This window comes from Zingiber officinale, chromosome 6B (genome assembly GCF_018446385.1).
Source record: "Zingiber officinale cultivar Zhangliang chromosome 6B, Zo_v1.1, whole genome shotgun sequence".
In the NCBI taxonomy this organism is placed as follows: Eukaryota; Viridiplantae; Streptophyta; class Magnoliopsida; order Zingiberales; family Zingiberaceae; genus Zingiber; species Zingiber officinale.
Window position 1 is genome coordinate 53,225,567 of NC_055996.1, and position 72,089 is coordinate 53,297,655.

Here is a 72,089-nt window from a genome sequence, read left to right on the forward strand (position 1 = left end):
TTAACCCCATTATTTCCACATTCTCCATGATCCCACTAACCTCATTTTCTCTATTACTACCATTATCCGAGAGTTACAACTCCTCGAATTTGATCGGTCTTCACACTAGTGGGTAGGGGTGAGCAAAAATTCAATTAAACTGAAAAAACCGATTGAACTGATCAAATTTAAAAATTTAGTTCAGTTAATTCGGTATTTCATCCCCCCCAAAAAAAAAATCAATTAATTCAATTCGGTTTTAAAATTGCTTATTCGATTAAACCAAATAAATCAAAATAAAAAGATTGAGTCGGTAAATCTCACATGATTTCATTATTGTTAAAAAAACAATTTCGATTAAATCTTCCATTATTCTAAAAAATTCAGTTAATTTGGTTTTCAACCAAATTAATCGATATTTTATTGGTTCGATTTTTATTAGAAAATTTGGTCGGTTCGATTAGTTAAAAAAAAATTGATTAATTTGATTTCGATTAAATCGATTGAATTTTAATCGAATACTCATCCCTATTAGTGGAGTGTGTGATCAGTTAAGTATTTGTATATAGTTATATATGGTGGAACAACATAATCGATACTCAGAGGTGTGATTTGATGAATGAAAGGAATATAAGGTAGAAACAAAAATCCTAGCAAAAGGAAAGGAAAGGGACAGTAAAAGATGAAAAAGAAAGAAGAAGAAAATGAAAGTGAAAGGAAAGGAGAAAGAAAAAGAGAGAGAGACTCTGACGAGTTTGCAAGGGCTTGGGCGTAAGTGACTTGTGGACACTACTAGTGATCTTGCAACATATTGTGAGTCTCTTACGGTGGCCTGTTGCTAGCTTGCGACGAGTGCTATGATAGATATTTGAGCTAACCATAGGTTGATGAGGTGAAAGGAAGACAGCTTTTTTTTTTCTGACTGTAGCATGTTTATGATCGACCTCACAACTGTTGGGTGCAAAAGTGTAAAATTTGGAGGAAATTGGATTATTGATTGAAATGAAAGAGTTTGTACAGCACACTCTGATCCTATCTAGAAGCGGTGAGTTGTGGATCGCCGATGAGCTAGCTGAAAGTTTAACTAGAAGAAGACTCCAACAATGGAACACCGAAGAACACCTAGCATCGCTACTTCAACGATCAAGCTAAGTTAGAAACTAGGAAGAATAAGAATAGTGGCATAATGAGAGAAAGATAATGGACTTATGTACCTACGCCAGTGGAGAAGGACTCCTTTTATAATACCTCTTATAATCTCCGCATTTGATGAGGCATCATATCACTGCTTGATAACATATCTAATCACCATGCTTCTACTGTATCTTACAATCCCATCATAGGTATGGGGGAGTATTGTGTATTTATGTGAGGATATAGTCTTCTGACTTTCTGAAAAACTCACATGCTGTATTAATGGTGAGATGAGCTCATGGGTTGGGAGGCTCATTGGGTTGCTAGAAGATGGGTTAGGCATAGGGAGCCCAGTTTCTCAGGGGAAGTGAATGGGCTATGATAGTATCTCAAGGGGGAGTTCAGTCTTATAGACAAAGCGTTGGGCCCTTGAGAGCATGTCCAATCGGCCATAGACAATCAGTGGAAGATGGGGAGCCAAGCCCATAGGTGTCCGACAGAGCTGGGGAGTTGGGCCCCTAAAAGTCTATCCAATTATATTTTAGCCGATAGGGAGAAGATGGGGAACTGAGGCTCGTAAGTGTCCGGCAAAACCAAGAAGTTGGACCACCCCTGAGAGCTTGTCCGATCAGTCTTAGCTGATCAAGAGAGAGCAGGGTCCTATAGGTATCCAACATAGCCAAGGAGTTGGGCCTCTGAGGGCTGGTCCGATCAGCCTTAGTTGATTGGGAGGAGATGGGGAGCCGAGCCTTGCAGGTGTTCGGTAAATCTAGGGAGTTGAGCCTAATGTGAGCCTACAAGTATATGAGTGTCATCATGTAATAAAAATATCAATCCCACAAGAACTGGATATAAGCACTAGAATCTAAGCACAGTGAACTAGCTAAACTATTAAAAGGGTGAAGATCGCAATCACAAATGTAAAAGGAAGTAAGAGAAAGAGAAAGAGTGTTGAGGAACTTGACTTGGGGAAATATTCCAGGGGTTTGATTTCATTGTGATGCTAATCAATGTATCATGGATCAGCTATCACACATCCTCTATTCTTATGCACTTGTAGAAAGTTAAATTTATTACCGGCTCTTCCCCGCGGAGGTCAAGCTGGAATGCTATCTTAATCCATATCCTATACTACTAAATGGAAGTGATTCTTATGAAGTTTGGTAATGGGATACCCCTGTCACTAGGGCCCCTCGGTCATACATTACAAAAATACACTAACACTTAATGACATAGAGATGGAAATGATAATTATGTTCAATTCCCTACTTCCTTGTGGAGAATTGCTTCTCCTTTCAAGGTAATGCCCTAGATATCCAGAAACCGAATATCCTTGTCACTAGGACCCCTCGGTTATACAATCTAGAGCACTCTCACTACGAGATTAGTAATTCTACACAAACATTCAATCAACTATGAAAATTAAGCTCAAACACACTATCACACATAAGATCAAATAGATACAAGGCATAAAAATGTCATACAGATAGGAAATTGGTAAATCCATGAGTTTTACATCAATTCACATCACAATTACTCCCTTAATAATAGAATAAGATATCTACTCCATAATCAAGAGGAAAAAAAAATTCAAAGATATCAAGATCTAAGCCAAAAACACTAATGCTCTGTTTACTCTGAAGTGCGGATGGAGAAGGGAAAGGAATCTATAATGGAAAATTATCCTTAGAGGAAAAGAAGAGAAAGGGTGAAGAAATCCTTTCCTTTACATGTTTGTTTCTCTCGATAGAGGAAGATGAATTCATATAACGTAATTTTGTAAATAAAAAAGGGTACATGCGTCATTTTTTAGGTATATGGTGTAATTTTATGAGTTAAAAAGGATACATGCGTCATATTTTTTTGGTATATGGTGTAATTTTGTGAATGAAAAGGGGTACATGCATCATTTTTTTTCCATCCGTTGCTTTCCGTCCGATTTTGAGGTGATCGATTTTAGCTCTGAAACCATCCGTTGATGGATTGCGTTTCTCTTCCATTTAAAAATTTTAATGAAGTAAACGACGGAAACTTTTCCACTGCGGAAACTTTTCCTTAGTTTTAGTTTCCGCTCTCCCAAGTAAACTGACCCTAAAACTCAAGAAGAGAAGGGAAGAAGGCTTATCCTATATGAAGAGTTATCTCTGAATGCAATCCAAGCTTCCGGAGTGAAGGAGATGCTAAATTCGACTTCAGATCATCCAAGAAAGTGTTGAAAAAGTCCAGATCTCATCTAAGTTGGATCCCCCAAAGGGGAGAACCTTCCTGCCTCCCCTTGAGAAGGGGAAGAACTCCCCTTAAATAGAGCTGAGCACGGGCCTAGCATGGCTAGTGCCACGACCATGTGAATCCACATGGTCAGAAGCTACCTTGGCTCTGGTCTGGTGGCACTGTCATGTGGATTCCACATGTCTAGAAGTTACTTTGTCTATGGAAATTTCACATGGCTATGTGTATTCCACACGGCCTTAGCCTGCTTCTTCTTTGTTTCATTGACATGACCGTGTGGATTCCATACAACCGGGGTTTGCTTTGGCTCTGCTTTGTGGCACGGTCGTGTGGGTTCACACGGCCGGAGCCTTCTCCTCCTCTAAGCATGCAGTACGACCATGTAGACTCCACACGATAGGGTCCCTTTTCTTTGTTTGTTCTCCAAGTTGTCTATCAACGCCGTTTTTGCTCCAAAAATGCATCCTATTACTAAGAAAATATAAAAAGAGAAGATCTCCAATAAAGAAGAGTAATTATACTGAAAATATGATAAGAGGTGTAAAAGTACATAGATCAAGCATAAATAAAGTACGTGCCAACCGACGTGAGCACTAGTCGCAGTTGACCTCTCAAGTATAGCGTGAGGCTACGGCTGACCTCACAAGCACATACAACCTCGATGAGAGCGGTAGTCTCGCTGAGGTCGAAGGGAAGAGGAGATCACACTGAGGATAATGAGCAGTTGACACCAGGGATTGTTGATGGGAGAGGGAGAGAAGAGAGTGATTGAGAAAAAAAATTCCTAAACCCTAATTTTATCCTAATTTAGCGATGAAAATATAATTTCGTCACTAAATTAGCGACGAAATTATATTTTCATCGCTAATTAAATAGATTATCTATGTTTTATTTTTGTTAATAATGTTTGATATTGTGATGAAATATTATTTTAGTCACTCAATTAGCAACTGAAATAATATTACATCACTAATTAATGACGAAATTAATTTTTCATCGCTAATTCAATGGCTAATGGTGGGTTTTTTTTTTTTGTAGTGTCCTTGTTTGGAAACCAACAATCTCTTTGAGAGTGGCTAGGAATTTTGCATCTCTTGCATTTAAAATAATAATCTTTTGACTTAGGATTTGATGTTTTGCAAATAATACAACAGTGAGTGGTACCAGATTTTTCTGATGTCTTCTTTTCCAATTGGTCTTCTTTTCTTTCTTCTTCCAGTTGTTGAATTTTTCGTTGTTGTACTTTAAGCCTTCATTGCTAGTCTCCATGATCCTCCTAGCTAGCTTGGTAGTTGGTATAAGATAACCTCATGATTTATCTCCTTTCAAATAACCTAGGGATGGGCTGTGAGGTGCACCGGGGGTAAGCGTAATCACCTATTGTTACAATTGAAATGACCTTTGATGTTTGCATTGATTTGAAGGTCTTGTTTAGTTGATTGAGTATTCGAACAATTAATTTTTTTTATTGTTGAATGATTAATTTTTTATTATTGTACGAGAAGTGAACCAGTCAATTCATACATAGTTGTTTTTACAAGTCTTTTGATTTTTCAATTACAACGACAACATAATCAAACTTAGGAGGGAGAGATTAAAGTACTATTTCAACATTTTTTTATAATCTTTAATCATATCTCTATGGATTTCTATTTGATTGATGGCGTGCATAGGTTATATATATTTTTAGGTATTATTTGACGCACATCTACTTACATTTTATAAGTATAATCTATGTTTATTGCACTCTATTGTATTATTATATCATACTTCCACTTTATTTGTTAGGAAATCTGCTTTTTGCTTGTTTTGATTGACATAACATAAATTGGAATGAAAATGGAATGAAAATGCACATCAAAGCAACTTTGTAAGAAGACCAGTGACCTAGTCGTGCCCCTTGGCATAACCGTGTGCCCGCCAGCGAGCAACAAGGCTATGGCCGTATCAAATGGCACGGTTGTGCCCCCTTCCAGAACACAACCACGGTCTGGCCATGCCTATTGGCACAGTCGTGTCCCACCCAATTGCTAGGGAAGCACACATCTTGGCCATGTCAAATGGCATGGTCGTGCCATTTGTCCAGAACCAAACTAGGGAGAGGTCATGCCTTAAGGCACAGTTGTGCCTCCTCAATCCTTGGTGACTCACACCCCATTGGTGCCTCCTTGGCATGGCCATGACACGAGCCAGGCAGGGGCCGTGACACGAGCCAGGTAGGGGTCATGACACGAGTTAGGCAAGGGTCGTGCCCCCACCTATAAAAGGAGGTTTTCTCCCTTTTGTTTCACATCTCATGTTCTAACCTAGGATTGGGGGTTCCACCTCTTTCCTTTGAGAAGGGTTCTCCCCTCTTACAGGAACTCTAGAGCTTCCATCTCATGTTTAACGTCGTCACTCGACGATTTGACGAAAATTGGGGTTTAAGGTCGCCGCTCGACCGCTTACGGAGACAAGAGTTTAACGTCGCCGCTCAACGATTTGACGAAGAATGGGGTTTAAGGTCGCCGCTGTTAGGTCGTTCAACATAGAGCTCGGGAGTTAAGTCTTTTATTTTCGCCCTGCATACAGGGAGCACAAGGATATAAAGATACATTGATTGTTACACTGGCGCACCTCTCACCCGGCTCGGTAAGACTGGAGATGATTTGCGCTCCATGGTCGTTCCAGTCGTCTCCCGTCTGGTGGACCATGGAGCGCCCACCAGGGCACAACTCCCAAGGGACCGCTTATCCGCCGTACACCAGGTGGAAAGGAGTTGCCCCGATCCCTTACTTGGGAGTCGTGCGAAGCACCCACAGTACACTGGGGAGCTCATCGACCCAGCTGCCTCTCATATGGTCGAGCCGAGCGCGGAGGATTATGAGAATTTCGCGGTCGGCGACCTCCACTTGCCCGTTGCTTTGAGGGTAGGCTACCAAGGTGAAGGCTTGTTGAATGTCATATCCTCCGCACCATTCTCTGAGTCTTTGACCGGAAAACTGCCTTTCGTTATCTGAGACGAGCCGATGGGGGATACCGAACCGGCATATGATGTGCTGCCAAATGAACTTCATGACCATCTGCTCGGTTATTTTTGCCAACGGCTCGGCTTCTACCCATTTGGAGAAATAATCCACCGCGACGAGCAGGAACTTCTGCTGACCTGTTTCCATGGGGAATGGTCGTACAATGTCCATGCCCCACTGCTTGAACGGGTAAGAGGTCGTGGATGTCTTCATCTCCTCGATCGATCGGTGTGAGAGGCTATAATACTTCTGGCAAGACAGACAGGTGCCCACCGTCCGAGCGGCATCCTCTTGGAGGGTTGGCCAGAAGTATCCAGCTAATAGGATCTTTCTGGCCAGTGAGCGATCGCCCGGATGTCCTCCGCAGGACCCTTGATGAACCTCCCGCATTATGTAATCGGTGCCCTCTGCTCCGACGCACTTAAGCAGAGGCCTAGAGAAGGCCTTCTTGTAGAGTTGATCCCCGATCAGGATAAATCAACCAGCTCTTTTCTTTAATGTTCGAGCCTCCTCCTAATCGAATGGTGCAGCTCCTGACCGCAAGAATTCCACTAGAGTTGTTCTCCAATCACTTGGAAAGGAGAGTCCCTCCATTCGGTCGACATGAGCCACTAAACATACATCCTCGATCGGTTGTGGTATGACGATCGGCAATAGCGAGCTGGCTAGCTTAGCCAGCTCGTCTGCAGCTTGGTTCTCCGATAGAGGGATTTTATGTATGACGACCTCCCCGAAGTTGGCCTTTAATTTTTCGAAGGCTTCGGCGTAGAGCTTGAGTCGCGCATTACTTATCTCAAATGTCCCGGTTAACTGCTGAGCGACCAATTGAGAGTCCGAGTAGATGAAGACCCTGGTGCTCCAACGTGTCGGGCGGCTTGCAGGCCGGCTATCAGCGCCTCGTATTCGGCTTCATTGTCTGTTGCCCTATAGTTCAGCCGAACGGACAGCTGCATCCGCTCCCCCTGGGGGGAGATAAGCAATATACCGACCCCACTCCCTTGTCAAGTAGACGAGTCATCCACATATATCTTCCAAATGACTTCGGGTTCAAGATTGTGTACCTCAGTGACGAAATCCACCAAGGACTGCGCCTTGATAGCTGTTCGGGGCTGGTATTGGATGTCGATCTTGCTGAGCTCCGTAGTCCATTTGATTAGCCATCCAGATACTTCTAGATTCAGCAACACCCTCCCTAAGGGACTATTGGTCATTACGATGATGGAGTGGCTGAGGAAGTACGAGCGAAGCCTCCGAGCGGCGAGTACCAATGCATAAGCTAACTTCTCAAGACCGGTGTAGCGAGATTCAGCGTCTTTCAAAATATGACTTAGGAAGTACACTGGTTGTTCCTTGCCGTTCGGCCTAACTAGTGTCGAGCCAACCGCATACTCGAGAATAAATAAATTCTGAGTGGCTCGCCGACAGTTGGCTTAGCCAATACAAGCAATGAATTGAGGTACTCATTCAGTTCTTCGAACGTCCGGTTGCACTCCTCATCCCATTGAAATTTGATGGCTCGACGTAAAATCTTGAAGAACAGCGAGCTCCGGTCGGATGCCTTGGAGATGAACCAAGACAGTGCTGTTATCCGACCGGTGAGACGCTGGACTTCCTTCAGATTTCTAGGAGGCGGCATGTCCTGTAGTGTCTTCACTTTGCCGGGGTTGGCCTCGATGCCCCGTTCGGTGACAATGTAGCCTAGAAATCACCCGCTTTTCGCGCTGAACAGACACTTGTTTGGATTCAGCTTGATCCCGTACGCCCTAAGTGGCTAGCAGGTTTCCTTAATATCTGCACATAAGTCAGTTGCTCGGAGGGATTTGATTAATATGTCGTCGACGTATACCTCCAAGTTACAATCGATCTGCCGTCGGAATACTTTGTTCATCAGCCTTTGATAGGTGGCTCCGGCGTTCTTCAATACGAATGGCATGACATTATAATAATACGTGCCATCAGCCGTAATAAAGCTAACCTTTTCTTGATCTTCCTGGGCGAGCGACACTTGGTGGTACTCTTGATACGTGTCCACCATGCATATCAGCTCGCACCCAATAGTGGAGTCTACCATCTGATCAATCCGAGACAGCGGGTAGAAGTCCTTCGGGCATGCCTTGTTGAGGTCTCGGAAGTTGATGCAGACTCATCACTTGTTACCCGGCTTCGAGACCAACACTACATTCGCGAGTCAGCTTGGGAATTGTACTTCCCGTACGTGGCCGACCTCCAGCAGCTTTTCTACTTCCGCCCGGATGATCAGATTTTGCTCGGTGCTATAGTCTTTCTTCCTTTATTTCACCGGACGAGCGTCTGGTCGGACATGGAGTTGGTGTTGCGCGACGGTCGGGGAAATCCTGGGGAGCTCGTGCGTCGACCATGCGAACACGTCGTGGTTTTGCTAGAGACAGACGATCAGCTCCGACTTCCGCTCAGCTTCTAGGTTGGACGCTATGAAAGTTATTGCTTCCACTCGGCGAGGATGGATTTGCACCTCCTCTTTCTCCTCATAAACTAGAGTAGGCGATTTTTCAGTGATGACGCCCACCTATAGTCTGGGAGCCTTTCGAGTGGATCTGGCCTCGGTCTTGACCATCTCAACGTACCAGCGCCGAGCGGCTAGTCGGTCGCCTCTGACTTCTCTGACCCGGTCGTCCACCAGGAACTTGATCTTTTGACAGTAGGTTAAACTACTGCTCAGAACTCATTGAGGGTTGGTCGGCCCAGGATGACGTTGTAGGCTGAGCCGTTTACCACAATGAAGGTCGTGGTTCTGGTCCTCCTGAGTGGCTCTTCTCCCAGTGATATTACCAGCTTAGTTTGGTCGATCAGCTGTACCTAGTTGTCAGTGAATCCATATAATGGGGTCGTCATTGGCAGTAGCTTGCCTTGGTCGATCTAGAGTTGATCGAAAGCCTTCTTGAAGATTATATTCACTGAGCTTCTTGTGTCAATAAAAACTCGATGGATAGTATAGTTAGCGATTACTGCTCGGATGATGAGGGCATCATCGTGAGGGACTTCTACGCCCTCGAGGTCCCGAGGCCCGAAGCTGATCTTAGGCCCGTTCGCCTTCTCTCAGCTACAACCGATGGCGTGAATTTCCAACCGTCGAGCGTATGACTTCCGAGCTCGATTAGAATCACCGCTGGTCGGTCCGCCGAAGATGATGTTTATTTCTCCTCGAGCGACATTACTTCTGTTTTCCTCCTCTCGAGTGGATGGCTTGCTTCGCTCGTGCGTGGCTCTAGAAGGGTCAATGCTTCCCCTTCGCTGATGATGCTGTCGTCGTTCAGGTGATCTTCTTACGTCTTCCCACCGCCCCGTGGATTGATGCCCATGTCGTTGATCAGGAGAAGGAGATCGTCGGCGATAGCCCCTTGGGGTCGGTCTGGCGATTGGTGTCAGAACATAACAATCGCGTGTATTGTGCGATGCCGACTGGTGGAAAGAACAAAACATAAATGTCCATACCTTGCCCTTCGGTGTCTTCTGCCGGTCGGAAGCCACATGCTGCACGGCATGCACCCTCGTTTCCTGGTGCGGTCAGCCTTCAGCTCTCGACCCCTTTGGCGGTTGGTGGCTATTCGACGGTCGCCGCTCAGTCGACACCGCGAGTTCGGCTGGTGCCTCCTTCCTTCTCGCGGCCTGGGCTTCCTCCACGTTTATATACTCATTAGTCTTCTTGAGCATGTGGTTGTAGGCGTACGGCGGCTTCCTGATGAACGACCAGAAGAAATCCCCTTCGACGAGCCCCTGTGTGAAGACATTCATCATGGTCTCTGACAAGACCAAGGGGATATCCATTGCTACCTGGTTGAAGCGTTGTATGTACGCTCGGAGGGTTTCTCTCGACCCTTGCTTCAAAGAAAACAAGCTGATGCTCGTCTTCTGGTAGCACCTTCTACTTGCGAAATGATGTCGGAAGGCCGTTCGAAAATTCTTGAAGCTTTGTATCGATCCGTCCGGCAGTCTCCTGAACCATCGTTGTGCCGAGCCGGAGAGCATGGTAAGGAAGAGCCGGTACTTCACCCCATCTGTGCATTGGTGAAGGGTGGTCGTGTTATCGAACTTACCCAAATGGTCGTCTGGATCGGTCGACCCGTTGTATTCTCCAATGATCAGTGGAGCATAGTGTTTGGGGAGAGGGTCCAGCAGTATCGCTTTGGAGAACTGCCGGTTGATCTGCTTGAGGGGGCGCGTCTGCTCGCGGTGCTTTGCCTTTCCGGGCATCCCGAATGGGCGCTTCGTCCGAAGAAGATCCTCGTTCTTGATTCGCTTGCGCGATTTCCAAGGACGTCTGGAACAGAGCCCGATGGAACGATATTGGCGTGGGGGGTGCTTCTCCTTGCGTGCCGACCGACCCTCTATTTTGCGTCCAGATGGAGGTTTCTCCGGCCGGTCCTCTTGCGCCACTCGACCCTCGGACGCAGATGTTGCTTGCTGTGCCAACCGATCGGCTAGCGCCTTTTGCTGTTGCTGCTTGACCATTTTGGCTGCCCGAGCTTGCACAAGCATATCGAGCTCCTCTTGAGTGAGCGTCACGGTGTGAAGTCGTCTAGCTTCTTCCATCTTCTCGGCTCGGATACAAGTGTGTTTTCACAGACGGCGCTAAATTTGATCCTGTCCGAGAGTCGAGGCGATGGACACTGGGGGACGTGACGCTCCTGTTGACTGCTGACTAACTCCGAGTTGAAGGAACCTGCAACCACAGCGGCATCAATGCCGAGCCAGGGAGGAGTTCCCCGACGATGACCCTCCGACACTCAAGTCAGTCTCCGGCAGTATATAAGAGAGGAAGCAAAGAAGCAGAGTAACAGTAGCTACAGTAAAAAAATGTGTTTACCTCCGTCGAAACTTGGAACCCTTTATATAGGGCTCTAGAGAAGCGCGTGCACGCTCCCCGGGGCATACACGCTTCTCAAAGCTTCCTCTGAAAAGACATGTCAGGAAAGCATCCCTGACACCATACTTCAATGACCGGGCATATCTCTGACATGACATTGGAAACTTCCGTCGTACAATCTTCTACCTCACCATGCTGTCTGTCGATGGTGCGGTTTCCTATGAGGATATCGGTTGATCCTCCTTTTGTCTGTTATTAGGCCGCGCGGGATGGTCGCTCGGCCATACCTCAGCCGTTCGGGTAGTCTAGCCCTTGGGCTGAGCAGAATGGTCGCTCGGCTGGCATTCTACTGTTCGAGCTATCTGAGAGTGACCGTCGGTTCTGAGACTTAATGCAAGCACGAACGAGCTGGCCGCTCGACATATATCTTGTTCTGAGCGTCGGAAGCTCAGTATGCGATCGAGCTGTGGTAATCATCGGGTTGATATCGACTCGACTGTCCTTCGAACCGGTAGGGCGAGTGGGTCGTCCGATTGGCCAATGACACAAGACTATTGACCTCCTTGACTTTGACCCCCACCGTGACGACCCTTTGAGAGATGAGCCCTTATCACTATATATATATATATATATATATATATATATATTATTGATATTAAAAATAGATTATATAAATATTAAATTTATTTTTAAATTATATTTATATTTTATTAATATGATGTTAATTCTAATGGACAAGCCAGCTCAGGTGCCTTAGATCATCCTCATCTGTCAATCCTGCCAATCTCCTCCGCCATAGAACGGTACCAACAACTGCTATAGGCTCCGCTAAATATGAACATATGTATATCAATGTCTGAATCCATGCTCCCCTTCCCCTAAATGTCAACACACATGTATATCAATTTTTTTAATCAAATAACCTTAATCACCACAAAACTTAGTTTACGGCCTTATTTGTCAACTAGAATCAATGACCTCTCGAAAATGCAGCAACTCTAATTCAGAAAAGATATCCTTAGGTCATGAAAATTTACAATAACAGATTTATCTCAAGAGCCCAAAACAGTGTGTCACTTCAAAAGCCCAAACGACCCCCAAAAAACAAGATCTTCTAAATTAGAAAGCCGATATTTTTCCTAGTTAGACTCTCGTGAAACATATTCATCTTCGCATACCTTTCAGTGGACTATGCAATATTTGCATTCAAATGTTGTCGAATCAAGTATAGACGAAAAACAAGAACACAACGTTGATTCGGTGGTAATTAAGCAAAGCATCTGAAGTAAGCCCGAAGCCTCATTCCGCTTTCTCCCTTGTTTCTGCACTGTCATTGCTTGTCGCAGTAGATGCTTGTGTTTGGTTGATGCTAGCTTTTGCATCTGCCAAAAATGCAGGATCTGGCTGGTGCTCCCTGTTGCTAGGCTCCTTCAGTGCCATGAAGATGTAGATTCCAATTACCAGATTCACTGATATAACAGCCAGGAATCCACTTACAAGTGTTTGGGATGAAGAAGAAAGATGGCCTGTACCTGTTTGTAAGAAATGCACCCCATTATAACATAATTGAATAAAATAGTGATTTCCCTCTTGACAATATGATTTTTGAGTATAGAAATATATAATAAACACATGCTCCATATATGAATGAACAATATTGCAAATTAGGTTTCATGTATAGAAATCAATCTGACATTTATGCCCACAAAACTTACACTTAAATTTCTTACAAGGAATCTATTTGTGCTAAAATTATAATAGAATTGATTATGTTCTCTTCATACAATCATGCATCATACTCATATTTATCTTTTTATTTTTATTGCACTCTCCTACCAAGTTGCTAGTGTTGCTGATGTCTATTAAACTAGGAGAGCAAACATTTTCAACTTTTTATTCTTTTCCATAAAATTAGAGAAATTATATGATATGTATTTAACCCTTTTGATTCTAGGAAGAAATAAATCATGAGAATAGTTTTGCGAGGAGTGTCATTGGACTTTTGAATATGTTAACCTAAAACAGAATAATTTTACATATCGTGGATAAAAAAATTACACCTAATATCACATTATTTGGTGAAAAGCAAGATGCTAATGTAGGCAGCAGGAAACGAATACAACAAAGGATATAAAGCATGACAATCAAGACAAGATAGATGTGATTCAAATCTCAAATTTACAAAAAAAAAGAAATTAAAGAAGCGGATAATAATATCACTCAAAAAAACAAGAATGCAGTCCTGAGAATAATGATGTTAAGCAGTTATTGTCAATGATGATATATACTGCAAGGAAAGGGGAAAGCATACCAGGAAACACATGATTGTTAAAACCATATAAGATGACTACTGGAGCTATCCACATGATCATGGATGCAATAAAGAACTTCTTTATCACCCTTGACATTGCCTCTAAAAGTCTGCAATTTCAAGACAAGATAAAAACAAACTTATTTTGCTACAGCATCATGTCACACTAGAAGGTCCTTTACTTCATTTACTTTAAGTTAGTTGAGCATCTGAATTGTATCCTCTTCTATCAGTAAGTCATCTCCAAAACCTATTTTTTATTTGTGCCTTAACATACATAACTTTTTCATACATTCACACTCAATCTAGTAAAACAAAAGAAAGGTAGATCCAACAATATCAATTACCTATATCATCAAAAATGGTATCTTACTAACTTTTATTTAGCAGAATTCTACTCTTTTTTCTTTTTTCTTTTTTCTTTTTTTTTTGTCTGAATTTTAGTTCATGATTCTAACAAGATTGGATTGGTAATCACCAATAAAAACTTTGAAAATAAAATTATCAGGAAGACTGAAAGTAAAGTTTCAAGTAGATACACATTCAGGATCGTGGAGAGTTTGATTCCTTACCTAACGGTTAGACATGGTAGACATAAGGTATAGGATAGCATAACATAACATGGCACTGAATTACTTATGGTGATGATTCTAATGATAAGATACTCGCACATAATGATTCATGCTAGCGGATGATGAATTTGTGCCTTTAGCCTATTAAATGATCTAGACAATGTTAGTTATATTGTTTTTTCTTCTCAATCATATGCCAGCTACATCGGCAAGGATGAGCTTGGGCTTCCTTTAGTAATCACATAAGTAAAGTGGTGCACATGGTGCCACTCTCTTTCACAGTATAGGAGAGTTGAGAGAGTAAATACCTATGAATGTCCAAACATGTTCCTTTAGTTTGTAATAGAAGCAGTAAGCAATTGGATGATATACATAGCAGTGCAATATTTATTCATGATGCATGCATGTATTTCATTCTTTATTTTCCTATTATAGCATAACTGCCTCATTTCACTCAATTTGCTTGACCTACTCAATCTTCCTTTGCTTACAACCCTTCTCTTGCCACTCCAAGACCATGAGAAGAGGGTATTTAGGATTTTCATGAGTTTATGGCCAAATTTTGCTAGGAGAACTGCTTTAGAGACACTTTGCATGGTTTTGCAAGATTTTAGGATTTCACTAGTTCTTATTATCCTATTTGGCTAATGTAGTTAAAGTTATATATTCTGATACTAATTTATCATTTTACTTGTATTTTTGAATGTATAAGAACTTGATAATAAATATTTCTATAGTTTTAGAATTCACTTAATAGATTTTTCTAGATGAGAATGCACGAGGAGATAGGATAGTGATATAGCAAGAAACTCAACTCATATTTGAGCCCAAAGGACCAAACACAAACTCTTACCAATCTAAATTTAATCTCAACCTCTAGGAGTGTAACTAACCTCAAAATAAGTCTCTATTGTATTGATTTAATCCTAATCTTCTCAGCTTACATCAATTTAACCTCTTAATTCTTAAATCAATAAGATTTAAATTAGAATCTCACAGAAGGATAACAAATGAAGATGCTTAATTGGTTGAAGAAAAAATTGGAGAGACCAGGGGTAAGATCAAGAATGGTGAGTTGACTGAAAACTCAAAATCTATGATCTTTTGAAGCAAGAAATTGTCTTAAATTTCACTGTTAACAAAAGTAAAGAATTTAATAATCATTATATTAATTTAATTTACACACTCAAAACATCTGGAAACGCTTTCATTAGTTAAAACAGAAAATTTTTGCAAGAGTTGAGAACTACGAAAAAATTTGGATACTTGTAAAACATGAGAAATTTTATCAGATAGTTCCTGATAGAAATAGTTCAAACATAAACTTAATATGAACTACTTTTTATCATGGCAGCTGTAATTGGAAGCTTCAATTTCATCCAGCAAATTATTAACAATGGGATTATGTAGAAATAAATCTTTAAAAAACAAAAAAATCGTCTAAATTGGATAATTTGTTATAGAATAATCCACATAGCATTTTGGTTGGAAATCATTCCACAGATACGCAGGAAAATAATTCAAAAATATACAAAACAATTTAGATCAAGGTAAATAATCAAATAAAAAAACATACTATACAAAGGAGATGGAAAACTTAATTTGAATGAAGAAAAGCACACAAAAGTAGTTGTTGCAACTGGTATAAGGAAGATCATATAGATCAAACATAAAACATAAGTATACAGAAAACTTGTTCAAACAAAGAATTTAGCATTTGGAAGGGTTACACAAGAGTAGACAATCCTCCTTTTCCCTCACTAATCCTACAATCAGACAAGGTTTAAAATCTTAACTTGTGCCGAGATTTCGGTCTCAGACTGGAACAATGCGGTTTTAGTATTGTATCGCGTCTTGCCGATACGGTTTCAATATTTTTTTATTTATATATATATATAGTAGATAAATATGTTTAATGTGTATAATTTAAAAATAAGTTGTATACTGATTTTATATAAATTTTTCATTATTGAACAACTTAATATTAGTAGACAAAAATAATTAAATATATTTTTCTTAAAAAAAATTGATCTATCAATAACTCGAATTAAATGGAAGCATTGGTTCTTGCAACACATTAACTCCATAGTTCTCCAACGCCGAGCTTAAATAATCCCATGACATGCAATATTGATATTGATTTCTTCACATGTTTATCAGCATGTCTCGATTCACCACTAGAAGTTGGATTTGAACTAGCACCGCTAAAATCAGAACGGGCACATGCATAGATAAACATACGTCCCTAAGTTCTGATATGATGGATCACCATATGATACATCAGAGTAATAATTAGAAGGCTGAGAGCAAGATGAACTTTGATCAGAATCAAGGATTTAAATATCATCCCATGTCGCCCGAAACGGACGATTTTTATCGTTTCAGAGCGACACCAGCACAACACGCACAACAATTTCGTGTGTGTCACACATGCACAACAGAAGGAATCGAGCCAATTCCTTGTGTCGATCATGAGTACGATTAATAAAAAAAATACTGTATACAGATGAACACTAACCTGGAAGCGCGAAGGCAAACAACGAGAGATCAATAGCGGGGATGCGACGATAAGGCGATAGCGAGGCAGTAGCAACGCGACAACCACTCTTTGGACATGTATGATTTCAATTTGAGATATATTGAATCGACAAAAAATTCGCGCCAAGGGGGGCGAGGAATTTTGAGGAGAAGAAGGGCTGAAATGGGAATCAGAATCACGAGGAATTTTAGGGTTTTAAAAAATTTAATAAAATAATTTTAATTAAAACCATTATATTAAAATAAAAAATATAAATAATTATAAACAGTGTTATACATATTATATCGATGATATAAATTTTTTTATAAATCGTATTATTTAAATTATATATAATTTCGAATTAATAATTAATAGAAAAATTATATATTATATATTATATAAATAATTAAATAAACTATTAATTAACTAATATAATTATAATATTTTATATTTTATTTAAAATATAAAAAATAAAAATATTCTAATTAAAGAATTTAAATTCGTATTAATAATTTCTTTAAAATCAAACTTTAAATTATATTTCATAAATTAAAAATAAATTAAAATTTCAACAAATATTTAAAATAATTTTAAAAATTTATAAATAATTCTAAAATTTTTAATTTTAAAGGAATTTAAAAATATATAAATTTTTAAATAAATTTAATTTTGGAATATATATATATATATTTAATATACATATTATTCAAAATATTTACAAATTATAATTATATAAATATATAGTATTTAAATTAATAATTAATTAAATAAATAAATAGTTAGTTTATATAATCATTATATATAAATTAGTATCTTTATATTAATTTATATAATTATTATAGATAATAAATTCTTTTTCATCAGAATCAATTTGAGATTTGAAAATATTAACATATTTAACTTTTTTACTTTTAGGATTCTTGCTTTCTAAGTATATGAAATATATTTTTGTTGATATGAATGTCTCTATCTAATCTGTCTAGGAAATATTATGTGCCCTTTATTTCAAACATTTTGAAAAAGGTATGCTATCAAGTTTATGATTCCTAATAAAACACTTATAATCTTGTGAACTTCTAATCATTTTAAACTGAGAACGTTGAATTAATATTCTTAAGAGATTGTTTCACGTTGACTTTATAAAAATATATTATAAAAGATTACTTGGCTCCACATACTTAATTTGTAAGTTTACAACGATAAAAACATTCTTGAAGTTATAAAATGATCATTACCTATAAATTTTTATACCAATAAATATATAACACTGTAATTTTTTTATATATATTATATAAAATACATAAACTCTAATTATGTAAATATATATTATATAAATTAAGAAATAATTAATTAAATTGATAATTAATAATATTTAATAATTATAATTATAATTTTATTAATCTCTATTTTTAAATGAATATTTAAACTTTTATTTCAAAATAAAAATTATATTATGCATTTTAATAATTATTTAAAAATAATAATTAATATTTATATATGAAAATATTTATTTTATTTATTATTTTCATTAAAACCATATATTCTTCTTATAATTTTTATAGATAATCTTCTTATATTAATTTTGTTAACCTTATTATTCATTTTCTATAATACATAGGTAATAACACTAAAATAACAATCTTGTAAGTCAGTTAGGAAACACGTACATCGATTAGAGAATCGATTCCATTGCAATATTTGTATTATGATATGATTGGACGACAGTGGTGGGTCGCATTTAAAACATCTTGTTGGTGGATATCTGGATGTTTCTAATTGTCCAAAAGTTTCTCAAGAAGTTCATCGTGCAATGAAAGAGGAGCTTGATGGTAAAAAAAAATATTAAAGTATAAACACAATAACAACATGAACTTTTTGATAGCCAAAGCTCTAAAGAACCAATATATGATGAATTTGAAGATCACGGTGAAATTCCAAATGACGAAGAATTTTTAGCAACTCTCAATACCTCTCGAACTCAATATGAATATGAATAACATATGCGACATAATGGTGCAGTAGTTGGCGCTAGTAGAAGTGGGCCGGTGGAAGTGACTCAACTAATGCAACAACATTGGGAAGGAGTGCAAGTGTTCGTATTATTTCAACACAAGGTGATATTGGTCATTTTTTTCCTTCTATGAGGCAAAGACGTGTAATTGATATTACTGATATTAATCCATTGGCTAATAAATGGACTAAGATTGATGATGCATATACAAAAGCAAAGAAGAAATCAATCGATCAAAGTATTGATAAATTTTTCTATTATAATCATATTCCCCCTAATGCAGCAAACAACATATACTAACTAGTATGGTATCTAACATCCAAAAATATAGTCTTGGCATTCAACCTCTAACTGCATATGAAATTGTCGGTCCTATCGTGCAAGAAACAATGAAACTTAAATGGAGTTAACGTTGATGTGGGATGACTGGATAGGACCTACACGGTGAGCATTATCAACTTTCTACTATGCTACAATAGTAAGGTGACATTTTATAAATCTATTGATGCAACTACACAATGTCATGATACACCCTACATACATCGTTTGATGGATAGTATAGCCCAAGAGATAGGTGCAGAACATATAGTGCAAATGATTACAGATAATGGTGTTAATTTTAAGAGTGTTGGAGAGTTATTGGGGCAAAAGTATGACATCATACGCAACACACTGTGTAAGATACGACAATTAAATAATAAGTGTTATTGGAGAAATAACTTTATTGGATTTTTCAAAAAAATTTAGAAATTTTTCAAGAATTTTTAGAAATTTTTCAAGAATTTTTAGAAATTTTTCAAAATTTCAACAGAGTCTGTATGACACGTTTAAGATCATTGGACTAAGAGAAAGCCTGTTTTTTGAATACAGATAATGGTGTTAATTTTAAGAGTGTTGGAGAGTTATTGGGGCAAAAGTATGACATCATACGCAACACACTGTGTAAGATACGATAATTAAATAATAAGTGTTATTGGAGAAATAACTTTATTGGATTTTTCAAAAAAATTTAGAAATTTTTCAAGAATTTTTAGAAATTTTTCAAAATTTCAACAGAGTCTGTATGACACGTTTAAGATCATTGGACTAAGAGAAAGCCTGTTTTTTGAATACTCATTTAAGATGGGAGTTGATTGCAATTATTAATATAAGGTTTAATTAATTAAACCTAAGTTGTGTTATTAAAACCTAAGTTTCCTCGCTATTCATTCTTGATCCCTCTCTATTCCTCCCAAATTTATATTCGCCGATCCTCTCTCTCCCTTCTCTGCTCATCATCGTCGCAAACTACCACTGCTGGCGCGTTGCCTCCCCAATCATCTCCAATTGACCTTTTCGTCCGAATCCCCTACCCTAGCTCCCGATCCACACTGTCGTGCCCTGATTCGCCGAAGCTTCTCGAGATCACCGTCGACCCCTGCTCCTCTCAACCGATCGACACTACCACCGTTAATCCCCTACGCTGTCAGTCTGACACGGACATCGCCTTCTCCTTGCAAGCAACTGGAGTCAGCGCCATCTCCCTTTCTTTCCACAAGACACCGGATCTGTGCCCTAGCTTCGACCCGTCGTCGCCGCACCACCACACCTCCCACCCCTAGAGTTCCTATTCCTGACTGAGGGGCCATCGTCCTATCACCTCCGCCCCGTGGCCACCACAGCTAGATGTGGCCAGCATAGTCAGTCGTTGCCTCCTTACTTTCACTTCGGCCAACACAGTCAAACATAATTAGATCACGGTCATCACAGTAAGCTCATGGCCACTGTGGTCAATTGATTTTGCCGGCAGCTCCCACTCACTGCCATCCTAGCTCCCTGGCCCAGTGCCTTTGCTGGTCACGGTGAGCCGCTACTAGAGCAACGCTGACAACTAGAAAAGAAAAGAAGAAGCTATAGGTATCAGATTTTGTACCTAGTTGCATTCATTTAAGTTGATTAAATGAATTCTATTAACGATCAATAACCATGGGTTGGATCTCACTATAGGAATTGCAAGTGGCTTGCTGGATCTCCTTGCTGATTTGGGTTAATTAATCTGGCTGAGGAGTTAAGCTTCACTCAATTGAGTATATGGTGAGTTCAATTCTATTACTAATGAGATTTATGATCAAATTAAGTTAAGTATAGATTTATTAGATCTTAGAATGGTAAATGGAATGGTTGGATGGTTAGTTCATGCCTTGTTTGGATAATTGAAGCATGTTAACGGAAAGGGTTAATAAATTTGGTTGGATTAATTCATAAGAAGATTAGCTTGAAGGAAGGGATAGATGGAATTAAAACATGGATTCCTAATCAGATTGGGATTACGTTTTTGCTACTTGGTTTATGATGGAACTTAGCTATAATATGTATCATATGATGCAAGACGTTGATTCGAAACTGTTGGTGATGTTTGAGTTTCGATATTTGACAATATATGGATATTGCAGGTGCAATTGTCCATATGGGATATTAAAGGTCAAAGGTTGACTAGAAGAGTCAAGTAGGTCAAGGTTGACCGAATACTTAACTGGCAAATCCTAATTAGAGGTTAGACAAGGTCAAGATCAACGAAAAGGTTAGAAGAAGAAGAAAATCCAAGTGGATCAGTGTTGACCGGACACTTGGTGTGAAAAGTCCTGATGAGTAAAGTCAGATAGTTGAAAAGCCTTAATGAGTGAAGCTAGCCAAATTGGAAAGTCTCAGTGAGTGAAGCTAGGCAGATGGAAAGTTTTGGTGAGTGAAGTCAGGCAATTGGAAAGCCCTAATGAGTAAAGCTAAGCAGATTGGAAAGTCCTAATGAGTGAAGCTAGGCAAATGGAAAATCGGTGAGCGAAGCAGGCGGTTGAAAATTCTAGTAAGTGAAGATAGGCAGATTAGAAAATCCTAATGAGTGAAACTAGGCAGATGGAAATTATGATGAGTGAAATCAGGTGGGAAAGTCCTAGTGAGTGAAGTTAGACAATGAGGAAGTTCTGGTGAGTGAAGCCAGACAATTGAAATCCAGGTAGGTAAAGGTTGACCGAACATCTGGTGAGTGGAAACCCAAGTGAGTCATGGATGATCGGACACTTGGCACGAGATGGTAAGTCCAAGTGGGTCAAGGTTGACCGAACACTTGGCACGAGACGGTAAGTCCAAGTAGGTCAAGGTTGACCAAACACTTGGCACAAGGAAAAAAGTCCAAGTAGGTCAGTGTTGACTATTGGTGACGAGAATGAATAGCGAGGAACTTTGCATGTTGATAGGTTGACCAGTTCCAAACATTGGGACTAAGAGAAAGCCCTGATTGGCACGAGGAGAAAAGTCCAAGTATGCCTGTTTGGAACTTTGCATGTTGATTATACCTATGTGGTAGTGTGCATACGTGTCTGGTATGACTATTGGAGGTATCATGTTAATTATACCTACGTTGTAGGGTACGTACGTGTATGGTGTGTACGTGTCAAGTGTTGCTACTTATTGTATTTGTTGTTTAATAGACACTAGTTGGATCTACCTATACATATAGATATAGGTGTTGGATCATTATACCGGAGGCATTTATGATAATTAAGATGTTGCATTGATAATGATTGTGTTGGTATCATGATTACTTACATCATGTCCATCATGTTGATGACCATTATCACCCTTGTGGTGTGAGAGAGTTGTCAGTTTTTTTTAGCTGCTCATTTGGCCACTGAGAGAGAGTGGTAGCTTGAAGTGGAGCTTACCACCCGGCCACTCAAAGGTAGTGATAGTCGGCGATGTGCGCGGTCAGGGACCTCGATGTTACGTAGTGAGATAGTCACTTAGCGAACTGTCCGCCTTGACTACTCTATAGTGGTATCTATAGGGTAGTACTGTTGTCACGGATTCGGCCTCTCGATCACACAGGGGTCGTAGTCTCTTGAGAGGTGATTGGGAGTGACCATGATGCATGCATGGATATGCATATGATGCGCGATGCACTTTTTGAAGATATATTTGCATTTACTTGTGATTATTGCATTTGCTTGAGATATGATTGTTGCATATGGTTGTCATGTTTCATACATATTCATTTATCATACATATATATGTTGTCAGCTATGTTGTTCAAGTATTACAAGTAGATTTATTGTTGATTCCTAATGAGTTCACGAATCACTATAGACTATACCGTGTGTGTTAGATCCATATTGAATATATGCGTTTGTTATGTCAGATATGGTTGTGCATTTATTATGTTAGTGATGGTTATGTGCATTGATTATGTCATATATGATCATGTTCCTATTTCCCTACTGAGTCTGTATGTTTTGATCTCTCAAAAAAGTTATCTTGTCTATTACCCGCTGAGTCACCCGCACTCACCGCCCCTTTTGTGTATTATTTTTTTTCATCAAGTAGCAAGTAGATGATTGTGGAATCGCTTAGAGTATCCTGTCTTGCTCTCTTGCATGCTCTCCTTATGGTTTTGGTATTGTAGTAATTAGATTTAGACTTAGTGTTTGTCGTTGTGGCTACTTTACCATTTTCGATATTTGTTGTGTTTAAGCCGTATCAGCACACATTGTATCATATTGTGTGACTTTCCTATGTCTTCCACTGTGTTTTTATTACAACCGTGTGGGTTGTTTATTATTTTGTTTTCTATTCCAGCCATGTGGGATGTGTAAACAATTGCGTGGTTGTTGAGCCAGTTATGTGGACTGCATATCAAACTGCGTAGTTGTGTTTTATTTCCAACCATATGAATTGTAGGTTATTATAGTTATACAGCCGAGTGACTATGTATCCAAGTTTCATTTGTCATTATAATAGGGGAGATGTTGTCCGTTTGTCAGGCAGGGACTCCTCTGGAGCTGACACACTGTATCGATTTAATGATGTCAAATATCGATAAACTCGATATAGTGAAGGTAGTGAAAAAAGGTCAATCGTTAACAGAATTCCTTTATAATCATTATTAGATTCATGGATTAATGAGAAAATTTATTGATGAGGATATTCTGCGACTAAGAGTGACTAGGTTTGTTACTCACTTTCTCCTGTTAAAATCATTTTAAGAACAAAGGTAGATTGAAGGTCATCTTCACTTCTAAGGATTAGGATGCCTCTCGATATTCTAACACAACCGAAGGTAAGGAGGTGCAAAAAATTATTATATCTATTAGATTTTGAGACTATTCGCAGATATTGTAAAGTCCTTGTATATTGTTCTACGTAAAGTCTATAAACCTTGATCAGAATCAATCTCAGCTAAACTCTCCTGCATATCTTTGTCACCCTTATATTGACGTTGATATTGAATAGTTCTAGCTCCATAATCATAATTTTGAATTGCATGTATGTAATTTTTCTCACATATCCATGGCTTCGGTGCTGAAGTAGGAGGAACATAAGTTTTATAACCACCAGATGTGACTTCTTGTCTATATCGACTTTACGTAGAACCACATACAAGAGTTCTACGACTATAAGAATATCTACGATATAGTCCCAAAATCTAATGGATATAATAATTTTTTACACCTTCTTACCTTCGGTCGTATGATTCTCTAGATCATAAGATTGTCATTACCTATGTATTATAAAAAATTAAGAATAATAAAAAGATCAAATAGTTCACAATGTTATTCGTAACTATAACATTAACAAAATTAATATAAGAAATTTTTTTGATAAAAAATTATACGAAAAATAACTAATTTTAATGAAAATACTAAATAAATAAATAAAATAATTATTTTCATATATAAATATTAATTAAAATTTTAAATAATTATTAAAGTGCATAATAGAATTTTTATTTTAAAATAAAATTTTAAATATTCATTTAAAAATAAAGATTAATAAAATTTTAATTATTAAATATTATAATTATATTATTAATTATAAATTTAATTAATTATTTATTAATTTATATAATATATTTACATAATTACAGTTTATATATTTTATATAATATATATATATAATTATAGTTTATATATTTATTGGTATAAAAATTTCAAAGTAATGGTCATTTTATAACGTCAATAATGTCTTGATCATTGTAAACTTACAAATTATGTAAAGAGCAACTTCGTCACAGCAATATTATATAACATATTTTTATAAAGTCAACTTGAAACAATCTCCTAGAATATAAATTCAACTTTCTCAATTTAAAATGATCAAAAGTGCACGAGATTATAAGTGTTTTATTAAAAATTATAAACTTGACAACATAGCTTTATTAAAAGATCCGAAATAAAGAACACGTAATATTTCGTAGGCAAATCAGATAAAGATATTCATATCATCAAAAATGTGTTTCATATAATTAGGAAGCAAGAATCCTAAAAGTAAAAAAAAGCTAAATATGTTAATATTTCCAAATGTCATGTTGATTCTAAGACAAAGAAAAAAATTATCTATAATAATTATATAAATTAACACAAAGATGTTAATTTATATATAATAATTATATAAATTAACTATTTATCTATTTAATTAATTATTAATTTAAATAATATATATTTATATAATTATAATTTATAAATATTTAGAATAATATGTATATTAAATATTATAGTTCATATATGTATATATATTCTAAAATCAAATTTATTAAAGAAATTATATATTTTAAATTTGTTTAACAATTAAAATTATTTATAAAATTTTAAAATTATTTATAAAATTTTAAAATTATTTTAAATATTTTTCTGAAATTTTAATCTATTTTTAATTTATAAAAATAATTTTAAGTTTGATTTTAAATAAATTATTAATATGAATATAAAATTTTTAATTAGAATTTTTTTATTTTTTTATTTTTATTTTTATATTTTAAATAAAAACATAATTTATATTATAATTATATTAGTTAATTAATAATTTATTTAATTAATTATTAATGTATATAATATATAATTATAATTTATATATTAATTAATTAATAATTAGACATTATATATAATTTAATCATAGGGTTTATAAGAAAAATTATCATAACATAATCCATATAACACGGTTTATAATTATAATTTTTATTTTATTTTAATATAATGATTTTAGTTAAAATCATTATATTAAATTTTAATAAAATCCTAAAATTCCTCACGATTCCAACTCCGATTCTGATTTACGCCCTTCTTCTCCCCTCACAATTTAGCCGCTTCCTTTTTTCCATGCGATTTTTTCGTCGATCAAATCTCCATCTCTCAAATTGAAAGCATACTTCCGAAGAGTGGTTGCCACCTCGCTATCGTCTCGTCGTCGCCTCGCCGCTATTGATCTCTCACTGGTTGCATTCGTCGATACTTCCAGGTAAGTGTTCATCTGTTTATATAGCATTTTTTTGATTAATCGTACTCATGATCGACAGAAGGAATTGTTTTGATTCCTCGCGCATGCGTGATGTACGCAATGACATATGCGAAATTGTCGTCGCACGTGCTATGTCGGTGTCGCTCTCATGTCGAAACGGTAAAAATCATCCATTTTAGGCGACCGATATTTCAATGCTTGACTCAAAGTACACCATTTCTTGCAGTTGCAGGAGGGTACCTCACCCTAGTCATCAGTATTTAGATTATATTGTTGCTTGTCATTTCTAAAGTGCACCTTTAAGTTGCAGACTATGGTATGGAAATCTAAGTCGCTAGGAAGGGTGGGATTGGGAGTGCACATCACTTAGATCGTGGTGGAAGGGTATAAAAGAGTAGGTTTTTCAGAAGATATGTAAATTGGCGGCATTAGCTTCTTGAGTCGCATTAGCCTTTCTTGTCTAAGTGGGTCATAGGCAGCGGACAAGTTCTCACCCTCACACGAATGGTGATAACAGCTGAACGGAATTGATGTCTCGCCTAGGGTAGTATTTTCATAAGCAAACCACCAATTCAATGATTAATCTAAAATTCAACGGTCCAATTTGTGGGAAAAAAAAAGATTGAGAATGATGAAAATCTATTTATATCATAAGTTAATCAAACATATGACTGATTGCCACTCCATCATATATAGCGGCGGAACCAGAATTTTCATCTAGTTAGGGTGCTATATAGTTAATTATAAAAATAGATTGGGTATTTATATTGAAGATTTAAAAATAGGCTTGACTGCAAAATTGTACCAGAATTTTCTCTTATTTTCTTTTCCATGCAAAAAGGTCAACAACAAAATTTATATACAAGTCTTTCACGCTTCAAAAGACTAGAATGACATAATCTACAACCAAAGCAAAGGAGATTTCTAAAAAGTCTTCTGACTAAGAGCTTTGATTTTAAAATTTCTAGTGTTTCGTTTGTTTGACAGAATAAGTTGTTTCTTATACTTGAATAAAGCTCACAAGACAGCTTTGTTACTGTCTTTGACAATCCTTCAGGATTCATTGCTCAATTGCCCATAATCCAAACAGCGCATGGATCCCAACTTAAGTCAATGCATCTCATCATCCTATCCATCAGTCTATTAAACTAATTCTTCTTTAGTTATAAAAAAAAACAATCTGAACTTTTCTTGAATGCATAATGCAACTTAATACAATAAGATTTTATGCATCAGTTAATGCCAAAATGAGTGATTTATATATGAAGCCATTTGACCAAGACATTAACACCAAAGAATTCAGTCAGTAGTTTTGTCTCAGATGTTTGGCATGTGAAACCTATGAACATAGCTGAAGTCAAGATTGGACCTAACACAAATTTGGTAAGTAGAACCTCTAAGCAAATATGTTGTTCCTCTCCCTCAAGTTTAACTTGTATATGGTTCTTAATAATAAATTCATTGTATCCACTATAGACTGCTAGAAAAATGAGAAATGAGGCTATATTTTGAGAAAAATTTATCACGGTGATAGTTTCTAAACTATTACCTTAATTTAATTGTGGTGCAAACACTATAGTTGTATAAGTCGTCCATACCTAATTCCTTATGCGGTCGCTTGTTGTCGGCGTTGCTGGAGAGGAGCGAGATCTGAGAAACGAGATGCCACACCAGAAGGGATAATATGGTATCCCGATGCTGTCGCCTCTCGTCGGTGCTGCCTGAGAGGAAGAGTGAGGGATGAGAGGTAGAGGGGAGAGGCCGAATGGGTCAGATGAACAGTTGGAGATAGGAGATGCTGAGAGGCGAGGGAGGTGATGGATGAATATTGGAGATACCGGCGCCGTCCGGTGCCGAGGAAGGACGAGCCGACTCGGCCGTGCCCGTGCGCGACAGTGATTTGTGAGTCGGGCGATGCGAGAAAGGGGGCGGAAACACGATCCGGTTCCGGGATACCTAAATACCTATTTTTTGAGGGCTTTTAACAAAAAAAAAATAGCTCAGTGTTTATATAAACACTCTTGTATTTATTAAATTCATCAATACGTCCTTTTAAGAGTGATTTGATTTCAAATTGAAGTTTTAAACTTGAACCGGGTTTTGAATTAAAATAAACCGGCTTAAATTGGATTGATAGAGGTTTGGGTATTTTAAATACCTCCTGGTCATGTTCCTCTCGCCCATTTGCTCGACGCTACTCCGCCGCCGTCCGTCAGCCATCTCGCCGGCGCCTCAAGCCACTGAGATCTCTCCTCCAGATCTCTTCTTTAATCCCTCCTACTAAACTCTCCTTTTCTTTTTAGCTTGCATAGGAACACAACCGAAGTCCGGCCGCAATCGCTTGCGTCGCCACCGCAGCTTCAAGCGAGGGTTTCTTCTGCTAAAATTCTTCGCCTTTGATTATCACATCCACCTTCTCCAGTTCACGGTTGTTCTCTGTCGTGGACCAATTATCTGCCGCCGCCACTGCTCCTCGTCGACGAAGTCAACGCAGGCCTCCTCCGTTCCTCCCTACTCTTCAGAAGTAGAAACGTTTTCCATCATTTTCTAGCAGAGTCACAGCCACTCCTTTATTTTGATAGAGAAGAGCAGCAATCTTTTTCCCTTCTCACGTGGAGCAGCTGCAAATATCTTTAGCGTATGCGATCAATGTGAGTTTTCTATCCTTGTCGTAGTTTAGAATTTCTATGTGCCGTAATGGTTAAAATCATTGTTTTTGCTGGCCTGCATCTTGAGCAGTCCCCAGGTGATCGAATATTGAATTGCAACGGCAAGGAGAGTTCCACAAGGACCTATTTTGCAAATTTTTTTGGATAAATCGCAGTGGGGGTAGGTTCTTTTTCCCCTCTCTCAATAAATAGGGAGGACTCGCAAGAAAGGGTGTCGTGGATAGGCATACCTAATCTTGTGGGAAGTTCCAACATTATCTTATTTACTTGCCTGCTTGTAACTGTTCATATGCTCTTTATGAACTTTGTATTTGTTGATCATGAGCATATATCAGTTGTCACTTAATTATCTGGGATTTAAAGCATGTTGTTATCTGTTGTTATATTTATGCGGTATCTGGAATGTATTATGCAGCTTTTTTTGTTGCTATTAGTTGTTATAGATTGTCAATTACCTTAGATTAAGGTATGGTAAACCTGGGCCATATCTAATAACTGAATGATTGTTCTTTTCATGGATGTGGAATATACAGGATGTTGATTGTTTTGCAGACAGGGTCTTCTGCCCATTAGGTTGATCTCTGGAGCATTTAGTAATTATATTGGTCTTTTCACATTAACCAAATGTGATATGTTTGCATAGCACACTTGGGCTACCATTGGTAGCTGTGCGAGGGTCGGAGCACACATTTTGCCTCCGTATTGCAGAATGGGAGGGGTCAGGGATTCATGTTCATTGAATAGGTTCAAATATGCTCATGGGTTGGTATTTGGTGGATTGTAGTGGATTCATGTTCATTGAAGTTAGTGGTGAATTATTTTACTTTCTTGCAGATATAATTATTCATGTTGTGGTTCACGGTATATTGCTTCACCTACTCAATCTTCCTTACTGACTTTTAGATTAAGGTGGGTTAAGATCTTACTATTGCTAGATGGAAACTCTAAGGATATCATGTAGATTATTTCAAGAATTTTAGGTTTTATTTTTTTTGTATCTTTTAGGAGAACCAAGGAATTCCTCGAATCTCACAGAAGTTCTAAACACCCTCTTTTCATAATCTTCAAGTGGCAAGAGAAGTGAAGTCAACAAAGAAAATTAAGTAGGCACAAAGTGAAATGAATAAGTAAGGTGGAACCCTAAAATAATAAATTAAATACATGCCTTTTCCTAGCTACAAATAACATCAAACTAACTACATATCTGTGCCGAATCATAAAATCAGATTCACTACTTGATTTATGACTTATTAATTCTGTTTAAAATTTTTAATCAAACATTAATTAATTTTTGATGTATTTAACTTAATTATAAACTTAATAAAACCTATTCTATAAACCCTAATCTCCTCATGCAATTTACCCACTAAAGAGTTCAAGATTGTGTTCTCTACCTTCCGCCAGTGTCTCACACAAGATCTGCTGAGATCAGGGTATCTTCTACCTCCTCTGCTCTTTCGCCACTGATAATATGATGATCCTTGATCCCCCTTCCTCCATTATTTTGCTTGGAGATTTATTTTTTGCTTTCCTAGTTTTATATTGGGCTGATGTGTGCACTAAATCAACTAATTCTTCAAATTTCATCCAATTCCGTCCTTTATCGATCAATTTCCATTGATTTCATTGTATTTTTTCATTTAATCTTTGTTTTGTATGATGTCTGAGAAATGAGATTGGTGCTTGATTTTCAATTTTAAATTTCAACTCTTTTGCTCTAGAGACAAACCTCACTACTGGTCAGTGTGTTCTTGTGCCATTTATTGAGTAACTATCCCTTTCAACAGTTTAACTCTAGGTATTCCATGCTCTTTTTTTTTTTTTTTTTGCTATATATAAACTAGAATTCTACTATCTATAAACAACTAGGTTTAGCTTGAATAGACTGAAATGCCATTGAATGAATTCTCTCCTCTTTGGGGAAACAATAATGTTTGGTTTGTGTAAGAATCTATCACTAATGAAGGACAGAAAGGTAGATGAAAACTGGTTGACCTTTTGGGTCATAGAAGCTGTTAATGCTTGATTTTCCATTCTAAATTTGTACTCTTTTGCTCTAGAGACAAACCTCACTATTTGTTGGTGTGCTCGTTCCATTTACTGAGTAAGCTTCCCTTTCAACAGTTTAACTTTAGGGATTCAGTGCTCTTTCTTTGGCTATATATAACCTAGAATATGATTGCTGATGATGCCTTGATACACTCTAGTTTGTGATTCAAATTTTTCTGAAAGTGACTATTGTGATATAAAATGGTTATGGGTTTAATATCTACATTGGTAATTAAAATTATGGTGATGCCATCTTTGATAATTAAGAAACATATGACAATGCTATATTCCTTATTCTGTAATATTTTTCCAACTAAATTGTTGTGCATCAATCTTGTTTATATTTCAGTATTATTTTGATCACCAGAAGTTTTTCTATTTTTTCAGCAGAAGCAATTTAAAAAAGCTATGTAACTCGAAAAATCTAATTCAACTGTCTTTATAGCTTAGAAAAAAAATACTTTTATGTTTTACATGATAGATGGCTTTACCTCAAGCTATAAAAGCTGGACTTCCCTGCATGAATCTTCTTAGAATGACAGCTGTGCCAATATTAGAGCAACTATATTTGGAGGAAAGGCTGCTCAGAACCTCAGCAGAGAATTGGTGCATCATTAATCATGGGACAAGTCTTCCCACCATAGTCATGGGTATATCTGGGTATGTATTTACAGTTCCTATCTTTCTTATTTCGCTAGCAAATCTCCCTTTGACATGGCTATAATTGTTTATATCTTTCTCCTTGCATGATTTGGACATTCAAGGATTGTTCATCAGTTATTAATAAGACTGACAATCAGCATAAAACTATAACATAGGAGGCCTTCAGAACTTGTTGAACTGAAGCCTGTGCTTCGTGATCAAATTCCTGTGATTAGAAGATTTTCTGGAGGAGGCACGGTTATCATAGACAATGGCACACTTTTTGTCTCTTTGATTTGCAACAAGAATGCTATTCCGGGGCTGCAACCTTATCCTCACCCGATTATGTCCTGGACTGGGCAGATGTATGGTCAGGTGCTTCATGAGTTTGGTGATTTCCATCTTCGTGAAAATGGTATGTAGAAAGAATTTCAACTACTATTATGAAGGTTGTTTGTTACTTGCCTTTATGTTTTGTTGAATACTTCAATTATTCAGCTGAGGTTATACTTATACCCTTCTACACAGCATGACCCACCCATAAAATTTGTTCTCATTTCACATCTTTTCTGTTTATATCAGATATCCTTGAGACCTACAATTACTCAGGCCTTGTATCCATGTCTGAATATAGAACCAGATGGAGCCCTAGAATTCACTAATGATGATCGTTGTGCAATGTTCCATTTTATAATATGGATATTTTGCCATTTCTAGTCTCTATCACACGGGTATGATGGTCATACTGTGCAAATACCTTTCAACCATTGCTCACAATCATCTCAGCCATTTGTCTAAGATATTGTTTATATATATATTATAATCTTTAGTAATTTTCTACTTGAAGTTTTGCATGAACTCTTTTTTATATCTATATTAAATATTTGTGCTGAAAGTATTCTAAATGAACTTTATTACATTTCCAGATTATGCATTTAATAGTCATAAATTCGGTGGAAATGCTCAGTCCATAATTAAAGATCGATGGATCCATCACACATCATTTCTTTGGGATTATGATGCCAGGAACATGGAATATCTTAAACTACCCAGTCGAGCTCCCAAATACAGATCGGTACAACTCTTTAGAAGTTAATATATTTAGGAATTGTGATACTTGTAATTGCCTCCCAGTTAATTTTATGCAATTCTGAAGTTCTTATTTGGAAACTAAAATTGAATTTCTTGACAAAAAAACTTTCTTCCCAGTGATGTTTGTTGATTGATCTAGAAAAAAAAAATGTACTATATATCTCAATGTGTAAATATCCTAATACTGTCAATTTTTTCAGGCACGATCTCATGTAGAGTTCTTATGCCGAATGAAAAATTATGTACCATCAAGAACAACTTTTATTGAAGGCACCATTAAGTCTCTTGGAGGCCACTTCTCGATTAGACCGTTTGATCTGGATGAACTTGGTAGCCTTTCTGGTTCTGGTTCTTTGTCTGGTTCCACCAAACTACTGACGAGGCAAGAATTGGAGGAAGCATACTCATTTCAATGTGTAGCCGTAAGATAGTTTTGTGCTTGTTATCAAAACTAGATATTCTTCATTCTGCACCATTACTACAAGAAGGATGATTTATTAAATTTTTAGAATAAATTATTCGAATTCATGAGGATTTTATTTGTTATATGCCATGTAATAGGTAGTAACGGTTGCTCCACCTTTTTTTCCCCTTGAATTAAACAGGATAAGCTGATCTGGCAATATGTTGATTGTTTTAACTCCGAGACTGATGATGGTTAATATTACTGGGATATTTTTATAGTTGTCATTGTTGATCCAGATTATATGTTTTTATATTGGTGAGTTATAAGGTAACAACGTCAATTATCATCAATCTAATTTAAATCTATACATGTTTGAGAATATAATTTTTTTTTAATATATTTTTTATTTTTAATATTTTTAAAAATATAGAAAATAAAAATGAATAAATAAACTAAGCAATTGGAAAAAAATGTAAAGCTTCTCTCAAGTTTTTCATCCTCGAGTGAGATTTATTAACTCAATTTTTTATATGTTTTTCTTTTGCCACACATAATCATTATTTCTGTTTTAAAATCTCATTGTGATAATACGACAATTTCTACGGAGAGTAATAAATATTAAAGGACTCGCTAGAAGTTAACTAACAAAACAATTCCAATACCTAAGTCGGCTCCATGTTTCAATAATAAAGGACAAAGTTAAATATAAAAGATAGAGCTCGATGTTTTAAGAATAATAAAGGACAAAGTTAAATATAAAAGATAGTTTGATAGCCTCTTTTCCATATATTTTTTCCCCATATACTTGACCAAGCGTGAGACCTCTCTAGATCATGAGAGAGTGGGGAAAGATAATGAGAGAGTGGGGATTATGACCCATGTTGACCAGTCCTGGGACATGCCACTTGGGGTCTGTGTTGACTGGGTCATGCCACGTGGCCTTGTCATCTTCTTCATATTATAAGTATCCCTTCAAGTCTAGTCAAAGAAAGCTATAGTCAGACTGATTAGATGATTGTTATATCAACAAATACCAAAGTCCACGTAGTTGAGGCACCATGGTCTACAGAAGCTAGCCACCAGAGTGCCTCAGGAAAAATTGATAGAAAGTTACAATTTCTATTCAGAAAATATTATAAATGCACTCAAACCTAGTAGTAAAATGATAAGTTGACATAGAGAAGTGTCGATGGACATCGCTGTCCATGGCAGAGGGATATAGATAAGTCAATGGATGCCTTTGTTCCAGTCAGAGAAAATAGCTCAATCTGCAACTATAAGCTCAATCTCATAACTCTCGAGTCGGGAGAGGATAGTAAAGCTCGATCTCATGACTCTCAAATACCCATGGAGTGGAAGAAAGAATAACTAGATCCACAACTATGTCCGAGTTGAGAGAGAATAGTAAGCTTGATTCATGACTATGTCCGAGTCAAAAGGATAGTAAACTCGATCTCTCAACTCCAAAGTACCAGTGGAGTCGTAGAGAGAATAGCTCGATCCGCGACTATATTCGAGTCGGGAGATAATAGCAAACTCGATCTCACGACTTTAGAGTACCCGTGGAGTCAGAGAGAGAATAACTTGATCCGCGACTATGTCTGAGTCAGGAGAGAATGGTAAGCTCGATCTCACGACTCCCAAGCACCCATGTAGTCAGAGAGAGAATAACTCAATTCGCGAATATGTTCGAATTGGGAGAGAATAAAAAGCTCAATCCACGATTATGTTCGAGTCGGGAGAGGATAATGAATTTGATCTCACTACTCCCGAGTACCCGTGAAGTCAGAGAGACAATAACTTGATCTGTGACTATGTTTGAATCGAGAGAGAATAGTAAGTGTTAGTACCCTGCATTAGTTTTGATGTAATCAACTGAGTTAAGTTAGGTCTTGTATATTTGATGTCTTATGTCTGAGTATGCAGATACTTAGGAACACAAGAAGTCTAGCGAAAGATGTGGCGAGTGAGAAAGATGACATAGCAGGGACGAGGAACTGTGAAAGAGTATACCGATGGAGCAAGAAGGACGCACACGACGCGTCCAAGGACGAGAAGTTGAGAATGAAGTCTGCTCAAGAAGAAGGTCAGAGTTGGATTTGAGTGAGCTCAACTTCGAATGATCGGAGCATCACCTAAGCGAGTGGAGCGAAAAATGGAAGTTAACCATTGTTGGATGAAGAGTGCTAGAGACGTTTCGGATCGGATTAGAGGTGCCTCGAATGAATTGTGCTGAAAGTGCCTCCGATGAACTAGAGGAACCTCATATGAATAGTAGTCGAGATGCCTTCAGCTGCTTAGAGGTGCCTCCAACAAAGAAGAGTTGTTGTGTAGTCATTGCGACATGAATAAAACTTTATCTATTTGGAGGCCCCTCCAAGTCACATCAGCCAATGGTAACTTTTTCTAGAACACTATAAATAGCACCCTAGAACTAGGAGTTTTATAACACAACTTATATTTCATTTCTACATTCTATTTTGAGCCTCCAAAGTCTGTAAGAGGCTATTTCACCTTCAACGAAGGAGATCTTTAGTGTACTTTCATTTACATTGAATTAGCAACTACCTATGTTATAACCAAGTAATTTCTGGTCTCTTATTTTATTTAATGTTGTTTATTATGTTGATTAATTAATGTTTCAGTGTCCTTGCTAAATAGAAAGTAAAAGAATTATCTAACTTAAATTATCGGCTATTCATCCCCTTTTGTCGATCAACGATAGTCCAACAATTAGTATTAGAGTCCAACCGCTTTAAAAGGACTAACCGCTGACTCAAGCAACAAGAAGATGGTCAGACCAAGTATTTACCTTTCAAAGTTTGAGGGAGAATTTGTACTATAGAAGCGTCGTATGGAGGTATTTTTCAAAATTAACTTTGATATAATTCTAATAATTAAATATAATTTTGTAGTACCCAAAGATCAACATGGAGAAGAAAAGGAAGAGCATCTTTGGAACAAGGAGCAAAATGACTTCGTAACCAATGGGAGAGTGGAATTCCACCTGTTGAGTGTACTGTCGTCTCAAGAAGTCAACCGAATTGGCTTCTATGAATCCGCCAAAGACCTCTAGGAGATGTTCTTGGAGCTTCATGAAGGAACCTCAGAGGCTAAGCTAACAAGATAAGACATACTCCAGAATTAATTAATGAACCTCTGAATGGAAAAGGGAGAAATGGTAGCCCAACTACACGTAAAGATCAAGGAGTTAATTATCGGACTTACAAACCTCGGAGAAATGGTAACAAATCAGGATTCATTAATGTATGCTTTGAATACATTCTCGAGAACACCGAAATGGACATCTATAGTAGACTTCTACTATGCCTCCAAGGATCTCGAGACAAGTTGTAAGATATCCATAGATAGATAGATACACACACACACCAAGGATAATAAGGAAAACGATTAAAAATTTGATACAAATGAATGTATTTAGAAAAATAAGAACACAATAATTGATAATTAATAAGCAAATAAATTTATATGAATTAATAGAAATTATTGAAATTTTTTTAGATTTTAAATGAATCATTTTATATTTTATAGGGATAAAGGGATAAGAGGAAAGCTGGTTTGTAATATCATTTAAATTGAGAGTTGATTGGAGTTATTAATGTAGGATCGATACATGTATTTGGGGGGGGGGGGGGGGGATGAATCATGTGTATTTAAAAATATTTCTTTACGATTTTGAAATCAGGTTTGCAACGGAAATGTAACTAAGTGCGGAAAAGGAAGCAAGACGAAAATGGAAATCAAACACTAAAACAAGTTCATTTTACTTGATTCAGAGTCTTTAAAAACTCCTACTTCAAGGCCTGCATTCATTGAGTGCTTTCATTGGGCAATCACTAGAAGCTCGAAATGATTACACAAATTTAAGTACAATGCAGGAAAATTAAAGTATACCGACAACAAAAAGAAGTATAAGCTTGATCATTAGTTGTGGAAGCAACCTTTCGATGTAGGAGTCTCCTCGGAGTAGCACACGAGTACAAAAGTCAAAGTGAATGATGTCCTGAAACTTCTAGTCGAAGTCCTTTTTATAGGCCTTTTCTAGGCACCCGGACCACCCCAAGGCGCCTCCAACGAGGCCTATCTGATCCTGAGACTTCCATGACTTATCCACCTCTGGGCACTTGGACCACTTCCAAGTGCCTAAATCGCTGACGTGGCTGCTCCTTGGCGAAACTCCATCTTTGAAAATTTATACATCTCTGGGCACTCAGACCAGTTCGAGTGCCTAGACTTTGATGTGTGTTGATTAATCCGAGTGTACCACCTCAGCTGGTTGCTTGCCTCGATTCGGGCCATTCTAGGTGCCTGGAGCCGGTCTAAGCATCCGTACACTTCTTGGGCACCTAGAGCCCCTTTTTCTAACAAACTTTGAATTTTAATTCTTGCACTATAAGATTAGCTTATGTGCGTAGGTTATTTATGTTTCTAGGCATTCTTTAACGTACTTCTACTTCTATTTCATGAATATAATATATGTTTGTTACACCCTATTTCATTATTATGTTATACTTCCATCCTATTTTGTTCGGAGATATGCTCTTTACATGTTTTAATTGGCAGGGCGCCATTTGGAATGAAAATAAAGCAAAGGCACACATTGAAGCAAATTATGAAAATCTAACAACTTGGTCATGCCCCCTGGCACAGCCGTGTGTTCTCTCCTGTGGTAAAGCAGGGTCAAGTCGTGCCTGAAGGTATGATTGTTCCCTCCACCAGTAGTCATCCGAGGGGCAACCATATGAAATCACAAGGTCGTGCCCCCTTGTAAAGCCAAATTAGGGTTCGATCGTGCCAAGTGGCACGGTCATGCTAGGTTTCCAAAATTGAAGAAGACTACGGTCATGCCAATTGGCATGACCATGCCTCTCCTCCAGAGGTTGTTCATGCCATGGTCGTGCCTCCAAGCATGACCATGTGGTGGAGAACATGAGAGGGGCGTGCCCCTTACTATAAAAGGAAATTTTCTCTCCTTTTCTTGCATCTTTGGTTTGTGACTCCTCCCCTTTCCTTGGGGAAGGGTTCTCCTTTTAGGGGGAACCCTAGGGCTTCCATCTTCACTATTCCACATGATCCATCCACCTCTGGAACAAGGATTGCAAGTAAGAAGACTGCGACACATTAATGAGCTTTCTCCTCTCTTTATCTTGTTTATTGGGTTGTAGATTGCTATTTTCTTGTCTCTTGTTTATAAATCCTTCACAATTGAGTAGATTCTCCAGATCTATGATATAGAAAATAATTGTGATGTAATGTTGATGTATGAACTATATATTTAGATATTTTCTTGTGCTATGATATGTTTATACCATGTTCTATGTGTGTGAAGCTTATATGTGTTTGACAAAATGTGTGTGGGGTCAATTTGTGTAGAAGTAGACTTTTGTTCACCATGTAGAGGAGATATTCTAGTTTGTTTAACCAGGGATCCTATAACAGAGAGCATCCCTTACTTTTTAGGCTATCATCCTTGAAACAGGAGGCAATTCTCTACAAGGAAAGTTAATTAGAGTTTAGAGAGTTTTTCTCAAATTAATGTTAGGAAGTGATTTGTGTAATCTAAAGATTGTATGACTAGGGGACCCTGTGACAGAGGGTATCCCTTTAACCAAACTTTCTAGGTTACCTCTTCTACTTAATTGCATTAATCTACTATTAGGAAGTAAATATGTTAACTCTAGAGATTGTATGACCGGAGGCCTTAGGGTATCCTTTTAAACGGACTTTCTAGAGTTTCTTCATTACATAATAACATTAGAATTTGGGTAAACTCTCCAGTGTGACCTGCGCGGGGTTGTATCAGACTTTAGTTAGAAGCCTTACACGAATGTAAGAATAAAGTTAGGTAATGAACAATGCATAGGAACACTAACTAGCATTATAATAAAATTGAAATCCTAGCATCTCTCACCCCCCAAAGCCAACTTCACCTTCACTTACTTACGCTCCCTCTCTCTACTCTTTACTCTTCTCCCAATCTCTCTCTTCCTAGCATTTGTGAACCAACTCTCAATTATCTAGACAATTCGCTATGCAAAGTTAACTAGTGCTTAATTAACAATTCCTATGGGATCGATATTTTTAATACTTGACGATAACCATGCACTTGTGGTTACATAACAAGTTTTTTGCACCGTTGCTGGGGATTGTTTCTGATTAACATTAGTTGATTAACCTATAAATTATTATAGACATTTTTCTTTTTCTTTTTTCATTTCCTTTCTTCTTTTCATTATGTGCTTTCTTTCTTGGCTTTAAATTCTACTTTTATTTTTTTTAAATCAAAACAAAAATTAGTTGAGTGTCTTGATTATTTTAGATCTTTTACATGTGTTATGTCATGATTACTCCCCGTGTCTTGTGATTTTATTGCTATTATTTCAGGGAACAACAGAAATTTTCTTTAGCCATGGATTGATATTCTTGGCAACCTGGAGGATTCAACACAAAGTATAATTTGGATGACAAACAAATATTGAACATCTGCAAAATATGTGGTAGTCAAACTCACTCGACTGCCATATGTCATCTCTTCCAAAATGAAGTTGGTCTTTCCACATAACCAATTGATGATATTTGCAAGGTTTGTGACAACTCATCCCATCCAACTGCTTTATGTCACTTCTTCTAAAAGGCTGTCACCTCTCCCACACAACTTTAAAGTCTATTTATTCCTAGTATTTTTGGCTATGATTGGGAGAATCATCAAACTTAGAACTTTCAACCCCATCACACTTCTAAGGAGGAGTAATTACTACCATAACAACATATCTCTAACTCACCTCAACACTATAATCAAGATTGGATAGATTGTCATATTTTTTATTATAACTATATACAAAGTTTTGAGCAATCTTCTCAAGTAAATCAGAATCCATCAGAATTTCAAGATGAAATATTGTCAGGTGGACCACATCACACATCAATTGCAACTTGATGAGCTGACTAAAAACATCCCCTAAGCTATGTTAAATAAGTCATGTTTTTTTTTTGTTAAACATCTCAAACATAGAAGCACTTGAATCCATACATAAATTTCAAACTTATCAAAGGTACCTAAATAGTTCTGAAAGCAGTTATCCACTAGTAAACATTAAGTACTGGTCACCAAGTTCCATAATTTATACTACCTAAAGAAAACATCTAAAGAATGCGGAACATGAGCTAGAAGATCTTCGGGTTGTATTGCTTTTGTCCCGAGCTTGCTCATTGGTTGAAGCCTCCTGTCTCATGTGCTTCATCTCCTGTAACAATAAGGAATATAAGTCTAAAGACTCAACATGTTCAAACCATAATATGTATTAATTAATTATTATAACTAGGTATTCTAACGGGAAACCTATACTAACTAATTTTTACCTTAGCTACTTACATTGCATAAACATAACTAGAGCATAAACATAAACATACTTTTCGCAGAGCATAAATAATTGCATAATTAATGCATAAACATGAGCATGCCAAAGTATAAACATAAACATAACTAAAGCATGATTCGTAAACCTAACTAGGACATAAACACAAGCATAACTAACGCATTAACATAAGCATAACTAAAACATAAACATATGCATAACTGGATCATAATCATGGACATACTACGTGCAAAACATAACTATAAACAGACTACTTGCAAAACATGAACATGAACATAGCTACTCTAGTGCTTAGTTTCATGTTATTGTTCCATAACGATGTTGGTAGGGATCCGAACCTTGGAGCGGAAACTCCTATCGATACATTCTATAACCAATATATTTGGCAAGCTTCCCGAGCGTAGGTCCCCGGGACGTGTCTTACCCATAATGTAAGCTCCCCAGACGTGAGCCTCCAGATCGAGGCTTATAAGCTCCCCAGGCAAGGGTACTTGGATTGCGGCTTGGTAAGCTCCCCGAGCATAGGTCTCCGGATCATAACTTGTTAAGTTCCCTGGGCTTGCTAGGATTATAACTTGGTAAGCTCCCCATTTAAGTGCAAGTTGTACTAATAATCTAGGTTTTGATGTATGACAAATAGGTTAAAGTTAGATGTGTTGTGTGTCTAAGCTTTTCTACCAAGTGTGCAGGAGTTAACTAGTCTGAAGGACCTGACACCAGGCTAAAATCCAGTTAGATCCGCGTGACTCGATAGCTGTTTGGAAATCCAACTAGGTCCGTGGGGCCCGATAGCTGGTGCGAAGTTCAGATAGGTCAGCGGGCTCGATATTGGGTAGGAAGGCTGGTTGGGTCCTCGGGACTTGACAACTGGCCAAAGTTCAGTTGGGTCTATCGACCTGATAACTGGATGGAAGACCTGGTGGGTCAGAGGCAAGTCGAGTGACTACAAGTTGTAAGTAAAGGTAAGCAACTGAAGGAGAGATCCAGTGAGGACGTGCTCCCCATTGAGGAAATTGTAGGCGTCAATCCAACTTAGATCCATTTAAAAAATCGAAGTTGAGATCTTAACTAGATCCTGGTCTCGGGGAGATATGATCTAATTGCTACTCATATTTTATTATGTTGTGTTAACTCTGTTTTGCAGGAAAAAATATATTTTTAGGTTGTCCATGACTAACCTTTTTTGCAAGGGAAAGCTATTAAAGAAAAGGGGTCTGGGCACCTAGAAGGAGTCCAGGCGCCCGGACCAAGCTCGCCCGGGCAGGCCGCAAGCACCCAGGCGGTCGGGGAGCCCAAAGTCGGTCTAGGCTCTCGGACCCGAAACTTCATCCATAAGCTGATATGGAGCGCGTCGATTGGCTGAGCCACGTGGTCCAAGCGCCCGAAGGGGTTCCAGACGCCCAGAATGAACCTATTTAAAGGCCTTCGACCCTAAGCTTCAGAACAACAACTACTGCAAGTTTTCTTCTTACTCGGTGCTCCAAAAAGGCTCCTGCAACGCTACTACGCTCCACCGACAACTGGCGACCAAGACTTTTCCATTTTATTATTGTTGTTGGTAACTTTTATTTCCAGTTCTTGTACTTAACTCCTATAATCTTTTGCGAACTGTTAGTAGATTGTCTAACGAAATCATTCGACGAGTGCGGGCCTTGGAGTAGGAGTCATCAAAGGCTCCGAACAAAGTAAAACTCGATTTGTTAGCATTAGTTCATTTTTTCTTCCGTGCGTGCTTCGATTAATTCGATATCAATTTTCACGATTGCTATCCCCCCCCTCTAGCATTCTTTTCGATTCTACAACTGGTATAAAAGAAGGTACCGCTCTGAATTAGTGCAACCACCAATTAGGCAAAGGGGGTGATAATTTTTTTTCTTTTTCTTTTTTCTTCTATCTTTTTTTTGTTTTGAGCTTTTTGATATAATCCAAATTGGTACAATTACCTCTTTGGATAATTTTTTTTGCAAACTACTTTGAATTGGTGCAACACAGATTCAGTCTTAATATTTTAATTTTTCTCCCACACTGCTAATCCAAGACCCAATCTTGGGGCTGCCTTTTCTTTTTTCTTTGTGTGCAAGATTCATGGCCCAAAATGAGGGATGCATCCCCATCCGTCCTCCTCTCTTCAACGGTGACGACTTCCCGTACTGGAAGAAGCAGATGGAGGTATACTTAAAGACTGACTTTGACCAATGGTATAACGTCACCAAAGGCTACAAGGCTCCCGTCGACAACCCCGGAATTCCAATAGGCCCGGAAACTTGGATTCCAAAAATGAAGAAGAAGGCCCGAGGCTCTCAACACAATCTAGTATGGGCTAATGAAGAAAGAACTAAACTGTGTTGGTCCACATGAAAACGCGAAAGAGCTCTAGGACAAACTGATTGAACTACACGAAGGGAACAACGAGGCAAAGGTAACTAAAAAGGATTCAATTTTGAATAAATTACTTAATGTCAAAATACAGGAAGAAGATAAGGTGACATGGGATGAAGCGTCTTCCGAAGAATTGGACGTCGAAGATCAGGAACATCACAACTACCTTGCATTGATAGCATCCAGACCAGAATCAGAAAGCGAGACACAACAAGACAATGAGTCCAAAGTCAAATCAAGCCACTAGTCCACACTTATTTCCGAAGGTTCGAACAAGGTATCTTCTATCCTGACCTCAAAATTCTTTAGAATAATTACATTTTTGAATAAGAAATTAATTAAATATGAAAAACAAAATCAAATGCTCCTTAAGGAAAATCAACACCTCAAGGAATAAATTGAAAGTATAAATCTAAATCAAGTTGTAAAACTTGAGGAGGAAAATAATTTTTTTTAAAATTAATAATATTAAAGGATTATTAGAATCAGTCATAACTATATCAAAAACTTGGACTTAATTCTTAAAATCCAAAAGGTTGTATACAATAAATTCGGGCTCGGATACAAGTCCAACGCAATAAATAAAACTTTCATATCACCGATAAGTCAAAACAAAAATCTGACTAAAGCTTCGGTTCCGAAAGTGTGTCTTACCACGCAAGTAGAACTCAATAAATTCTATGTACCCCCAAATTAAAATTTATTATCTAAAACCAAATCCAACTAAACCCATTAACTCAAAACTAAAGAATCAAATAAAATCAAATAATAAAATGAAGTCAAACAAGTCAAACTCAAATAAATCAAATAATTACCATCAAGTTTATTATAACTATAAAAATAAACGACATAAATCTAAAACATAAAAACTCAATCATTCAGGGGAGGCTCTAAATTAGCTGGTACCTCCAAAATATTAGTTTACCCAGATAGGTAAGCAGAATTAGATTAAATAGGGACAAAAGTTTAACTTAAAAAATAGCACTGGAGAAGTTTTGGATAATAGTAAGTTAGGAAAGTTCTGTCTATGTATGTCTAGGAAGATATGACTTTGATCTGATGCATTTGGCTTAGTGGAACTAATTGAAGCTACCCTCTACCAATCCTAGCTAGTTAAACTAAGGTTTTGTTATTAAGTTCAATGGATAAAACTATTTGAAAAATCTCGAAGGCATGGTTACTCTAATGATGTTCAAGTGACTCACCATATCCCAGAAGTTTATCCGAAGAATGCATATTTGTTAAACTCAAAGCTAAACTTGAATCTAACACAAAGTTAAACCAAACCCTGAAATTTAAATTTAACTCATCTCACAAAATCATAGGATTCTTTTGTTTGAAAACTTAGATTGGATGAGATGAATAAGTATAAAATTTAAACTAAATTAAATTAAGTTAAAATTAAAATAAAATCAATAAAGTTAAAATAAGTTCACACTTAAGCTGAACTTTTTGCTCCTCCTAAACTTGATAGGAATCTAAATGGATATTAGACAGCGGTTGCTCCTGATACATGACCGAGGATCAAACAATGTTCACAAAGCTAACATTCAAAAGACTAGAAATAGTAGCCTTTGGAAACAACGACAAACTGAAGGTAATTGGAATAGGTAGCATTGAGTTAGAATCCAATTTTGTTATTAAGAAAGTACTCCTTATTGAGAATTTTAAATTTAACTTACTCAGTGGCAGTCAATTGTGTGACTCAGAATATAAGGTTAGGTTTACATCCATTGAATGCTTAATTAAACATATAAAAGACCCTATAATAAAACTAAAAGGACTTAGGAATAATAATATTTATACAATTGACCTAGCCAGCCCCTCACATAAGTGTCACCTGATATAAAAAGAGAAACCCTGGCTATGGGATAGAAAAATGTCCCACACTAATTTTAGAAATCTCACTAAACTAAATGGATTAGTTAGAGGAATACCAAAACTACCTAACTTACACTCAATAATTTATAATGCTTGTCAATAAGGAAAACATACCAAAATAACTCATAAACCAATAAATCAAATTCAAACCAACTCACCACTTGAGTTATTACATCTAGATTTATTTGACTCACATGGGGTTAAATATATTAGTAGAAACTTATACTGTCTAATAATAATTGATGATTACTTAAGATTTACTTAGGTAAAATTCTAAAAAAAAATAAAAATGAAACATTTGAAATATTTAGTAATTTATGTAAACAAGTTGAAAATGAAAAAAAACTCAAAAATCAAAAGAATTAGGAGTGACAACGGTGAGGAATTTAAGAATCATAGGTTTACAAAATTCTACTTAGAAAATGGGTACCATCAAGAATTCTCATGTCCCTATACACTTCAAAAAAATGGAATAATAGAAAGAAAATAATAGACCTCTTCAAGTAGCTACTAAAATAATGCTTAATGAATATCAATTACCAAAATACTTTTGGGTAGAAGCTATTAGTACAGCTTACTATGCCCATGTTGGGATGTATACTATAAGCCTAGCTTTTGTATGAACATCTGTTTTGAAATATTTTGAAATGAGAATCACTTTGGTCAAATGTTTGCATTTTATATTTATATATATGTCAATGCAGTTGTCCATTTAATTTATATATTGTAGATAACATTGTGTGTGGTGCCACACAGAAGATCATGTTATTGGTTCCTTATAAATTGTAAATAGTAGCTCACAACCAAGATGGATTGGGACAAACCATTGGAACGGTTGTAGTATAATTTGGTATTAGTCTGTCTTGACTATAAAATTACACTAGTACACTATGTGTGTATTGAGCAGGACCGTTTGAGATCGTTCGATTTATACTGACTACATAAAAGAACAGAACCTCTATTATTATGGATGTGCGCCCCTTAATCCCTATATAATAACAGACACGTATACTTAGTATTTATTTTTTTAACTTATCAATGGGTGAGATTTATTCGTTAAATCAATAGGCCTGATGATTTGGGAGATAGTAATGTTTATATGGTGTGTTGTTGATTATAGAAGGAATCTGTGTCCTAATTATTTAGGTTGATGATGTCCCCTTGAGGAGCTCATGATAAACCCTGCAGGTGGACTTAGTCTGGCATGATAATAAAGTTGAGTGGTACTACTCTTGGAATCAGATGTTAATTAATTGAGTTGTCAGTAACTCATTTAATTAATGGGCATACGATATCTTAAACACGGGGAGATTAACATACTCATGATAAGAATGAGCCCATACTGTAATATGAGATTGGTGCGGTAGTTCAATAATAACCCTTTAGTGGTATGAGTTATTATTGATGGACTTGAGTTGAGTGTTCGAGCCGAACATAGGAAGCCCAAGCCCATCAGGTGGCATAAACCAATTCCTCCTCTAGGTCCCTGTTGTAGCCTCTATATAAAGCCTCGCATCCACCCATCCACGAGTAGTTGTTGTGGTTTTTGGTTAGCCTCCTCCTTTCCTGGGGCCAGTGGCACCTCCTCCTTTCCTAGGGTCGGCGCCACCTCTTCCTCCTAGGGTCGGCGCCACCTCCTCCTCCTAGGGTCGACGCCACCTCCTCTTCCTTGCTAGTGGTTGACGCCTCCTCCTTGCTAGGGTCGACGCCTCCTCTAGCTTTCTTTTGTGGGTGGCGGCTTGGAAAAGAAGAAGAAGAGGAGAAGGTACCCCATCTTAGCTAATCTCTTAGTGGGTAGTGGTTTGGAAACAATGAAGGAAAGAGTGTTTATTATCTTGGTAGATTGTCACCCATATGACGTCCAAGAAGAGGAGAGGAATATAACAGAAGATCAAGAGGTCTTTAGCTACAAAAGAAAGGTATAACTAGTTCTTTGATTCCGCTGCGTAATTAGTTTAGTTTTCTTTGTATCGATTTTGGATGCCAACACAAGAGGCCGGCGATCTTGTACTTCGATCAAGGTGTACTTTGATCAGTTAAGAACTTGTTTGATTGATCAAACACATGTCTGATCAAACATGCAGGTTGCTAGGAAAAGTTCTGTACTTGTACAATTTTTATACAGGGAAATTGAAACAGAACGGAATTCCAGCGCCTTTAAGTGGTATCAGAGCAAGTTTTCTGGCTCTGTGTGATTGGTTTTCAGTTAAATTATGCATTGCTCATACATAAGCTTAGACAGGATAATAGTAGGATGTGCTAGAAAGATTAACTCTGTGGTTGCAGACATCCTAGGTCCAACTATTATGGCTTTTTGTGCTTGTGTGTGATTTGAACCCTCGGGCATGTCGAGGTTGTTTTGTGTTGTGCATGATTGTAATAATTAAATACAGTCGGTTGCTGTATTATTTTTTTCATTCTGTTCGATCTAGATTACATGTAAATTCCTTTGTGGAATATAGGATCGATGAATGTAAATTTATTTCTTTTTGTTGCGGCTTGTATCCTTGTTATACGTGGTGCTATTTTGAGGACCGAAGGCGCGGTGAAGAAGGAAGCAAGATAGACGCGACGACTTGATCCATTGGCGGCATATTGGAGGACAGCGATGGATGAGGCCATAATAGTTGAAATTTTATTTTCATATTTATTGCCTTTATATGTTGTTTCTATGTGCTGTGATGTTGTTTTTATGTGTTGTGATGTATGTGCATGTTAAAATTCCTCAATTTAAATAACTAAGGAGTAGAGGGATTATTTAAATAAATTCTACGGTCTTCATTACTGGTTTGTAAGTGATGCATTCAAACTTGCGCGTTGGCTTTAAGTATCTTCATCCATATCGGATGAGTTTGTTTGTGGATCACTAGATCAAACTTTCTCTATGGATGATTATAGGAAATTATTTAGGTATGTTTGATCTTCTCCATCTGAAGAGACACAATCCTAATTAATGGACTAAGTATCAAGTAATGGTATATACTTAGGCGCATTTAATAATATCCTCCCCATCTGAGTCACTGCTATTATTTGTGTGACCGAAGATGAACCAACAATTAGTTTTATTTGTCATAAAGTTAGGTTGACAAGATAATAAAATTAAGGGATAAAACCTCCTCTTACAAATGTTTGAATTAGTATACGTTCACACTATCATGGCATACGAAATTCACGGTGGTTTGAGGTGTTGGTGAATTTAAATTATATTGTTTGAGGAATTAATATTATTTTAAATTCTAAAGTTTTGACCAAATATTTTATTTTGTGATTCTCAGGATTTCAAATGGCTTTCAATTCTCTTGCTGTTATTTTAAAAGAAAATAAATTTACTGGTCCAAATTATATTAATTGGAAACGGAACTTGGACATTATCTTAACTACTGAAGAATACAAGTTCGTACTTCTTGAGGTCTGTCCTAGTGTGCTTGATAAGGATTCTAGTGAAGAGGAGATAAAGAGACATAGGAAATGGGTCAAGGCAGATGAGATGACGCGGTGTTACATTTTGGCTTCTATGTCAAATGTGTTGCAACATTAGCATCAGGCCATACCCACTGCCTATGACATGATGCTCAATCTCAAGGAACTCTTCGGACACCAGAATCGAGATATCAGGTAGGAGGCCATGAAAAATTTAATGACGATCACCATGACTAAGGGGACACCCGTAAGAGATCATATCCTCAAGACGATGGCTCATTTGAATGAGATGGAAGTCCTTGGAGCTGAAATCAATAGGGAAACCCAGGTCAATATCATTCTTCAAACGCTACCCAAGAGTTTTGAGCAGTTCCACCTAAACTACAACATGAACAAAAGGGTTTATTCATTGGCGGAACTTTTGATAGAACTCCAAGCGGCAGAAGGGTTATTTCGTCAAAGTTCTCAAGTTCACATTGTTGAAAATGTTTCTGCCTCTAAGCCGAAAGGCGGAAATATGAAGAAGAAACAAGTTGGTTTGGAAAAGAAAGTGATTCGACCTCAAGGGACTGGGTCGCAGGCAGGTGTGAAGAAGTCGAAGGGCAAGTGCTTCACATGCAAGCAGTCTAGACATTGGAAGATGGACTATCCTCATAGAAAGGAAAACAATAAAGGTATATCTTATTCATTAGTTGTTGAAACATGTTTAGCAGTGTTATCTACCGGTACCTGGTGTATAGATACGGGAGCCACTTGTTAGAGTGTATACTAAAAGCCTAGCTTTTGGTATAAACATTTATCTAGAAATAAGAATCACATTGGTCAAATATCTACATTTATGATAAATGTAGTTGTTCAATTAATTTATATTGTAGATAACATGGTGTGTGGTGTCACACACAGAGGATCATGTTATCAATACCTTATAAATTATAAACAGTAGCTCACGACCATAATGGAAAGGAACAAACCATTGGAAGGTCGTAGTGTAATTAGGTATTAGTTTATCTTAACTATATAATTACACTAGTACACTTAGAGTGTATTGAGTAGGACCATTAGAGGTCGTTTCTTTTATATTGACTTTATAAAGAAACAAAGACCTCAGTTATTATGGAAGTGTGTGCTCTTAATCCTAATATAATAACAAGCACATATATTTGATATTTATTTCTTTAATTTATCAATGGGTGAGATTTAGTTCGATGAATCAATAAGCCCGATAAGTTGGGAAATGATATCACTTATAGTGTGTGTTGTTGACTATAGAAGGAAACTGTGTCCTAGTGATCTAGGTTGAGAATGTCCCCAAGAGGAGCTCATAAGGATTGTCATGTTAAACCCTGCAGTGGACTTAGTCCGACATGACGATGAAGTTGAGTGGTACTACTCTTGGAGCTAGATATTAATTAAGTGAGTTGTCAGTAACTTACTTAATTAGTGGACATTTGTTATCTTAAACACAGGGAGACTAACACACTCATAATAAGAAGGAGCCCAAAATGTAATTTGGGATTGGTGCGGTAGTTCAATAATAGTTCTTTAGTGGAATGAATTATTATTGATGAAATTTAGTTGTGTGTTCGGGGCGAACACGGGATGCTTAATTTCATCGGGAGACCAAAACCAATTCCTCCTCTCGGTCCCTATCGTAGCCTCTAGTATATAGAGATTTATACCCACCGCATACCCACCTTCTTACCCATCCAATGGGGTCGGCCAAGCTAGCTTGGAACCCAAGCTAGGGCCGGCCAAGACCAAGTGGATGAGCCATGTAGGTGGCCGGCCAAAGCTTGGGTCCCAAGCTTAGGTGGCCGACCACTAGAATATTTAAAAGGATTTTTATTAAAATTATTTCTTATGTGGATATCATGATTTTAAAAGAGAGTTTAAAAATTAAAAATTTCCTTTTATAGCTTTCTACAAAAGATTAAGAGAAGAGATTAATCTCTTTCCTTATTTGTAGTTTAAAAGGATGGTTTTAATTTTGGTAAAACTTTCCTTATTTGTAAATCATCTACATGTTTAAAAGAGAGTTTAAAATTTGAAATCTTTCCTTATTTGTTGATTAAAGGAGGATTTTAAATTTTAAGAAAACTTTCCTTTTTAACCATGTTCATGATTTAAAAGAAAGTTTAAAAATTAATAATTCTCTTTTATTAGTTTCTATAAAAGATTGAGAAAAGATTTGATATCTTTCCTTATTTGTAGATTAAAAGAGATTTTAATTTTTAGAGATAACTTTCTTTTTATCCACATGTTTAAAAGAAAGATTTTAATTTATTAAATTTCTTTTTTAAACCAATCATGAAGGGATTAAATTATTGGAGAAATTTTATAAATTTCTAGAGACAAATTAGGAAGTTTTAATTAATTAAAACTCTCCTTGTTTGTAGCTTTGGAGTGGCCGGCCAAATAGAATTGAGAAAGATTGTTTTTAATTAAATAATTTTTCCTTTTCAATGGAAAAAGAATTAAGGAAATTTTTATTAAATTTTCCTTATTCGCCAGGATCAAGGATTATAAAAGAGGGGGTAGAGGAGGCTTCAAAGCTAACGACTCTATTCTATTTTTCTTTCTCTTTTCCTTGGTGTTGTGGCCGGCCAACCTCTCTTCCTCTTGGTGGTGGCCGAACCTTCTCTATTGGCTTGGAGCTCTTGTGGTGGCCGGATACTACTTGGAGAAGAAGAAGAAGAAGGAGACAAAGCTTGTATCCCTTGGAGCTTGGTTGGTGGAAAAAGATCTTCATCTTTTGGAAGCTTTGTGCTTGGCCGAAACTTGAAGAAAGGAGAAGAAGGTGCTTTGGTGGATTCTCATCTCGGAAGATCGTTGCCCACACAACGTCCGAGGTTAGAAGAGGAATACGGTAGAAGATCAAGAGGTCTTTCTAAAAGGTATAATTAGTATTTTTTCTTTCCGCATCATACTAGTTATTTTTGGAAATAATACTAAATACAAGAGGCTTACGATTCTAGTATTTCGAATATGTTTTTCGAAGTTGTGTTCTTTTGTTTTATTTTTCCTTGTGATTTGATTGTTCTTTTCGGTTAACCTAAAGTTATTTTAGGAAATTAAATATTAGATTTCTATAAAAGGTTTTGTCTAGTCGGTGGTGGTTGCTCCCATATCCAAGAAGGCCATGTGCCTCGCCACGTCAGTACTGGGAACCAATTATGGAAATTAATATTTAATGAAATTAATAACTTAAGGTGATTTGGGTCGAACGTGTTAAGTTCCGCAGGAGATCCAAGTCAAAACCTAAAAGAACAAATAGATTAAGTTTTGGATCAAACGTGTTAAGTTCCGCAGGCGATCCAAAATTTAATTTAAAAGAACACATGGTAGCTAGGAAAAGGTTCAGACCTTTGTACAAAATTTTTGTACAGTGGAACCTCTAGGCTTTCCGAGTAGCAACCAACAATTGGTATCAGAGCTAGGGTTTTGCCTCTGTGTATTTGGTATTAGTTTAATTATGCACATGTCATACATAATTTAGGCAGGTTAATAGTAGGATGTGCTAACTTTGTGGATGCAGGATCCAACTATTATGGCTTATAGTTATTATGTGTGTGATTGGACCCTTGGACATGTCAAGGGCATTTATATGTGTGTGCATGATTGTATTATAAAATACAGCAGGTATTTAGTTTTATTAGGATTTTATTTTGATCTAGATACATGTACATTCCTTTTATGGAATATAGGATCAAAATGTAAAATTCTATTTATGTCGCGGATCGAATCTTGCAAAGCGTGGAACCTTCTAAGGACCAGAGGCGCAGCGGAACTAGGAGCAAGATGGATGCGACAGCTAGACCCGGTAGCGGTGGCCAAATATGGCAGCAGCTTGGGATGACAACACACGGAGGACAACTAGAGATAAAAGCCATAATAGTTGAAAATTAGATTTTCTATTTATTGCTTTTATATTGTGTTGTGTGTGCATGTTGGTTTACATATTTAGTAGGCTAGCATAGTTAAAATTCCTCATTTATAAATAACTAAGTGGGAGAGGGATTTTTAAGTAAATCCCATGGTCTCCATTACTGGTTTGTAAGTGATGCAAACAAGCTTGCGCGTTGGCTCTGAGTGCCTTCCTCCATAACGGATGAGCTTGTTTGTGGATCACTAGAACAGACTTCCATTTTTGGATGACTATAGGAAGTTAATTAAGAGCGTGTGATCTTCCCCAACGGAAGGGGCATAATCTTATTAATGGACTTAGTGTCAAGTAATGGTATACACTTAGACACATCTAATAGTATCCTCCCCATCGGAGTCACTGCTATTATTTGTGTGACCAAATGAAACCAACTATTAATTTGTCATAAAACTAAGTTGACAAGATAATAAAATTAAAGGGTTAAAACCCCTCTTACAAATGATTGATTTTGTATACGTCCACACTAACGTGGCATACAAAATTAACGGTGTTTGAGATAATTTTATTTGTCATAAAGATACGTTGACAAGATAGTTAATGGGTAAAACCCTCCTTTTACAAATGTTGAATTTGTATACGTCCACACTAACGTGGCATGCAAAATTCACGGTGTTTGAGGTGTTGGTAAATTTAAATAATATTGTTTGAGGAATCAATGTTATATTAAATTCAAAGAGTTTTGACCAAATATTTGATCAAAGACAGATCAACTATTAATTTTATTCGTCATAAAGTAAAGTTGACGAGATAATAAAATTAATGAATAAAATCTCCTCTTCGATTTTGTATATACAAAATTCATGGAGATTTTAAGGAGTTGATCTTGACCAAATGTTTTTGTGATTCTTAGGATGTTTGTCAATCCCTAGTAGTCATACTATAGAAAAAGACTTAGTAGTCCCAATTGTAATGATTGGAAATAGGACTTGGACATTAAGGTAGATCTTCTTAGAACTAAGAACAATTTAGGTGTATTTAATTCATTAGTTGAAACATGTCTAGTGGTGTTATCTACCAGAACCTGGAGTGTAGATACAAGATGCCATTAATCATGTCTGCAATTCATTGCAGGGTTCCAGGAAACCCGACAACTAAATGAAAGGTAAATCACCGTCCACATGGGCACTACTGTAAAAGTGGTAACTGTTGCAGTGGGAGATGTTTATCCTTTAATAAGAATAAAATATGGATTTTAAGTAATTGTCTTTACGTACCAAGTTTAGAAAGAACCCGATTTCAGTTTCTAAACTATTATAGATATTATGTCTATTTTGATAACAAAGTTGTTATCAAGAAAAATAGGAAAGTTATCTATTCTGGTATGATGGTTGACAATTTATAATCCAATAAACCCCCACGATGCAACAAATGGAAATTAGTAACACATCTTCTAATTTTAAGAGAAAGCAACCTTCGGAAATGAACCAATTATATCTTTGGCATCTAAAGCTAGGTTATACTTGAGTAGGATTCATTGGTAGCTGATGAACTTTTGGGTTCATTGGTAGTGGAAATCTTTCCAACCTACGAGTCTTACTTGGAAGGAAAATAACCAAGAAGCTTTTAAGTCCAAGGGGTATGGAGTCAAAGATATGTTGAAAACGGTTCATTCTGATTTGTGTGATCCTATGACTATCTAGACAAGAGGTAGTATTGAATATTTTGTCTATTTAATAGACAACTATTCAAGATACAAATAAATTTACTTAATGTACCGCAAGACTAAGTACTTTGATTAGTTCAAAGAGTACAAGGTTGATGCGGAGAAATGTTAAAGTAAAAAGTCACTATGGAAGATCGTAGTGGCAAGTACCTCTTGAGAGATTTTAGGAGTCACTTATCAGAAGTTGGATTTCAATCCCAACTAACTGCATCTGGTACACCCCAACAGAATGGTGTAGTAGAAAGAAGGTAAAGGACTCTTATGGAATAATTAGATAGATGATGAGTTATTCAGAAAATTACCAAATTTGTTTTAAGGATAAACTCTGAAAACGAAAGTGAACATAGTACCTTCCAAGTTAGAACTCTCTACTCATATAGAATTGCTGAATAGGTGAAAACCTATTTTGAAGCATATTCAGATTCGGGTAATCTAGCACATATGTTAAAGAGAGATAATGATAAGTTGGATAGGAGTTCACTTGTTTGTAAGTTATCCTAGATAAAAAAAAGGTAGGTTTATAGTCTTAAAAATCAGAAGGTCATTGTTAGCATCAATGACTGATTTTTAGAAAAGGACTATATAATAAACCACGTGCTCATAAGTAAATTTGTTCTTAAAGAAATAATAAAGGACATGTCTAACCTAGTACCAACTGTACAAGATGAGATACCACAAGAAAACTGCAACACGTATCACATATGATACACAATTGCAGAAAATGCCTTGTCGTAGTGGGAGGGTTGTTAGGCAACCTAAATAGGTTCATGTTTTGGGGGAGTTTTTGGATTCGATCCCTGGAGGACATGAACCTGATCTCCGGTCATATGATGAAGTACTCCAAGATAAAGATGCAGCATCTTGGCAAAGAGTAATGAATAACAGAATTAGAATATATGTATTCTAATAAAATCTGGAAGCTTATAGAATCACCAAATGGTGTAAAAGCCGTTGGGTGTAAAAAGGTATATAATAGGAAAAGAGGGATAGACAGGAAGGTGGTAACTTTCAAAGCAAGGCTTGATGAAAAAGGAAACTTTTTCACTGGTAGCCATGCTTAATTCTATCCGGATTCTTTTATCTATTTGGCAAGTGGATGTCAAGACAGCATTCCTTAATGGAAGTCTTGAAGAAAGCATCCATATAAAGCAACCAGAAGGGTTCATTGCAAAGGGCTAAGAGCATCTTGTGTGCAAGCTCAATCAGTCTATGGACTGAGGTAAAACTTCAAGGTCTTGGAACATCCGGTTTATCAAAGTAATCCAGATCTATGGATTTAGTAACCTGATAAGTCTTGTGTATACAAAAGGTGTGATGGAAGCGTGGTGGTATTTCTTGTACTATACGTAGATAACATTTTTGGTAGTTGGAAACAATATCAAAATGTTGTCAGAAGTAAGGGTATGGTTGTCCAAATAATTTGATATAAAGGACTTGGGAGAATGTATATATTCTTGAGATCAAAGTAATAAGGGATCGCAAGAAAAAAAATATATATTTTACTTATCCCAAGCTTGATACATCGGAAAAATCCTTGCTCATTTTAAGCATGCAAAACTCCTAGAAAGGTTTCTTACCTTTTAAGCATGGAGTGTCTTTATCTAAAGAGATGTCTCCGATAACATCAAAGGAGATTGAGGACATGTAGGCAGTTCTTTATGCTTCGGCAGTTAGACAATCTAATGTATGCTATGCACGAGATCAGAAATCTGTTTTGCCAAGGGCATAGTTAGCAGATATCAAAGTAACCCTAGACAAGGATATTGGACTGCAGTAAAGCATATATTAAAGTACCTTAGAGGAACTAGAGATTATATGCTAGCTTACAAGGCAGTTAATTTGGTCCCTGTGGGTTGCATGGATTTTGACTTCCAATCGGATAGGGACAATAATAAGTCAACCTCAGGGTTTTGTGTTTACTTTAGGAGGTAAAGTCATAACTATGGAAGAGAGATAAGCATAGGTGTTTTTCTGGACTCCACCATAGAAGCTTAGTATATGGCAAGCCTCTGAGGAAACCATAAAAGCTGAATGACTTAATTACCTCAAGATAGACTTAGATATGATTTCTAGTTTGTCCAAAGATTATTACAATTTATTGTAATAATAATGGTGCAGTAACAAACTCGAAGAAACCATGAGTCTATAAGGCAAGTAAACACAATAGAGCGCAAGTACTACCCAATACGAGAGATCGTATAAACGAGGAGAAGTTGTTGCCGCCTAGAATGCATCAGATGATGACCTATAGATCTTTTCACTAAGGTCCTTAAAGCGAGAGCTTTTGATGGACATGTTGAATGGTTGGGAATCAGATGTATGGCAGCAGATATGGCAGCTTAGTCTTTTAGTATAAGTGGGAGATTGTTAGAGTGTATACTAAAAGCCTAGCTTTTGGTATAAACATTTATCTAGAAATAAGAATCACATTGGTCAAATATCTACATTTATGATAAATGTAGTTGTTCAATTAATTTATATTGTAGATAACATGGTGTGTGGTGTCACACAGAGGATCATGTTATCGTACCTTATATAAACAGGAGCTCACGACCATAATGGAAAGGAACAAACCATTGGAAGGTCGTAGTGTAATTAGGTATTAGTTTATCTTAACTATATAATTACACTAGTACACTTAGAGTGTATTGAGTAGGACCATTAGAGGTCGTTTCTTTTATATTGACTTTATAAAGAAACAAAGACCTCAGTTATTATGGAAGTGTGTGCTCTTAATCCTAATATAATAACAAGCACATATATTTGATATTTATTTCTTTAATTTATCAATGGGTGAGATTTAGTTCGATGAATCAATAAGCCCGATAAGTTGGGAAATGATATCACTTATAGTGTGTGTTGTTGATTATAGAAGGAAACTGTGTCCTAGTGATCTAGGTTGAGAATGTCCCCAAGAGGAGCTCATAAGGATTGTCATGTTAAACCCTGCAGTGGACTTAGTCCGACATGACGATGAAGTTGAGTGGTACTACTCTTGGAGCTAGATATTAATTAAGTGAGTTGTCAATAACTTACTTAATTAGTGGACATTTGTTATCTTAAACACAGGGAGACTAACACACTCATAATAAGAAGGAGCCCAAAATGTAATTTGGGATTGGTGCGGTAGTTCAATAATAGTTCTTTAGTGGAATGAATTATTATTGATGAAATTAAGTTGTGTGTTCGGGGCGAACACGGGATGCTTAATTTCATCGGGAGACCAAAACCAATTCCTCCTCTCGGTCCCTATCGTAGCCTCTAGTATATAGAGATTTATACCCACCGCATACCCACCTTCTTACCCATCCAATGGGGCCGGCCAAGCTAGCTTGGAACCCAAGCTAGGGCCGGCCAAGATCAAGTGGATGAGTTATGTAGGTGGCCGGCCAAAGCTTGGGTCCCAAGCTTAGGTGGCCGGCCACTAGAATATTAAAAAGGATTTTTATTAAAATTATTTCTTATGTGGATATCATGATTTTAAAAGAGAGTTTAAAATTAAAAATTTCCTTTTATAGCTTTCTACAAAAGATTAAGAGAAGAGATTAATCTCTTTCCTTATTTGTAGTTTAAAAGGATGGTTTTAATTTTTGGTAAAAACTTTCCTTATTTGTAAATCATCTACATGTTTAAAAGAGAGTTTAAAATTTGAAATCTTTCCTTATTTGTTGATTAAAGGAGGATTTTAAATTTTAAGAAAACTTTCCTTTTTAACCATGTTCATGATTTAAAAGAAAGTTTAAAAATTAATAATTCTCTTTTATTAGTTTCTACAAAAGATTGAGAAAAGATTTGATATCTTTCCTTATTTGTAGATTAAAAGAGATTTTAATTTTTAGAGATAACTTTTTTTTATCCACATGTTTAAAAGAAAGATTTTAATTTATTAAATTTCCTTTTTAAACCAATCATGAAGGGATTAAATTATTGGAGAAATTTTATAAATTTCTGGAGACAAATTAGGAAGTTTTAATTAATTAAAACTCTCCTTGTTTGTAGCTTTGGAGTGGCCGGCCAAATAGAATTGAGAAAGATTGTTTTTAATTAAATAATTTTTCCTTTTCAATGGAAAAAGAATTAAGGAAATTTTTATTAAATTTTCCTTATTCGCCAGGATCAAGGATTATAAAAGAGGGGGTAGAGGAGGCTTCAAAGCTAACGACTCTATTCTATTTTTCTTTCTCTTTTCCTTGGTGTTGTGGCCGGCCAACCTCTCTTCGTCTTGGTGGTGGCCGAACCTTCTCTATTGGCTTGGAGCTCTTGTGGTGGCCGGATACTACTTGGAGAAGAAGAAGAAGAAGGAGACAAAGCTTGTATCCCTTGGAGCTTGGTTGGTGGAAAAAGATCTTCATCTTTTGGAAGCTTTGTGCTTGGCCGAAACTTGAAGAAAGGAGAAGAAGGTGCTTTGGTGGATTCTCATCTCGGAAGATCGTTGCCCACACAACGTCCGAGGTTAGAAGAGGAATACGGTAGAAGATCAAGAGGTCTTTCTAAAAGGTATAATTAGTATTTTTTTCTTTCCGCATCATACTAGTTATTTTTGGAAATAATACCAAATACAAGAGGCTTACGATTCTAGTATTTCGAATATATTTTTCGAAGTTGTGTTCTTTTGTTTTATTTTTCCTTGTGATTTGATTGTTCTTTTCGGTTAACCTAAAGTTATTTTAGGAAATTAAATATTAGATTTCTATAAAAGGTTTTGTCTAGTCGGTGGTGGTTGCTCCCATATCCAAGAAGGCCATGTGCCTCGCCACGTCAGTACTGGGAACCAATTATGGAAATTAATATTTAATGAAATTAATAACTTAAGGTGATTTGGGTCGAACGTGTTAAGTTCCGCAGGAGATCCAAGTCAAAACCTAAAAGAACAAATAGATTAAGTTTTGGATCAAACGTGTTAAGTTCCGCAGGCGATCCAAAATTTAATTTAAAAGAACACATGGTAGCTAGGAAAAGGTTCAGACCTTTGTACAAAATTTTTGTACAGTGGAACCTCTAGGCTTTCCGAGTAGCAACCAACACCACTGATCATGTCTGCAATTTATTGCAGGGGTTCCAGGAAACCAGACGACTATATGAAGGGGAGATCACCGCCTACATGGACAATGCTACGAGAGTGGCAGGTGTTGTAGTGGGAGATGTTTATTTATCTTTTGATAGGAATAAAACTTTGATTTTGAAAAATTATCTTTACGTACCATGTTTTAGAAAGAACTTGATTTCAGTTTCTAAATTATTTATGGATGGATATTCTGTTTCTTTTGATAATAAAGTGGTTGCCAAGAAAAATAAGATGGCTATTTGTTCTGGTGCGTTAGTTGACAATTTGTATACTCTTAATCAAATAACTCTCACGATGCAATAAATGAAAATTAATAACACATCTTCTAATTCTAATAAGAGAAAACAACCTTCGGAAACGAACCAAACATATCTTTGGCATCTAAGGTTGTGTCATATTAACTTGAGTAGGACTCAAAGGTTAATAGTCGATGGACCTTTGGGTTCATTGGTAGTGAAAAGCTTTATGACCTGCGAGTCTTGCTTGGAAGGAAAAAAGACCAAGAGACCTTTTAAGGAAAAGGGGTATAGAGCCAAAGAAGTGTTGGAATTGGTTCATTCTGATTTAGGTGGGACTATGACTATCTAGGCAAGAAGTGGTTTCGAATATTTTGTCTATTTTATAGATGACTATTCGAGATATGAGTATATTTACTTGATGCACCACAAGTCTGAGTGCTTTGATAAGTTCAAAGAGTATAAGGTTGATGTGGAGAAACGCCATGGTAAAAGTATCAAGACACTACGATCTGATCGTGGTGGAGAGTACCTCTTAGGAGAGTTTAGGAGTTACTTATTAGAGGTCGGGATTCAATCCCAATTGTCTGCACCTGGTGCACCCCAACAGAATGGTATGGCGGAATGAAGGAATATGATTCTTATGAAAATTGTTAGATCAATGATGAGTTATTCAGAATTACCAAATTCGTTTTGGGGATATGCTCTGGAAACAACGGCGTACATTTTGAACTTGGTACCTTCTAAGTCAGTACCCTCTTGTGGAATAGGCGTAAGCTGTTGGGACCAAAAATGTAGCTAGAGGGGGGGGGGGGTGAATAGCTCGGCGAGATCTCGTGCTCGTCGTTGCTTGTTTCTTGTGATGAAATGCAGCGGAAAATATAAAGAAACAACACTCAACGCTAACACTAGGGATTTACTTGGTATCCACCTCAAGAAGAGGTGACTAATCCAAGGATCCACACACTCACACACCCTCCACTATGAAAAATACTCCTTTACGGTAACTACCAAAGGCGGAGAAGCCCTACAAGCTCACAGTACAAGAAGAAAGGGAAGGGAAATACAATACAAGCAAAAGCTTACAAGATATGCATAAGAAACCCTAAGCCTAGCTTCTTCCTTGCCTCTTAACTTGGACGTGCACCAGCATAAGCCTCCAAGAACCTTCAAGATCTGGTGTGAGAGCTATGGAGAAGTGGTTGTGAAGTCGCTGTGGAGAAGGAATCGAAGCCATGGAAGTTATGCCGAGAGAAACGCTCGCCAACAGCTAAATACGACGTCAACGGTCAAATCCCAATCGATTGGATTGCTCCCAATCAATTGGGGAGGCTTTGGATCGATTGTCCAATCGATCCAGAGTGCCTCTGTGCTCCTGGGAATTACCTGGATCTATTGACCGATTGATCCAGGGCTTATCGCGCGAAATCACAGCTCCCAATCGATCAGCCGATCGATTGGTGGCTCCCAATCGATCGACCGATCGATTGGGAGGCTTTCTGTGTGATCGGAAATTCTCCCAATCGATCCACCAATCAATTGGGAGAAGGCTTGTCGCAGGGACTCGCCCAATCGATCAGCCGATCGATTGGGCATGAGTCAATCGATCGGCTGATCGATCCAGCTCCTTGTTTTTGCCCAAAACCAAGTCCAAAGTCCCCAAAACCAACATCCGGTCAACCATGACCTGTTGGTACATCATGCCTAGCATCTGGTCACCCTTGATCTGCTAGGACTCCCTTACCAAGTGTCCGGTCAATCCCTTTGACCCACTTGGACTTCCACCAAATGTATGGTCAACCTTGACCCATCTGGATTTTCTCGTGCCAAGTATCCGGTCAATCCCTTTGACCTACTTGGACTTCTCAATACCAGATGTTCGATCAACCTTGATCCATCTAGATTTTCCTTGCCTGGCTTCACTCACCAGGACTTCCCTTCTTCCTAGCTTCACTCACTAGGTCTTTCACCTGGCTTCACTCACCAGGATTTTTCATACTGCCTAGCTTCACTCACTAGGTCTTTCACCTGACTTCACTCATCAGGATTTTCCATACTGCCTAGCTTCACTCACCAGGACTTTCCACAACTGTCTGGCTTCACTCACCAGGATTTTCCAGTCAAGTATCCAGTCAACCTTGACCTACTTGACTCTCCTTCACAATCTCCCCACATGAACAATCGCACCTACAATCTCCATGTGTTGTCTCCATGTATTGTCAAACATCGAAACCCAAACATCAAGACTCGAGCTTGAACCAATTCAAGCTCAGCCAACCAGGTCAACCTTGACCTAGGGAGTATTGCACCAACATAAGCCTAGTTTGAAATACATTCGGATTTAGGGTAGTCCAGCACATGTGATGAAGGGAGACGTTGATAAGTTAGAATCACGTGCAGAAGTTCGCTTGTTCGTGGGATATCCTAGAGGAATGAAAGGTGGTTTGTTTTATAGTCCTAAAGATCAGAAGGTCATTGTTAGCACCAATGCCCGATTTTTTGAAGAGGATTATGTAATGAACCACAAGCCCATGAATAAAATTGTTCTTGAGGAAATAAGAGAGGACACTTCTACTTTAGTACCAATGGTACAAGATGAGATACCACAAGTAACTGCAACACGTGTCACAAATGATGCACAATTACAGATAGTGCATCATGTTGGTTGCTACTCGGAAAACCTAGAGGTTCCACTGTACAAAAATTTTGTACAAAGGTCTGAACCTTTTCCTAGCTACCATGTGTTCTTTTAAATTAAATTTTGGATCGCCTGCGGAACTTAACACGTTTGATCCAAAACTTAATCTATTTGTTCTTTAAGGTTTAGACTTGGATCTCCTGCGAAACTTAACACGTTTGATCCAAATCACCTAAGTTATTAATTCCATTAAATATTAATTTCCATAATTGGTTCCCAGTACTGACGTGGCGAGGCACATGGCCTTCTTGGATATGGGAACAACCACCACCGACTAGACAAAACCTTTTATGGAAAGCTAATATTTAATTTCCTAAAATAACTTTAGGTCAACCAAAAAGAACAATCAAATCACAAGGAAAATAAAAATAAAAGAACACAACTTCGAAAAACATATTTGAAATACTAGAATCGTAAGCCTCTTGTATTTGGTATTATTTCCATAAATAACTAGCATGATGCGGAAAGGAAAAATTACTAGTTATACCTTCTAAAAAGACCTCTTGATCTTCTACCGTATTCATCTTCTAACCTCGGACGTTGTGTGGGCAACAATCTTCTGAGATGAGAACCACCAAGCACCTTCTTCTTCCTTGCAAGTTTCGGCCACCACAATTCTCCAAGAGAAGTAGAGGTCCGGCCACCACCACCAAGCTCCAAGGGATGCAAGAAACAAAACCACCTTTCTCTCCTTCTTCTCCTAGCTAGAACCGGCCACCATCAAGAGCTCCAAGAGAGGTTGCCGCCGGCCATAAGAAGAAGAGAAGAGGAAGAAGCTAGGGTCGGCCACCAAGGAGGAAAAGAGAGGAGAAGAATAATAGAGTTGATCACCCGTGAAGGCACCTCTACCCCCTCTTTTATAATCCTTGGTCTTGACAAATAAGGAAATTTTAATAAAAAATTCCTTAATTCTTTTGTCATAAAAAAGAAAAATTATTTTAATTAAAAAACAATTTTCTTCTTTTAATAATAATGGTCGGCCACTTCTAATTCCCCAAAACAAGGAATATTTAATTCACACAAGAATTAAAACTTCCTAATTTGTTTTTAGAAATTTATAAAAATTTCTCCAATAATTTTTATCCCTTCATGATTGGTTAATAAAAAGGAAATTTTATAAATTAAAATTCTTCTTCTAAACATGTGGATAATTTCCAAAAGGAAAGTTATCTCTAAAAATTAAAATCTCTTTTCAATCTACAAATAAGAAAAGATATCAAATCTTTTCTTAATCTTTTGTAGAAACTAATAAAAGAGAATATTTAATTTTTAAACTTCTCTTTTAAATTATTATCATGGTCAAAAAGGAAAGTTTTTCTTAAAAATAAAATCTCCTTTCAATCTACAAATAAGGAAAGATTTCAAATCTTTTCTTAATCTTTGTAGAAAGCTTTAAAAGGAAATATTTAATTTTTAAACTCTCTTTTAAAACTATGATATCCACATAAGAAATAATTTTAATAAAAATCCTTTTAATATGATGTGACCGCCACCTAAACTTGGGCTCCAAGCTATTGGCCACCTTAAGGCCAACCTTTAGGCTTGGCCGGCCCTAAGCTTGAGCTTCAAGCTTAGCTTGGCCGGCCCCTATTGGTTGGGTAAGAAGGTGGGTATGTGGTGGGTATAAATCTCTATATACAAGAGGCTACGATAGGGACCGAGAGGAGGAATTGGTTTTGGTCTCCCGATGAAATTAAGCTTCCCGTGTTCGCCAACACACAACTTAATTCCATCAATAATAATTCATTCCACTAAAGAACTATTATTGAACTATCGCACCAATCCCAAATTACATTTTGGGCTCCTTCTTATTATGAGTGTGTTAGTCTCCCTGTGTTTAAGATGTCAAATGTCCACTAATTAAGCGAGTTACTGACAACTCATTTAATTAATATCTTAGTCCAAGAGTAGTACCACTCAACCTTATCGTCATGTCGGACTTAGTCCACCTGCAGGGTTTAACATGACAATCCTTATGAGCTCCTCTTGAGGACATTCTCAACCTAGATCACTAGGACACAGTTTCCTTCTATAATCAACAATACACACTATAAGTGATATCATTTCCCAACTTATCGGGCTTATTGATTCATCGAACTAAATCTCACCCATTGATAAATTAAAGAAATAAATATCAAATATATGTGCTTGTTATTATATTAGGATTAAGAGCACACACTTCCATAATAACTGAGGTCTTTGTTTCTTTATAAAGTCAGTATAAAAGAAACGACCTCTAATGGTCCTACTCAATACACTCTAAGTGTACTAGTGTAATTATATAGTTAAGATAAACTAATACCTAATTACACTACGACCTTCCAATGGTTTGTTCCTTTCCATTATGGTCGTGAGTTACTGTTTATAATTTATAAGGTACTGATAACATGATCCTCTGTGTGTGACACCACACACCATGTTATCTACAATATAAATTAATTGAACAACTACATTTATCATAAATGTAGACATTTGACCAATGTGATTCTTATTTCTAGATAAATGTTTATACCAAAAGCTAGGCTTTTAGTATACACTCTAACACCTCATCATAGTGGGAGAGTTGTTAAACAACCTGAAAGATTCATGTTTTTGGAAGAGTTTTTGGACTTGATCCCTGGTGAACATGAAGCTGATCCCTGGACATATGATGAAGCACTCCAAGATAAAGATGCAACATATTGACAAAGTGCAATGAACTCTGAAATAGAATCCATGCATTCTAATCAGGTCTAGGAGCTTGTAAAACCACCAAATGGTGTAAAAGTCATTGGATATAAATGAGTCTACAAAAGGAAAAGAGGAACAGACGGGAAGGTGGAAACCTTTAAAATGAGGTTTGTTGCGAAGGGGTATACTCAGAAAGAGGGAATCAATTATGAGAAAACTTTTTCACCAGTAGCCATGCTTAAGTCTATCTAGATTCTTTTATCTATTACTGCTCATATAGATTATGAGGTTTGGCAAATTAATGTGAAGACAGCTTTCCTTAACGGAAGCCTTGAAGAAAATATCTATATGAAGCAACAAGAGGGATTCATTACGAAGGGCAAAAAACATCTTGTATGTAAGCTCAATCGGTTCATTTATGGACTGAAGCAAGCTTTGAGATCTTGGAACATCTGATTTGATGAAGTGATCCAGTCTCATGGATTCATTCAATGTCCGGATGAGTCTTGTGTATACAAGAAAAGTGATGGAAACGTGGTGGTATTTCTTGTACTATACGTAGATGATATTTTGCTCATTGACAACAATGTCAAAGTGTTGTCAGATGTAAGGGTATGGATGTCGAAGTAATTTGATATAAAGGACTTGGGAGAATGTGGACATATTCTTGGTATCAAAGTAATAAGGGATCGCAAGAAAAGGATGTTGTGCTTATCCCAAGCTTCATATATCGATATTATCCTAGCTCATTTTAGCATGTAAAACTCCAAGAAAGGTTTTCTACCTTTTAGGCATGGAGTACCTTTATCTAAAAAGATGTGTCCTAAGGTACCAAAGGAGATGGAGGAGATGAAGGGTAGTTCCTTATGCTTTGGCTATAGGAAGCCTAATGTATGTGATGCTATGTACGAGACTGGATATCTGTTTTATCGTAGGCATGGTTAGCAGAAATCAAAGTAACCCAGGACAGAGACATTGGACTGCCGTAAAGCATATATTAAAGTACCTAAAAAGGATTAGAAATTATATACCGGTTTACCATGCAGATGATTTGCTCCCTGTGGGTTACACGGATTCGGACTTCCAATCAGATAGTGATAGTAGTAAATCAACCTCGGGGTATGTGCTTACTTTGGGAGGTGGAGCCATAGAATAGAGGAGTGTTAAGCAAAAATGCGTTTTAGACTCCATCATGGAAGCTGAGTATGTGGCAGCCTTTAAGGCAGCTAAAGAAGCTGTATGACTCAGAAACTTCTTGATGGACTTAGATGTGATTCCTGGTTTGCCCAAAGTTATCACAATTTATTGTGACAATAGTGGTGCAATAGCAAACTTGAAGGAACCACGAGCCCATAAGGCAAGTAAACACATTGAGTGCAAGTATCACATATTACGAGACATCATAAAATGAGGAGAGGTTGTTGTCGCCAAGATTACATCAGCAGATAACCTCGCAGATCCTTTCACTAAGGCCATTCTGGCGAGAGCTTTTGATAGCTATGTTGAGGGAATGAGAATCAGATGTATAGCAGCATTTAAGGCAGCATAATCTTTTAGTATAAGTGGGAGATTGTTGGGATGTATACTATAAGTCTAGCTTTTGTATGAACATCTGTTTTGAAATATTTTGAAATGAGAATCACTTTGGTCAAATGTTTACATTTTATATTTATATATATGTCAATGCAGTTGTCTATTTAATTTATATTGTAGATAATATGGTGTGTGGTGCCACACAAAAGATCATGTTATCAGTTCCTTAAAAATTATAAATAGTAGCTCACAACCAAGATGAATTGGGACAAACCATTAGAACGGTTGTAGTATAATTTGGTATTAGTCTGTCTTGACTATAAAATTACACTAGTACACTATGTGTGTATTGAGTAGGACCGTTTGAGATTGTTCGATTTGTACTGACTACATAAAAGAATAGAACCTCTGTTATTATAGATGTGCGCCCTCTTAATCCCTATATAATAACAAGCACGTATACTTAGTATTTATTTCTTTAACTTATCAATGGGTGAGATTTATTCATTAAATCAATAGCCCCGATGAGTTGGGAGATAGTATTGTTTATATGGTATGTTGTTGATTATAGAATGAATCTGTGTCCTAATTATTTAGGTTGATGATATCCCCTTGAGGAGCTCATAAGGATTATCATGTAAACCCTACAGGTGGACTTAGTCTGACATGATAATAAAATTGAGTGGTACTACTCTTGGAATTAGATATTAATTAATTGAGTTGTCAGTAACTCATTTAATTAACGAACATATGATATCTTAAACATAGGGAGATTAACACACTCATGATAAGAATGAGCTCATATTATAATATGAGATTGGTGCGGTAGTTCAATAATAACCCTTTAGTGGTATGAGTTATTATTGATGGACTTGAGTTGAGTGTTCGGGCCAAACACAGGAAGCCCAAGCCCATTAGGAGGCATAAATTAATTCTTCCTCTAGCTCCCTGTTGTAGCCTCTATATAAAGTCTCGCATCCACCCATCTAAGAGTAGTTGTTGTGGTTTTTGGCTAGCCTCCTCCTTTCCTAGGGCGGCGACACCTCCTCCTTTCCTAGGGTCGGCACCACCTCCTCCTCCTAGGGCGGCGCCACCTCCTCTTCCTTGCTAGTGGTCGGCACCTCTTCCTTGCTAGGGTCGGCGCCTCCTCTAGCTTTCCTTTGTGGGTGGTGGCTTGGAAAAGAAGAAGAATAGGAGAAGGTGCCCCCTTCTAGCTATTCTCTTAGTGGTCGGCGGTTTGGAAACAATGAAGGGAAGGGTGTTTGTTATCTTGGTAGATCGTCACTCACACGACGTCCAAGAAGAGGAGAGGAATACAACAGAAGATCAAAATGTCTTTAGCTACAAAGGAAAGGTATAACTAGTTCTTTGATTCCGCTGCATAATTAGTTTAGTTTTCTTTGTATCGATTTTGGATACCAACACAAGAGGCCATCGATCTTATACTTCGATCAAGGTGTGCTTTGATCAGTCAAGAACTTGCTTGATTGATCAAACATATGTCTGATCGAACATGCGAGTTGCTAGGAAAAGTTCTATACTTGTATAATTTTTGTATAGAGAAATTGAAATAGAACAGAATTCCAATGCCTTCAATCCAAAATAGAACAACAATAAATAAAAAATATAATAAAACTCCATTAGAAATCTACTATAATAAATTACCTAGCATTAAATATTTGAAGGCATTTGAATGCCCTGTATACATAATATACACAAGAGAACATTTAAGAAAATTCACATCAAAAGTAGAAAATAGAATCTTTATAGGGTACTCTCTAAATAATAAAGGATACAGAGTTTACAATAAAACTACCCTAAGAATTGAGGAAACAACCAATATAAAATTCGACGAAATTGCTAAAGAAACTAACTCAGCTCAACCGCAATACCAACCAATTGATTTCATTAGAGCTAGCACTGATCTAGGGGGAGCAAGTGAAAATCCAATTGATGAACATGAAATTGAACAAAATATACCATAAGAAAATGAACAAACACTGTAGGATCGAAAAGCGGGGGGGGGGGGGTGAATAGCGTTCGTAGCTTACACTTTCGTTTCGTAAATGCGCAACGAAATATAAAAGTAAACTAAAAACAATTGCTAGCACTTTTGGTTACTTGGTTCGGAGCCTGTGTCAACTCTTACTCTAAGGTCGGCGATCGTTAATCACTTTCGGTGGGAAATCATTATAAGCTTGAGAATCTTTACAAGATACAGCAGATATATATAATTTAAGTGCAGAAAAAGTACACCAACAACTAAGAATGAGAAATTCCGGGCTTTAGGTTATCGGAGCAGTGCTACGGCTTCTTCAGATCATTTTTGGAGTAGCACACAGAAGAAGGATGCGATTTTGTGTTGTTGCTGTGCATTTGCTCGAGACTGGCTTAAATAGCTTGCTGAAGGTGCCTTCAGCCTCCATGGAAGGCACCTCCAGCAGGGATTCTTATACCCTACCTATTGGTGTCGATAACTACCACTGTCTACGCTATTTATCCACCCAAAGGCCCCTTCAGCATCCTTGAAAAGACGCCTTCCATCAGTTGTCTAAGGCGCCTTCAGTGTCTTTGGAAGGCACCTTCTGCCCTGCTTCCTGCACAGCTATAGCCAAGGCACCCGAGGCACCTCCAACAACCCGGGAGGTGCCTCAGACACTGTTCATCCGATCCAAACATGCCCAATTTTCTTCCTGCAAAATACGTTAGTCCAAGAAACCAACCATACTATGCAAAACAAAGTTAGCACAATATAGACATGAAAAATAAGGCATTTGATAGTCTTTGGACTGTCCGATTCTGACTTCGAATTTCTCGAAAACCCTAGGTTGAACCGATGCCTACTGTTCCCTCATAGAGGAATGCGTCCTCACCTACTCCTCTCAGAAGAGTTTACCTGTTGCCAGATTGATCCTCCAGACCAATTGAACTTTTGCTCAACGTCCGAAGCTTCCAGTCTTCATCCTAGACGTCTGCTCCATGACTCATCCAGACTTCCACCCGGTTCACGACATCAGGATTTCAACCTAAAGTCCCTGACTCTAGGATTTTGCTCAAAGCTCTCGACCCGTCAAGACTTTTCGCCTAGGGTTACTACCCCCTAGGACCTAGGGTTACTGCCCCTAGGGTTTTTCACTTGCCTAACCGCAGCTAGGACTTTTGCCTAAGAACACTTAGGACTTTCCTGCAATCTCATTCAAACTCATTAGACCACAAATAACCTTAACTTTGAACTCTTTGCCATTATCAAAACTCAGGTTCGATCGTCTGATGCTTCCTGCACCAACAATCTCCCCCTTTTTTATTATGACAACAAATTTCAAAGTTAAGTAAAACATAACTCGATTATAAAAAGAAAGGCAATTTGTAGAACATAAATGTGCACAAGTTAAAAAGATACAAGATCAAGTGCAATTAAAAAGATGCTGATGCAATATTTAGAACAACTTGTTATAGCTCCCCCTTAATCACTTAAGTTTTACTTTTATTTAATTACTTAACTTTCATTTTTCTCTCCCCATTTGCCATATATCAAAAAATAGTTGAAATAATTTAAACCAGATAAAAATTTGAGAAAACTTATTTTGAGAAAACTCATAGTTAAAAAAATTTAATTTCCAATAAAAATTTAGTTTTAAACAAATGTAGCTTAAGTACTTAGCTTAAAAAGGTTTGTGATAAAAGGTTAGGCTTTAAAAAATATAGATTTAGTACTTGGCCTTTTTACCAAATAATTTAGCATAGTTTTGAAAATAATTGCTTTGAGAAACACCTAGCTAAATTAGAAATATTTTGAAAATACTTAGCTTTTAAAAAAAAACTTAGTTAAAATTTAAGGTTTGAAAACACTTAGGTTTAGAACAATTTGATAAACACTTAGCTTTAAGATTATTTTGTTTAAACACTTAACTTAAAAGTAATTTTGCTCAAACACTTAGCTTAAAAATAATTTTGCTTAAACAAAAAAAAAATTGCCCCTTTAACAAAAAAATTAAGAACTGAACTTTATTTTCAAAAATACTTTTAACTTTTAATGAAAAATATAGCTTTAAAATTTTGAAAAGGAATACTTTAACTTTCAAAGATATTTAACTTGGCTCCTTTCACTCCCCCTTGATTAATGCCAATTTTTTTTTAAGTTTTAGAGTCTTAGAGTCCAAGCATGAGTGTTAAAAAAAATTCAACAAAAACAAACAAAAAAAATCAACATAAACACCTTTCTTAACAAAATGTCTAACCTTTAGCTACTAGTTGTTTATCATTAGGCAGTAGCTTTCACTTAGTTAGCCAAATTAAGTAGATGATCTAATTAGTTTGACTAAGCATGGATAACTTAACTTGATTAATTTGACATGGTATTTATTGCCCAGACTTATGTTGATGCACAGACATAAGCACTCTGAAGTCCAGGCAGTCTCACACCATTCTAAGTATTTTTCATACACAAGCAAGGTAAACCTAGTGTGCTTGTGAGATGCTCTGGCTGAGACCTAGGGGAGCATACCTAGGCTAAGTCCAATTTTTTGAAAATCTAATAAAATTAAAAATTTGAAAATATTTTTCCTAGAATTTTAGAACCAAGAAAAGATATAACTTTTGAAATAGTAAAGAGAAATATTTTGAAAGTAAACTCTATTCTACTAAACACATCCTTATTTATCTTCTGAGTGCACTAAACTCAAGTTCAAGTAAGGGTTTTGTGAAAATGTTAGCCAAGTTTGACTTGGACTCAACATAGTTAAGTACAATGTCACCCTTGTAGGTGCAGCGGAGGCCGGCAAGAGGGGGGTGAATTGCCTGCACAAATTAAAACTACCCTCCTCGGATCTTTTAACTCAAAAATAAAGCAACTATACTAAAATTAAAAGCAGAAATAAAAAGAGACAGAATTTTAACTTGGTTACAACCAAGACGGTTGTTAATCCAAGGCAATCGAAGATCGCACTAGCAGAGTCTCCTTCACTGTAGGCGGAGAAGCCTTTTTACACACTTAAAACGCTCACTAGTTGCTAGGAATGACTACAGAGTTGATTGCTTGAGTTGTTGTTTATTTCCTAGCTCTAGGGGCCTTTATATAGCTCCTGGAAAGTCTATCCCGAGGGTCTAAGGCGCCTCCAACAAGGTCCAAGGCGCCTCCAATGAGAGAGGGGATAAAACTTTATCCAAACAACTCAACGTTTACTTCTGCTAGGTCTGAGGCACCTCCAACAGGCGTTGAAGGCGCCTTCAAGATGGAGGTGCCTCCAAGCCTGATGGAGGCACCTCCAAGCTGGCTGGAAGCTTTTTCCAGCTTGCTTGCTTCTTTGCTTCGTCTTCCAAAGTTCCGTTCTTTTGGGTGATTCCGGCCAACTGAAATAGGGCTCACCCGAACTCAATTTCCGGTCTTCTCCTCGAGCAGGCTTCTGTCCGACTTCTCGTCCCTCAAACACCGTGCACGTTCTTCTCGTCCACCGAAGTACTCTTCCGCAGCTCTCTCGTCCTTCGAACGCACCGAGCCCGTCAGCTCCCTTCCCGTGCCTTCCTTCTCACTAGCTGCGTCTTCCGCTCGACTTCCTGCGCTCCTAAGCTCCTGCACATTCAGACACAGGGATCAAACACAAAGCAGGACCTAACCAACTTAGTTTATCATATCAAAACACCCACGGGGACCGACAATCTCCCCCTTTTTGATGTGTATCAACCCAAGTTCAAGTTAGGGTTAAAATAGACAGAAAAAGTAATTTTAAAAGAAAATTACTAAACTAACATATTAAGCATCAGTTTGGAATAAATAAAATTGCAACTACTAAATTAAGAGTTAACCAGAAAAAATATTTTTAATTTTTAAAAAATTCTCTCCCCCTAAACATGTACTTCTCTAAACTTGTACATTTCTCTCCCCCTTTGATCACAGCAAAAACGGGGTAACAGAAAAAAAAAATTAGCAAATTTTTTAGAAAAATTTCTAATTTAAGATGAAAAAAATGTCTAAGTAAACTGAATTTATAGACTTTTCAAAAATAGAAATTTCAAAAAAATTTCTAAGTAAAATGAAATTTTTTAATTTTTTTTTTTAAATTCTAAGTAAAATTTCTAAGTGACAGAAGACTTCTAACTAAAATGATTTATTTGAATTTTTCAAAATAATTTCTAAGTCAAAAATTGATTTTTATATTTTTTTAAAAAAAAATCTAAGAAAAACTTTCAAGAGACATTTTTCTAGATAATAAAAAAATGAATTTCTAAGGAAATATTTAAAAACTTTTCAAAGCATTATTTAATTCTAATTTTAATGCTTTTATCAGAAAGTTAATTAAATATTTTTATTTCGATATTTCGGCTTCCAGGTCGTGGCGAGGTACTAGACCTTCTTGGTTATTGGAGCAACAACTACTTCCTTAGACAAAGCTTCCATAAAGAAACTCAAAGTTTAATTTTCTCACTGTAAGCTTTTAATTAAATAAATTAATTTAGCATAGATTTCGGAACCCAATAGAGG

General features: G+C 37.0%; 2 protein-coding genes across 3 annotated transcripts; one reads left to right on the forward strand and one right to left on the reverse strand.

Annotated features, from left to right (window-relative positions):
- Positions 1-12,216: 12,216 nt before the first annotated feature.
- LOC121992442 lies at positions 12,217-27,841 on the reverse strand. Of its 2 annotated transcripts, XM_042546823.1 has the most exons (4): positions 27,707-27,841; positions 27,467-27,589; positions 13,505-13,614; positions 12,217-12,725 (listed from the first exon to the last, which is right to left on the reverse strand). In XM_042546823.1, the coding sequence occupies exons 3-4, from the start codon at positions 13,599-13,601 to the stop codon at positions 12,493-12,495; spliced, it is 330 nt and encodes a 109-aa protein (XP_042402757.1). In that variant the 5' UTR covers positions 13,602-13,614; positions 27,467-27,589; positions 27,707-27,841; the 3' UTR covers positions 12,217-12,492. The 2 variants fall into 2 exon arrangements, with proteins under 2 accessions (XP_042402757.1, XP_042402756.1); XM_042546822.1 differs by having other exon boundaries at positions 27,467-27,829.
- Positions 27,842-28,021: 180 nt separating this feature from the next.
- LOC121992443 (putative lipoate-protein ligase A) lies at positions 28,022-32,983 on the forward strand. Its single transcript, XM_042546824.1, has 6 exons — positions 28,022-28,519; positions 28,608-28,697; positions 31,068-31,246; positions 31,405-31,643; positions 32,155-32,303; positions 32,521-32,983. Exons 3-6 carry the CDS (start codon positions 31,068-31,070, stop codon positions 32,749-32,751), a joined length of 798 nt encoding a protein of 265 aa, XP_042402758.1. The 5' UTR covers positions 28,022-28,519; positions 28,608-28,697; the 3' UTR covers positions 32,752-32,983.
- The last annotated feature ends 39,106 nt before the right edge of the window (positions 32,984-72,089 follow it).

Coding starts and splice junctions, on each gene's coding strand:
- LOC121992442 (XM_042546823.1), bottom strand. CDS start 13,601: ATGTCAAGGGTGATAAAGAAGTTCTTTATTGCATCCATGATCATGTGG. Junction 12,726..13,504: donor TAACAATCATGTGTTTCCTG/GTATGCTTTCCC, acceptor TCTTACAAACAG/GTACAGGCCATCTTTCTTCT.
- LOC121992443 (XM_042546824.1), top strand. CDS start 31,068: ATGGCTTTACCTCAAGCTATAAAAGCTGGACTTCCCTGCATGAATCTT. Junction 31,247..31,404: donor ATAGTCATGGGTATATCTGG/GTATGTATTTAC, acceptor ACTATAACATAG/GAGGCCTTCAGAACTTGTTG. Junction 32,304..32,520: donor GAGCTCCCAAATACAGATCG/GTACAACTCTTT, acceptor CAATTTTTTCAG/GCACGATCTCATGTAGAGTT.